Source organism: Cricetulus griseus, chromosome 4 (assembly GCF_003668045.3).
Source record: "Cricetulus griseus strain 17A/GY chromosome 4, alternate assembly CriGri-PICRH-1.0, whole genome shotgun sequence".
NCBI classification, from domain to species: Eukaryota; Metazoa; Chordata; class Mammalia; order Rodentia; family Cricetidae; genus Cricetulus; species Cricetulus griseus.
The window spans coordinates 173,848,546-173,919,367 of NC_048597.1; the positions used below are offsets into that span (position 1 = coordinate 173,848,546).

General features: G+C 47.5%; 2 protein-coding genes across 6 annotated transcripts; one reads left to right on the plus strand and one right to left on the minus strand.

The window, feature by feature from the left end:
* Positions 1-9,490: 9,490 nt before the first annotated feature.
* Positions 9,491-14,017, minus strand: LOC113835543. Of its 5 annotated transcripts, none has more exons than XM_035443751.1 (4): positions 13,360-14,017; positions 11,503-11,635; positions 11,188-11,384; positions 9,491-10,881 (listed from the first exon to the last, which is right to left on the minus strand). In XM_035443751.1, the coding sequence occupies exons 1-4, from the start codon at positions 13,646-13,648 to the stop codon at positions 10,850-10,852; spliced, it is 651 nt and encodes a 216-aa protein (XP_035299642.1). In that variant the 5' UTR covers positions 13,649-14,017; the 3' UTR covers positions 9,491-10,849. The 5 variants fall into 5 exon arrangements, 3 of the variants coding, with proteins under 3 accessions (XP_035299642.1, XP_035299643.1, XP_027270612.2); XM_035443752.1 differs by having other exon boundaries at positions 11,306-11,384; positions 13,360-14,015; XR_004769627.1 differs by lacking the exons at positions 11,503-11,635; positions 13,360-14,017 and adding an exon at positions 12,635-13,348.
* Anp32a (acidic nuclear phosphoprotein 32 family member A) lies at positions 10,827-49,461 on the plus strand. Its single transcript, XM_027414810.2, has 7 exons — positions 10,827-10,959; positions 42,230-42,379; positions 42,591-42,713; positions 45,020-45,212; positions 46,237-46,334; positions 47,939-48,002; positions 48,245-49,461. The coding sequence occupies exons 1-7, from the start codon at positions 10,906-10,908 to the stop codon at positions 48,304-48,306; spliced, it is 744 nt and encodes a 247-aa protein (XP_027270611.1). The 5' UTR covers positions 10,827-10,905; the 3' UTR covers positions 48,307-49,461.
* Positions 49,462-70,822: the final 21,361 nt, after the last annotated feature.

Genomic DNA, 70,822 nt, shown 5'->3' on the forward strand with positions numbered 1-70,822 from the left:
TTTGTGTTGTTTTTAAAGACATCCTGATATAGTAATCCACACTGATCTAGAACTTGAAATCCTCCTGCCTCATCTCCTTTTCCACCCCAGGTCTGTGATTTCAGGTGTGTGTCATGATACCTGGATATTAGGTACTTACTCTGCTCTACTCGAAGTTTTAGATATTTTGATATTTTATGTGGGTGCTAAGGATTTGAACTCTCATCCTGATTGCCCAGCAAGCTGAACTATCTCCTAGATTACAAGCCTGCCATTTCTTGACCTCCCTTATAATCCTTCACTCAGAAATTTTTCATTGAGGTACATTGTATGTTTTATGATACCTTAATCCTTAAATTCAAGGATACATTGTAAGTATAACAATATTCAAATTCATAGCTGATCTACAAAATCACAATTGGAATGAAAATTTCAAGAACTGGCCAGGCACACACCTTTAATCCCAGCACTTGGGAGGTAGAGGCAGGCAGATCTCTGTGAATTCGAGGCCAGCCTGGTCTACAGAGTGAGTTCCAGGACAGCCAGGGCTGTTACACAGAGAAACCTTGTCACAAAAAAACAAACAAACAAAATAAAGAAAGGAAGAAAGAAAGAAGGAAAGAAAATGTCAAGAACTGTTAGTGTATTAATGAGAAGAACCTGCAGTAACAAATCGAATACACTGTGGCATAGCACCAATGTTACTGTCTTGTAGCTAGCCCTGATAACATAGGCTTGTAATCACAGCTACTCAGGAGGCTGAGGCAGGAGGATCACAAGTTTCAGGCCTTCCCTAAACTACAGCATGAGTTCAAAGATAACCTGTGCTACTTAGAGAGACTCTGCCTAGAAATGAAAAGTACAAAAAAGAGCTTGAGTAGCTCAGTAGGAGAACACTTGCCTAGCATGTGTGAATTCCTAGGTTTATTCCCCATACATAAAGAAAAACAAGTTTTTCTGTCTTTACCATTGTCTCTCTTCCTACCCGAAGTTTTGTTTTAAAATTCTATCTGTCTATCTATCTATCTCTCTCCTATTCACCTTCCTATCTATTTTTTTTTAAGATTTTATTTATTCATAATGTATACAGTCTTCTGCCAGCAGAGGGCACCAGATCTCATCCAAGGTGGTTGTGAGCCACCATGTGGTTGCTGGGAATTGAATTCAGGACCTCTGGAAGAACAGTCAGTGCTCTTAACCTCTGACCCATCTCTCCAGCCCCCTACCTATCTATTTATTTAGAATGTAGGCACATATGGCTCATGCATAGAGGTCATAGGACAACTCTCACCTCTCTTCTTCCACCATGTGGCTCCCAGAGTCATCAAGCTTGGTGGCAAGCTTTTACCAGGTTAGCTAACAGGCTGACTCCCCAGGTTATCTCTTGATAGACAGATGAGTAGGTTGCTGGAATGGCTCTAGGGGACACAGGCTGCGGAAGGTTCTATCTCACGAATACCCAGTTGCTCAGGCCATCCTGTCACATCCATCTTGGCATGTACTGGTGGTTTCAGGCCCTGAAGTGGCAGCCTCACTGACATTCAGACTCTATTGGTTAGAACTCAGTAACATGCTCTCATCTAGTGCAAGGGTAGCTGGAAGCATGGTCAAGCTTCCTGTATTTAGGAAGAAGAGAAAATGGATTTTGGTAAGTAATTAGCAGTCTGTCATGGTTTCTAAATCCTGATAAACTGAGTTCCTGGTTGTAAAGGACATTTTTGAGGCTGGAGAGATGACTCAGGGGTTAAGAGCACTGGCTTCTCTTCTAGAGGTCTTGAGTTCAGTTCCCAGCAAACACATGGTTAGTTTGCTCACAACCATCTAAAATGAGATCTAGTGCCCTCTTCTGGCGTGCAGGGACACATGCAGGCAGAGCACTGTAATAATAAATAAATAGATCTTTAAAAAATAAAAACTGACATTAAAAAAGAGAACACTTTGTATTATCTGTGAGCAGGGTCATTAGTGTCACTTCTCTGTAAAGAAGTAATTGACACTAACAAAGAACATCACTCATGCAACAATTGTGATGGCTTTAAAAAATATGCCCCACAGGCTCAGTCATTAGAACGCTTGTTCTCCAGCTGCTGGTGGTGTTAGGGAACCTTAGGACATGGAATCTGGCTGAGAAAGTGTGCCCCTGGGGGAAGACTTTGAGATTTTATAGTCTCACCCAACTTCCAGTTCTAACTGTCTGCTTCCTGTGTGTGGCTGAGATGTGCTCCCTCAGCCTCCTGTTCTGGCTTACCTGCAGTCATGCCTCCCCTGACATTATGGACTCTGCCTCTAGAACAGAAAGCCAAAATAAATCTTCATCTATAAGTTGATTTGGTCGTAGTGTTTTATCATATCAGTAAAAAATAATGAACACAGCCACACTTTAACAAATAGGAAAATAATGAATTCTGACATCACTTTTCTTAACAACAACAACAACAAAAAGCACTTTAATGGGCAGAGATGGCTCAGCAGTTAAGAGTACTGGCTGTTCAGGCTGGAAAGATGGCTCAGGGGTTAGGAGCACTGACTGTTCTTCCAGAGGTCCTGAGTTCAATTCCCAGCAACCACATGGTGGCTCACAACCATCTGTAATGAGATCTGGTGCCCTCTTCTGGCCTGCAGGGATACATGCAGGCAGAACACTATTCACAATAAGTCTTTAAAATGTTTACCTTATTTAGTTTGTGTGTGCTTTTTCTAGCTGAAAAGCAGTTTAATATAACTGACCTGAAATGGTATATGAAGGGATATATTTCAGCACTGATATTATTTTTCAATTGTGGGGATCAAACTCTGGGTCTCATGTATGTCAGGCAAGTACTCCACCATTGGTCTATATCCCTAGGTTCCTTGAGCTCACCCCAAAGCCCAGACAAACATTGGATTTTTTATCTTCCTGCCTCAGCCTCTTGAGACTGAAATTACAGTCTCAAGGCTGTGATTACAGGCCTGCAGCACCAGCTCCGGCCATGCCTATACATTTTTCTACAAGTACATCCCCAGGAATACCAGTCTTGTCAGCGTGTCTGTGGGTTTTGCATTCACTTTGCCATCAAAACTTTCTGTTTTGTTTTTACTCAAAATGATCTTTAAGGTGTCTACATCCTGCCATGACTCTTAGGGACCACTTGCCTACTTCTGGAGATTTTTCACTGCAAATCTCACACCCGTCAGCTTAGATCTGCACCTGAGTCTGAATCCCAGGTTACAGAAGCATATTGAAACTTATTGTCCCTACCACTCAATATCTAGAGGTCTCTACAGTCATACGTGAAATGTAGTAGTTGAATTATTCTTATCTTTAGATTACCTTTTAGGAGTAAATCCTAATTTAAAATCAACTATCTGGACTGGAGATGGTTTCTTGCAAAGCCTTAAGGTTCCTGTCGGCGCTGCTTACCAACAGCTGTGATGCATTGTTTCTTCTGGGGTAGGAAAGCGGAGCTCAAAAGAACGTGAAGATTTCAGATGTTCACTCTGCTCCAGGACGATCCTAAATATGTAGGGAAGTCCCTTCCCAGTAAAAGCAGCAAATGGGAGGAGCACTAATATGTGCGTGCGTGAGCTAGGTAGAAACTAAACTTTCACACAGGCTGGGGAGGTGGAAGCAGGATCTGAACCTCCAGGTCATCATCAGCTGCACAGTGAACAAGATCAGCCAGTTCTGCATGACCCTCCCCGACCTTACTCTGGGGACACGGCATTCCTTTTTTGTTTGTTTGGTTTCCTTTAGTCATTATGAAAGTGCCTTGACAGCATATACACAAGCTGGTCCCGCATCTTGTCCCACACATCTCCAATCATGCATGCTCTTGGGCTTTAGCTACAGCAGCGCTGCTTCCCACTGATCTAGACACAAAGATTCCATCAGGCTGAGTGAGATGTATTTGTCACACTTGCTAAATTTGCCTTTAAATAAACACATGTGCAAGTGACATAATTCTCAAACACAAGAGGCTTATAATATGCATTTGGAACAATTAGCCAGTCTAGCAGAGGACACATGTCCTTCTGTTGGGCAACAGTCCTCAATGTCCTAACAGGGTCATCTCATCTGGCCACATGCAAATGATTTCAACAATTTTCTATTCCAGTTGTTAAGACGGCTCCGTGGTCAAGATGGCTCAGTGAATAGAAACACTTGCCACCAAGTTTGATGATTTGAGTTCCACTCTCAGGTGCCGCATGGTAGAAGGAGAGAACTCATTCCTAAGGACTGTCCTCTGATATCCATACAATAAATTCTTAAAGTTTTTTGTGGCTTTCTTTTCTTTAAGGTTTATTTATTATGTGTAGTGTTCTACCTGCATGTGCCCCTCCATGCCAGAAGAGGGCACCAGATCTCATTACAGATAGTTTGTGAACCACCATGTGGTTGCTGGGAATTGAACTCAGGACCTATGGAAAAGCAATCAGTGTTCTTAACCTTATGTGCATTGGTGTTTTGTCTGTCTGTGTGAGGGTGTAAGATCTTGGAGTTACAGACAGTTGTGAGCCACCATGTGGTTGCTGGGAATTGAACTCAGGACCTCTGGAAGAGCAATCAGTGTTCTCAACTGCTGAGCCATCTCTCCCACCCTTAAAAGTTGTTTATATTTTAAACCTTTATATTCAAATTACAAGTGTCCAGAATGCCCAGAGAAAGTGTAAAGCATTTGTAATATTCTTTCAGGATGGCTCAATATTTCAAGTGAAAATATAGTACAAACTTAATTTATCCCAGTGCATTTATCTGACTTTTGACTCCAGGAGAGTAGTAGAGTATACATTCGAATATTTGTAAGTTCAAATGATGACTGCCATTAGAAAGCAGAGACTCTGAGGGGGCAAATAAGCTATGGATGATAATGAAGAGCGCTTGCAAATAAAAATGTCCTAAGAGCTCTTATAAAGTTTGATCTGGCTGGGCGTTGGTGGCGCATGCCTTTAATCCCAGCACTCGGGAGGCAGTGGCAGGTGGATCTCTGTGAGTTTGAGGCCAGCCTGGTCTCCAGAGCGAGTGCTAGGATAGGCTCCAAAGCTACACAGAGAAACCCTGTCTCGAAAACAACAACAACAACAAAAAAGTTTGATCTGTATTAGTATATTTCCTTTTATTACTGAGCCAAGGTCTGGAACTCACTATGTAGATCAGGCTGGCCTCGAACTCAGAAATCTGCTTGCCTTGGCTTAAGTGCTGGAATTAAAGGTGTGTACTACCAACTCAGCTCGTAATATATTTAATACTTTCTTTGCTTTAGAGGTGAGCTTAAACTCTATATTGGTTAAAACTCAACTAATAATAATATAAAAGAAAGCCACAACTAAAACTAGGTTTTTTATATTCTTTTTTTTCAAAGATTTATTTATTTATTTATTTATTTATTTATTTATTTATTATGTGTGCAGAGTTCTGTCTATATAAATGCATGCCAGAAGAGGGCACCAGATCTCATAACGGATGGTTGTGAGCCACCATGTGGTTGCTGGGAATTTAACTCAGGACCTCTGGAAGAGCAGTTGGTGCTCTTAAACTCTGAGCCATCTCTCCAGCCCGGTTTTTTATATTCTTTACCTGAATTGCCACAGTTCTATTCGGTGATTTCACATTCCACTGTCTTTTCCTTCAGGTTTTACATGTATGAACGCGCCTAGGAATTACAGGCAGCTGTGGATTATTACCATGTGGGTGCTGAAAACCAAACCCAGTTCTTTAAGGGCAACGTGTTGTCTTAATCATTTGGCCAGCCCCTCCATTATCTTTTTGCTATTGTTTTCTTGAATGTTCCATGTAGCCCAGGCTAGCCTCAAGTCACTAGGTAGCCAAAGATGACCCTGAACTTCTGATACTCCTGCTCATATCTCCCAAGTACTGGGATTATAGGTGTGCATTACCACACCCACTTACTTTTTTCTTTTGCGATTTATACATGTGTTTTGTGTGCATGTACGTATGTATGTATGTATGTATGTATGTATGTATGTATACCACATGTGCCTGGTGCCCACAGAGATGAGAAAAGGGCATCAGATCCCCTGGAACTGGAGTTACAGATGGGTGTGAGCCACCATGTAGGTACTGGGAATCTAACCTAGGTTTTCTTCGAGAACCGTTGCTCTAAAAGTTGAGCCATCTCTCCAGTCTTACTTTTTTTTTTTTAATAGCCACATTTTATTTTATTTAAAACTTTCAAAATGGTTTTTGAGACAGTTTTTCTGTAGCTTTGGAGCCTGGCCTGGATCTTGCTCTGTAGACCAGGCTGGCTTCCAATTTACAGAGATCCTCCTGCCTCTACCTCAGGAGTGCTGGGATTAAAGGCGTGTGCCACCACCACCTGGCACTTAAAACTTTTATGTGTATGGGTGTTTTGCATGGATGTATGTTTATGTACCATGTGTTTGCCTGATGCCCTTGGTGGCCAGAAGGCATCAGATCCCCTGAAACTGACGTTTTAGACGTTTAGTTGTGAACTGCCACATGGGTGCTGGGAACTGAACCCAAGTCCACTGGAAGAGCAGCCAGTGCTCTACATTGGGGAGCCATCTCTCAAGCACTGATTAATTTTTAATGTTGGGTCAGGTAACCCAGGCTGGCCTTAAACTCGATGTGCAGTAGAAGATGACCTGGAACTCCTGATTCTCCAACTCCTATGCTGAGACTACAGGCATAGGCTACCATGCCTGACTTACTGGAACAAGGTGTTACCCAATAGCCCAGGCTGCTTCAAACCCATGGTGATTTGCTTCCAGAGTTCTGCTGCTATTACAGACAGGCATGAGTCACTATAGCCAGTTTGTTACTTTTTAAAAAAGTGACCTGTAATAACTACTTTTAGTTAACACTTTTTCTCCAAGACCAACTCATTAACAAGGTAACTATTCAATCATTAGGCTTTTTTTTTTTTCTTTAATAAGTCACCCAGGTTAGCCAGATGGCTCATTGGGTAAAGGTGCCAAGCCTGATGACCTGACTTCAATCCTTGAGTCCCACATGGTAGGAGAGCTGACTCCTGAAAAGTTTTCCTCTGATCTCCAGGCATGTGAAATAGCACATGACCCCACCAACACACAAAAATAAACATAACATACACTATTAAAACCCAATGCTTCATTAAGCAATAGAAAATTATGAGTAACCTTTTAGGTCTTGAAGCTCAACATTTCTTTGCTATTCAAATCAAAATGCAGACATCTTCACATTGTTACCGTGGGTTTCAAAAGAATAATCTACATTTCTAAAAGCTATTTATGTGTAAGGACAGAAGAGAACACAAGCAAGCTGGAACCTTTCCATGTCATTGTCTCTGAGATCCAAGCAGCAGAGCCACGATGTAAGAGGAAGAGCACCATGGCCAGGTTCCAGTCTAGATGCTTCAGGCCAAAGAACAAAAAGTTGAACTGTGCATACATACATTAGCTTAAAACCAAAGGGTCTCCTTCAGAGACTGAACAAAGGCTAAAGAGCTTCAGCAGCAATGGTGTGCGTATTTCTAAAACAGGATTTTTCAACTTGTCAGAACTGGAGAGGTGGCTCGGCAGTTAAGAACACTTGCTGCTCTTGCAGAGGACCCAAGTACATGTTCCTGTACCTATGTATCAGTTCACAGGCACCTGGAATTCCAGTTCCAGAGGGATCCAATGTTCTCTTCCAGCTTCCTTGGGCAACTGCACTCATGTGTACACAGATGCACATAAATAAAAACTTCCAGCCGGGCAGTGGTGGCACAGGCCTTTAATCCCAGACCTGGGGAGGCAGAGACAAACAGATCTCTGAGTTTGAGGCTAGCCTAGACTCACAGTGAGTTCCAAGACAGGCAGGGCTACACAGTGAAACCCTGTCTCAGAAACAAAACAAATAATAAAAACCTCAAAAAGCAGGGTGGTGCGCCGGGCATTGGTGACGCACGCCTTTAATCCCAGCACTGGGGAGGCAGAGGCAGGTGGATCTCTGTGAGTTTGAGGCCATCCTGGTCTACAGAGCGAGTGCCAGGATAGGCTCCAAAGCTACACAGAGAAACGTTGTCTGGAAAAACAAAAAACAAAACAACAAAAGCAGGGTGGTGGGGACAGCCATTTGCTCTTATCTTTGAGAAGTGGCTGCTCATTAGTTTGGGTTGCTTCTTGATGGCTTCCTTGGAGGAAGGTGCCCTTCTTATTTGACGGCCACCCCTTTCTATAAGGGCTCAAAACTTGATTTGCATCTCATCAATTCTCAGCAGAACACAAACCCTGTTGCAGACTGCCTATCCCTCATCACCCAATCAACGCCTGCTGCTGGTTCCCTCTGTAAGGAGGGACAGCACCTGTTCCCTATCCATATAAAAGTTCCTCCAAGAAGCCACAGGAAGCCTTCTCTCACTGCCTTCCTGAAATGCAGATTGATGCAGAGCAGCACTACTACTATAATACACAATAAAACTATAATAACCCTGTAAATAATAATTGCACACATTCACATGTGTGGATATATACCCAAGTCTTACAGGGCAAATGTCTGAGCTGTCCTATTGAACCATGGAAGTCCTATTAACCACCAAAGTCCTATTAAAACTTTGTAGATAAACTACAAGCCAAAGGAACTTTCTTCCTTCAGCAGGCACTAGCAGGTGGCAATACTCAAAGTGCTTTGATTTTTGAGCTTCTATACTGACTGACATCCAGAGAAAGCCATCTTCTAGTTTTGTGACACTAAATACAAAAGCAGTTATTCAAAAACTGTAAAGTTAAGGTGCTCCAAAACCAAGTTATATTTAACACTTTCAGTGATGAGGTCACCATTTTTTTTTCCCATCCTCATTTAGTCTCTAGTATTCTGGTTTCTCTTCAGATCATATGAAATGCCTGCCTTTTCATAATTTTGTTTCTGTATATTCTCCATTAAGGGTGTATATGTGGAGTGGTTATGGGGGTGGGGTTGCGATCCCAAGTAGTTCTCTTCTGTCTCTGTCAAGTGGGCTGTTTGGTCTACTTAGCAGAGATAGAAAGGGGCACCTTTCCTGTGGAAAGGACTCTCCCACAACACTGCTGTTAGCAGGGACCTCAAGTGTGGTCCAGGGTTTAAGTGGTGAATGAGCATTTACCATTCCAAAGAGCATGAAATTCAAGACTCCTGTTGTATAGATTCTGCACACCATCCCCTCTTAATATACTTGTGAAGTAAAACTATTGTTTTGTTTTGTTTTGTTTTTTGGTTTTTTGGAGACAGGGTTTCTCTGTGCAGCTTTGGAGCCTATCCTGGCACTCGCTCTGGAGATCAGGCTGGCCTCGAACTCAAGAGATCCGCCTGCCTCTGCCTCCGGAGTGCTGGGATTAAAGGCGTGTGCCATCAACACCCGGCTAAAACTATTGTTTTGAAAACATTAACTATCATATACAGAAATAAAACTGATTCAATGGCAAAGAGGTAATTTGCAGTCCCCTGTGTTTTAAAAAGGAACCAATACAATTGAAAAATTCCAGTTACACGGCCTTCATAAAAATTAACAAAATCTAAGGATATGTTAAATGGACAACTTAAAGAAATTATGCCATATTCACCCAGATGTCATGTTTTTATTTTGTACTTCCAGTTACTTAGAATAAACATTTATCGGCTTCCAAGTTCAACTATTATTTGATCTAAAAGAATTTACTGAATAAAATGCTCAGTTCCAATGTATGCGAAAAAGATAAAACTACCTTGGGGTGTTTACGATAGAGGAAGAAGAAACAAGAGAAAAGGATACTATGATAGTTGTGTGGATGAAGTTAAACATGAGTCCCTGTTGACAGTCATCCCCGTGATTTGTCCACAGCCACAGATATCCACGCTGTACATGAGGTCCCAGGGTGGCTCATAAGAAGCTGATAACCCAGTGGGAACCGGGGCTTTTAAGGTCTATTAAAAACGTAACTTGCTCGAACAAAAACAAAACCCAAAGCAACCGAAACACCTGGATAAATGCTACAGTTAGCGACTCCTTGGCAACTCAGATCTAACCAAACGACTGGTGGACGATGAGAAAGAAATCGTGCGACGCTCTCAACAAAACCTATAAAACCCGTAAATTATGTTCGGCTCTGCGAATCGGCAGTTACTAGCACCTTTCGCATTTCCTAATATTGTATACAGCTCTGCATCCGCAGCCTTTTCATTCATTTATTGCCCTACACAAGATCTCCAGTGGCTCTCGGGGAATCGCCTCTTGTAAGGCTGCCCTGGCAGGAGATCAGAATGCCAAGCTTCTGGGTCGAGATCCCGCCCTCGCTCCTCAGACGGTAGGAACATCATGCGCTTAGACTTGCTTATTTAATTGCGGGATGGGAGAAGATCTAGTCCGAAGGGATGCGTCGAGCAGGCAGCCCGGGGTGTGATCTGTCCTTCGTGCGCCCCCAGAACGCACGCCCTCCCTAGGCCTGCCCTGCGCCCGCGCGCCCCAGGCCTCGTCTGCCCGCTAAGCACCCAGAGGATGCCCCCGTGAGGACCCCGCCCCTCCCGCGTCCACGCACCTGCGGCCCCGCCCCGGCCACGAACCTTCAGGTCCACGCACCTGCCCTGCCTTCCCTCCCGCCCCCCGCGCGCAGCCACCAAAGCGGCAGCCGCGCTCCTCCTCGGTCGCCCGGGTATCTAAAGGGGTCCGTCTCCGGCACCACAGCCAAATGGCTGAGCCTCCCTGGCCCGCTGCGCAGGCCGCCCATTGGACCCTGCCCCCCGCCGCCGCCACCACTATTGGCTGGCATCAGAAGCCTCGCCACTCGATTGGTTCGTGCTGCCGCCACTCCACGCCGGAGCCGTAGGTTCCGCCTCCACGGCGATCAGGTTAGTGTGCGCCGCGGGTGCTGGGGGCTCGAGAACCGAGCGGAGCTGGTTGAGCCTTCAAAGTCCTAAAACGCGCGGCCGTGGGTTCGGGGTTTATTGATTGAATTCCGCTGGCGCAGGATCCTCTGCAGAGAGAGAGAGCGCGAGAGATGGATATGGACAAACGGATTCATTTAGAGCTGCGGAACAGGACGCCCTCTGATGTGAGCATTTGCCAAAAATATCTCTGTCGGTCCATTCTCCTACTTTGTGTTATGTGTGCGTGTGTTTTGGGGGGGAAGGCACTTTTTTATGGAGGTGGGCTCCGAGGAGGTGTAGGGTTTAGGGTTGGACTGCAAATGAATTGCAAGGTTGGATGGGGGGGGGGTTGCAATGCCATCGGAGCATGTTCTGGCCACCGCTGCCGCTGCCCTTGGTGTGTGACTGACTACCTGTGCGTGTGCTCCCGCGTGTGCGGGTATGGGTGCGAGGGTGTGCGTACGAATGTGCACCCAGCGGGGGGCCGGCGGGGCGCACGCGTTCGGGTCGGAGGGAACGCTGCGATCTCACCCTCGTCCGAGCTCTCAGCTCCCACGACTCGCGTCTGGATGGAAAAGATGATTGAGGGGAGGAGAAGATGGGCTGCCTCCTGGATTAAACAACAAAAAGGGGGTGTTATATTTTAGAAACGTACCCCCCTTTCCGCCCCCTCTCGCGCCTGCCCCCTCCCTTTGCCGTCTCTTTCGCTCGCTGGTTCTCTCGCACACAATAAGTTTTGGGAATCGCGAGTCCGGTTTAGTTTCTGATCAATGTGGCCCGAGGCCCCCGGGGACAGCGCGTGGGGACCCGGCTGCTGCGGAGTTGGGAGATGGCTCGAGTTTAAAGCGCGTCTTCGTTTCTCTGCGGGGATGAGGCGAGAGGTGGGGAGCCATATTTGTAACTTTGTCGTGTTCGTGAACGCGCCCTTTCTCTCCCTCCCTCTCTTTCTCTGCCTGCCTTCCTTCTTCTCCTTTCTCTCTCACTCTTTCCACCCCACCTTTGGGCCAGATGCTGTCTTTTCTCCCTTCTTCTTCGCGGAAAGGGGGGGGGTTACCTTAGAAGGAGGGGGAGGGATTGTGGAGTGTGCAAATGCTCAGATAATCCTCACGCCTCCCCAACCACGAGCGATCGCTAGTGTAAGTTGCCCAAAGGCTGCGTCCCGGTGAGCCTCTGGCCCCCGGCTACCTCCCCAGATGCAAGCCTTGGCACCCTGATACCCCAACGGCACCAGTTACCCCACCTCCGGGTCCCTGCTTCTCCCGGGGTGGGCTCCCTGGCAGCCATTCGGCGCCTGATTAATAAATGGGCACGGGAAACTTTATCAGGACCCGAGGTGCCCAGAGCTGGTGCTGCTTTGGGGACCGGCCGGGTCTACATTCTTGCGGGCACGGCTGGCACGCAGCTCTGGAATGGGCAGTTCGTCTGGCCGTAGCCGTTATGGATTGGGTAGCGGCGGGAGTATGGCAGGAGGAAACTTACACCGGTGGGAATAGGCAGGCTGGGCGCTAGCCCACTGCAATGGGAAGTGAGGGTGGGTGGGTGACTCGAACGCTACTGTTTATTTTTGTCTCCCTCTCGCTTTCACACACTCGTGTTGTCTGCGAGTTGGTCCATCCGAGAGACCCTAAGCTCTGGGGTGGAAACCCCGGCCGGCTTCCCTTCAAGGTCCGGTCGTGAGGAGAAGGGGCTCGCGGGCGGGAAGATCCTCTAGGTCCAGCCTGGGTGTTCGGGGTTCGGGCGAGTTGGGGGGCTCGCGCAGCACGTTGCACTGACCCTGTCGCCCCGCCAGCCACTTGGCCCCTCGAATCCTGACAAAGGCAGGCCTCGTTTCCTCTTTTCCCCTAGTTCCTCCCTCCAAACCTGAGTAAGACTTTTGAAAACAAGCTCCTTTCTGCCGTCCGCCCATCCTCACGCAGTTGTGCACTGGAGACGTGCTACAGCCTTATGGCGCGCAGGGCGGAGAGGAGGGGGCGCCGCCGGCAGCAAGTCCTGCCGCGGGGCACGGCCGGTGGCGTCCCGACCCAGCCCCGGTGCCCGATCCCGGAGGTGGAGGGGGCTGGGTGTGGTGCTGGGGGAGGGGGCCGAAGGCGGGCTTCCCGCGTACTTTCCGGAAGACCCCTGTATGTAGTTGGGGGGCTTCGGGGTCTCGGCGAGTAAGTGCGCATAAGCGCCGGGCCGGGCCGGGCCGAGAGACCCACAGTACTAGCCAACCCGGAGCGAATCAGAAAGCGGGTCGAACCGGCTCTTTAAACTTCCCCGAGTGTGTGCACTGGGGGAGGGGCGGGCGCTCCGGGCTGGGCGCGATTTCTCACGCTTCGCCCCCTCGCCTCGAGTCCCCGGCCCACTCGCCGGCCCCGGGGCTCCTGGCGGGGTGGGGCGCGCGGGTGGCGGGGGAGGGGGCACTTGCTGCACATGGGGGAGGGGAGGGCAGAAAGCTCTCGAAAGAGGGACAAAAGGGGTGGGGGAGGAGGAACTGGCTTTTTTTGTTGTTGTTTTTCTGGTTTTTTGTTTTTTCAAATAAACGTTTTTGGAAAGCAGATCGTTCCGGGGAACCTCCCTCCCCAGAGTATCCCCCACGCACCCACCTTCTGCTACCTCTCTCCCAAGTCGCATCTCGGGGACTGGTGGCCGCGACGCCGCTGAACTAGGACGAGCAGCCATGTTTCCCGGGGCGCCGGCGGCCCGCCCCTCCCCCACGGCGGCCGCGGACCCGACTCGGCGGGGACCCGGGTGCCCCAGCGGAGGGGATCCGGGCGCGCACAGGCGCAGCAGAAGCCCGGCGGCGCCGGCCTGGGGATCGGGTCTGAAGAGAGCGCGGCGGGCCAGGGGCCCTCGACCTGCTCGGACCTGCAGACCCCTGTCTGTCCTCGCCATTTGCACTGCTAGGCCGGCGGGAGACCCAGCCCCAGGGTGCCTGGCATTCTCGGGGTACAGAGACGGCCGGCCCCGGCTCTATGCCGGTGGCTCGCCTGCTGGGCGCCGAGCTGCCATTTTGTCACCGTGTCTGTTGTCGCGCTGGGGGGGGGGGGCGAAAGGCTTGCGCCATCGCCCCGACGGCCGCCCTCCAGCGAGGTGGCTTCTGGGGGAACTGTCCCCAGGGACACCCCACCCCACTTTTGCGTTTGGCCTTATGGGGGCCCCCACCCTGCGCCCGGGGTCTGAGGATCCCGAGGGTATCGCAGCCCTGAGAAGGTGACGATCTCCTTAGCCAGTCCTGTCCCGTGCCCCCCCCCGCCCCCCGCCGCCGCCGCCTTGGCTCCCTGCCTCCAACCCCCCCCCCCCCCGCGCTCGGTTTTCCGCCGTGGCTCCCGCTGCGCTCTGCACGTAGTGAAAGGTGGCCTTGAAGGCGAAACGATCGCTCTGGTGTTTGCGCCTTCGGCGGAAATGATGGGGTGGTGTTTGGGGGGTGGGGGTGAAACTGGAGGGCGGGAGGGGGGCTCAAGCTCGCCAGTCTGGTGGCCCTAACTGAAGTCGAGGGCGTCGGCCTCCTACCCGGGAGGGACGAGTTGTCGGGATGCGTTGGGGAAACGCCCTCCGGGGCTGGGCTCCCTAGAAAGGTTGGTCGAGTTTCAGGTGGGTGTCCAGCACCCTGCAGGTTGGGGGAGCTCTCTCGCTATTTATCCTTTGCCCCCCTCTCCTTTTTTCCTTTTTGTTTTGGCGGGGAAGGTAGCTAACTACAAAGTAAACCTCCACCCTAAACCGAAAGAGAATAGGACTTTCCTTTAAAAAAAAAAAAGTAATCTTTTTGTGTTGACTTAAGACTCAGGCAATTTGTTCCCATTGCTGGTCCGGATGTGGGACTTAAGCGTGTGGTAGGCACCTCCCTGGCTGTAGGCTAGTGTCTGCATGCAGAGTCTAACTTCCATGGAAGTGTCCGGCAAAGGCTGCCTTCAGAGCCAGCGTCTACTTTGACCTCTGGAATCTATTGCATTTTCCCCCCAGCTTGACTTACTGCCTAATTGGGTTCAAGTGGCCCGGTATTTGCTCCAGTTTATGCAAGCCAAGCAGGGACTCTGGGGCAGAGAACTGAGTGAGACCTTGGTGTGGTGGTGATCAGTTGAGTCTTGTGACTGGCAGCCGCTGCTACTTGTTTTGAATCTGAAGGTTCCGTGGTGAGACTGAGTTCTGAAGCCACACAGACCTGGGTTTGGGTTCACCAGCTACACGGAGGTAGGGTACTAACCTGTGGTCTGGGACAGATTACCTCAGTTTACCTCCAAAGCTTTGCACATATGTCCTGCAAGATAGGGACAGTGCTGCTTTCTCAGCAAGTGACAAAAATTGGTTTGATTTGGCCCTTAGCAGGTGCTTTGTATAGTCTCAGATGCTGGGGAGTGGTAAGGGATAACTTAAGGCATCCTGGAGGCTTAAAATAACTAACAACTCCAACAATAATAGTGGGTGCTTACATAGCTTCTTACTGTGTCTGGCATGTTGCTAAGTGGATTACACACATCAGTTAATTTATCCTCACAAGGGCACTATGTTAAGTACTGTTGTTATTCTTATATTAAATGTAAGGGAATTGAGGCAGGGCTCCAGGTCACTGCCAGCGCAGAATGGGATTCTAGTGCTAGTGCGTTGTTTATGCTCAGTGCCTGTACTGCCTTGGAGCACCTTTACTAGTTGTATTTTTGTGATGCACCATGGGGAAGGGCTCTTTTCTCCTCCAGCCTTGGAGTTATGCCACCTTGTTAGCAAGAGGCTGGGTTCGGGTTTGTTGGTATTGAGGACATTGAAACAAAGCATGGCTTCCTGTTGAAGCTTTAGGTGGGACACACAGGCGGGGTGGGGTGGGATTTTAAGGGGGATCCTTACCTTGGTTTCACATATAAATATATATCGTTTTAGGGTGCAATGAATCTAGCCTCAGACGTTGTGGCACACAGAGTAATGAGAAGACAAGCAGGAGCTATTCTTAGCTAGTAGATATACAGACATAAATATATATATTGCATTTCCTGTTTTTATTAGTCTTTTCTACAGAAAGAAAAAAAATTCTGGACAGATAGTGTTGGGGTGTTAGTGTGCTAATAACACTGCCTGGAGTCCACCTAACCCTGCCTGCAGTTCCTTAGGGATGGGCAAAGCAGAAGAGACAAGCTCCCTGCTGTGAGGATGGGTCACCTAGAGCTCAAAGTCAACCTCCCGAGGCCATCTGTGTGGACAGTAGAGAACGCAGGTTGTGTAGTTCTGTAGTTCACTAAGGCCCAAACATGACCTATATTACCAGATCACCAAGGGAGCTGGTGAAATGCAGATTCCAGGGCTCCGCCCCCTGGGTATAGGTTTCCTACCGGGTCACTGAACTGCAGCTAAGTGGCTTGTCTTTATGCCACATGAGTTGAAAACAATTTGTATTTATAAACAACAAGGGATTTGATTTGGGGCACGAACCTTTGAATCCTCCTCCTTACAAATTGCGCTTGTCACTTGAACAGACTTGTATTACCAGAAGAAAAAAAAATGTGTACCAGTTATATTTTGAACTTGATCAATAAAAGAATTACAGGGATATGTGTATCCTTTTGTCATAAAAGCACCTGTGTTGTGTTCTCCATTTTTTTGCTTCTTGGTGAAGTTTACTGCCTGGAAAGTTTGTTGGTTTAGCAGGCTGGGGAGCCCCCCTGGGGTCCTGTGCTTTGATTGTTTTTAAGTATGTAGCAAGTTCTACATTTGACTGTGCTTTGTGGATTTTCCAAGACCTTCTGTATATACCTTTAAACTAGTCTGATCCTCACAGAAATGGGCTCCAGCTCACCAGCCTCCCTGGAAGGTGTTCTCATTCCTGGCTCCCTATGGAGCAAGCCTCTGTCTCAGAGGTGGAGGAGAACTTTAAACCACTAGATTCCAGGCTTTGAGGCCTACTGAAGGCAGAGCTGCTGTGTAGCCAGTGGCTGACATCAGGATCAGCACAGCTCACTGAAAACCCCAGGTCACCCCTGACACCTCCTTCTCATGCCTGCTGCTTGACCACAGTGCATGCATGCTTTCTGGGGTGACAACCCACAGCAAAGCAAATGGCTTTGGGTTCAAAACATTTTTCCAGTTGCAACTTCTTAATTCTCGAACTACTGAGGAGCCGTGGAATGTGAAGTTCCCAGACCCTGTCCCCCCTTGGCTGGGGACATACCAGCTGCCTCTCAAGGTGACTTGGGGACTTCTGCAGTTAACCATCCTTCCTGCTTAAAGCGCAGTGGGAAAGGCGCCTGACTCACCACACCGAAGAGCTGGGAGGTGTTTACATCAGCTGTCTGCTTGTCCCTCTACCCTCTCTACTCTGGAGCCCAGAGCTAGGAGCTGAGTGCCTAGTAATTAGGGTCTGATGGAAATGAACTCGGTCCAGCATTCTGGCCTGAATTCTGACTTGGAGATATCCCTTTTGGCTCTGTTCTCCTAGTACCTACCCTCCATCACTGCCCAGCACTCGGTTCCCACAGACAGGTAGAGAACCACAAACTTGAGTCTTACATTACATTGGGACATAATTATACAACTAACACTGAACACCCAGCGTGTTTGGAAGAAAGGGCTTCTGACTGAAATAGAGGTGGTTGTTCAGAACATCTCATTTAATAAAACTGGTTGAAGCCCGATGAGCAAAGCACCCATGGCCTTCATCCACCTTCCTAGGCATGGAAACAGCCTCCTTAAATAGAACCAATTGTCAGATGATGCTAGTGTCTTCATTCTATCCTCTTCCATACCCCACAGCTGGGAGGGGGGAGAGCACTCAAACTGATTTTGTTTTAGCTCCATGCTGTGCAACTCCCCCCACCCTCCCATCCCAATTCTACCATTTTCTTTACCAAACTGGTTCCAGGCAGCAGGTTTAAAAGATAACCCTACTCTACTAATTACTTACTCTATTGTGGATTACAGCCCCCGCCCCTCCCCCAGAGGTATTTGCATTTTGAGAGTCTGGTTTAGTGAGGAAATTATTGAGAACCATTAGAAACTTGGATGCACTCCTCAGCTTTGTCATTAACTTGAGTTGGACGAGTTGTTCAGCGTCTGTCTTCTCACCATCTAAAATGAACGGGTGTGTGTTTAGGGCTTGGGGTGTATGTAACTCACTAGTAGACAGAGCTGGGCTCTATTTTCCGTACTGCGTAAACCAGATGTAATCCCAGCACTTAACTGCAAGCACAGCACTTCAGGGGAATCAGAAATTGAAGGCCGTCCTCCGCTACATACTACATACATGAGTTTAAGGTTAGCTTGTGCTACATAAGACCCTGTCCAAATATATAACTTGGGGATGCTGCATTAGCTCAGTGGTATTCAGACTTTTTGAACCCACTAGTAACATGATTCATACTGTTGCCCAGCATATATATATATATATATATATATATATATGTTATTTTTAAAACACTAACACTTGATTCATCGAAAAGAAAATACAAAAGTTTAGATTTAAGTTGATTTCACGCTTTATTACTGTTTGAAAAATTTAAAGTTGTATATTAAGATTCCTTCAACTGTTTCATAGTTTGGTTTGGGAATAGAGCGTGCCTTTCAGAGCCGTGTATTTTCTCAGCAGTAAGGCAACAGTGCTTTTCTTAATTTCATAACAGCCCACTGCTGGTCCCTCTGGTCCCCAGCTGTTCTACCCCCAGACAACTTCATGGTAAAAGTTGCCATTAGCTTAAGTGCCTATCCTGGGTGGGGGCCTGCCAGAGTGATTGGCTATGCCAGTGCTCTTTGCTACTGTGTCTCTCCTTAGCCCTTCTTCATGCCTACACTATGAAAGGCACCCACACTTTCTTTCACAGAGTCAGAAAGTTTTAGAGAAGGGTACCTGGTGTGTCTCTGTCACTTCCAGTCTAGCAGTCTCTAAAGTGAGGCTGTCATCGTATCTACCAACAGTCTCTGGCACCGTAAGTACTGCTGCTATGCTAGATGTGATGGCTGGCAGTCACTGAGAGAGAGAGAGAGAGAGAGAGAGAGAGAGAGAGAGAGAGAGAGAGAAATGAGGCTAGTGTGGCAGTCGTAAAGCACTTGCCACACTGCCTTGATGTGAGTTCAAATCTTCATAACCCACCTAAAAGCTGGAGGTGTGGGGGTGTGACATGAGCATCTGTAATCTGGGGCTCCAGAGAGGTGGAAACAGACAAGACCATCTATGGAAGCCTGCTATATACAACAGAAAAACAACAGACCCTGTCTCAAACAAGGTGCAATTCAAGGACCAGATGTCAGCTTGCCAGAAGCAGCAGTTCAGTGGCCACTGTAGATCCTAGGAACCACTGTAGGTCCAGAAGAAGCAGCTGCAGCCTTGCAGAGCAGCCCAGCCCTCAGCCCTCAGCCCTGCATTGCCCCCACCCCCATCGTTTCTACAGAGGGTGATGTATCTTCAGCCCTCCCTCGGCAGCTCCTTTTCTCACTGCACAGAAGCATCCTCTTAGATTGCCTCCTGCTCCTTCACCCTCTCCCATCCTGAGACAGCTTCCTCAAGAAAAGCTGGTCTCCTGGTTTCCTAAGCCGTCCTCATTACCTTCCTTTCTCAGTGGTCCTGCGGTCTCCTGGGTGTGTGTGTGTGTGTGTGTGTGTGTGTGTGTGTGTGTGTATGCCATGCTCCTAGAGATCAAAGGACAATTGGAGTTGCTTCTGTTCTTCCACCATGTGGGTCCTGGGAATTAAACTCGGGCAGTCAGGGTTAGTAGCAGGCACCTTTGTTTACCCTCTGAGCCATCTCTCCTAGTTGGCCTCTCTCTATAGATTCTTTTCTAGCTGAGGATGCCTCTGTGGTTGGTCTTAGAGCACTAGACCTGGACAGGGGCAGCAATCCGGAGGCTGAGATAGGAGGATCACAAAGTCAGCCTGGGCTATACAATCAAGAACTTGACTCAAAACAAAACAAAAACCTAAACCCCATCATTGAGGTGGGTCCCTCTGTTTGTAGCTGCTGTCTCCTGTCTTTTAGATTACTGTAACTGCATTTACCATTCCTGTCTCCTCTCTAAGTAGCTTTGCTTCCTGGCGATAGCTCTGGGGATTCGTCAGCCTTCATTTCTTTGCTTGCATGACTCCTAGACTTTTGTGAATATATCATTCCGTCTTTCTGGACATATCCTTATGGTTCCGGCTACTTTCTAAGTTTCTAACATATTAAACTCAGTTGACTGTGGCACCCAGGCCCCCTTTATTCTACTTTATTCTCCTTCCCTAAGACATCTCACTTATTGATAACTGCAGATACTGAGTGCCTGGGCTGTGATGTTTACCTGGGTCTCCATCCCAGCAGCACCCTGCACTCAAGTCCAAAGGAAACCCATGGCCTCTGTACCCTGTCTGCCCACCCCTCCTTTCCACCCACCGCATGTCCTATTTACAACACTGTCTTCCTTTCTATCCCAGTTAGCCTCCCCACGGCACAGTTCTGGTCTCTTTGAAGCCAGGCTTCAACCAAAAAGATCTGATCAAAGCACAGATAATGTTTGGGGGGTGGGCAGGTTGTTGTTTGTTTGATTTTGTTTGTTGCCATCCTGTGTGTAAAATTTACTATTGGGATAAAGTTTAAAAATCATTAGTAAGATCAGCAAGGTTCACTTGGTTCAGCCCTGCTGGCCCATTAACTGGTCTTTCCCCTCACTGGGGCTTCTCTAGCAACTTTTCCCTCTCCAGAATCCCAGCCACTCCGGCCACAGTTGCAGCTGATTCTCTCCTCCCCTTCCTTCCTGGGAGGGTTGAGATCGGATTCTTTTGTTGTAAAACTTTCATAGGATTTTCCCTTGTAATTGCACATTCCTGGCCCTGTTAATTAGCATCTCTTTCCCTTGGGGGAAAGCCAGTGTGCTGTGTGCTTTAAGGGACCTGGGTTTCCTTTACCCTGGGGTCTCCCCAGAGCTCAGCAGTGTACCTACTTTAGAGTGTTGGAGCGAAGGGCCAATGGTACTTTCATGGATTGGTGTTAAACCGACTGTCTGGTGGGCTGGAGCTGGAAGCCCTGCTGATTATCAGAAGTTTCCGATTGAGGTGCCTCATGGTGGATGATGTACAGTCTCTCAGCACATCAGAGGGCTTCCCATTTTTTCCAAATTTTTTTTCAATTTCTTTTGTTTAGGAGTAAAAAGTTAGAAATCAAACGTTAGAATGTCTACCTTCCATTTGTTTTGTTGCTTTTATTTCTCACCATCTGATGTGGTTTGGTTATCTCACTTTGTCAACTAAAACTTCCAGGTTCCAGTCAACGAAGGACAGATTGAGGATCCAGAAAGCAACCTGGCCTTTAAACAGTGTTCATGTCATATGGCCCTGGCTACTCTCATTTCCTGTATAGCTCAAGCCAGCCTTAAACTTAAGGCAATGAATGGTCCTGCCTCAGCTTCCCAAGCAACATCATAGATACATGGTATCACACCTAGTCATTATTTTTATTTTTTTGAGATAAGCTTTCACTGTGGTAGTCAAAGATAGCCCCCAATTTGTGATCCTTCTGCCTCAGCTTTGGAAATGCTGGGATTACAGATGTATACCACCAGGTACCCCATCCTTCCCCCTTTTCCTAGACATGGTGACCTTGTTATATTGCCATGGCTGGCCTTGAATTCATGAACTCATCATATCCCTGCCTCAGCCTACCAAAGTAACTGTGGCCTTAGGTATGTGCCACTGTACCCAACTGCTTTTCTGTCTTTTAATAATGGATTGTTTACATATAAGCATGCACTAAATACCTCAAAACAAAAATGAAGAAGACATTTAGAAAATATTCCAAGCAGTAAATGTTTCTTCCCTGTGCCAAGTGGATTATCCTTGACAGTTGAGTGAAGACTCATGTCAAGCATTTTCTTTCCCCCCTCCCTCCCTCCAACTTATTTTATGTGCATTGGTGTGGAGGAGTCAGATCCCCTGGAACTGGAGCTACAGATGGCCGTGAGCTATCTTGGGGAGTTTGGGGAATTGAACCAGCCCCCCCCCTTGGAAGAGCAGCCAGTGCTCTTAACCTCTGAGCCATCTCTCCAGCCCCCTTTCTTTTTTTTTCCTTGAGACAGGGCTGTCCTGGAACTCTCAGATTTGCCTGCCTTTGCCATCTAAGTACTGTGATAAAAAGCTTTGTGCCATCTCACCTGGCTTGCTTCCTTTATTTTTAACTTGGTTATAAAAGTCCATGCTGTAAAAGAAGTGCCCATATCATGCCAGACACTGTCTATGTGCTGATCTTCCCTGCCCTGGCATGGTGGGGTGGGGGAGCAGTGGAGGACAGTCACAGTCCCAATAGTAAGCTAGCCTGCTTGAGGCATCAAGCTCACCAAAGGCCACTGCTGAATGGCAGCTTGATGGGTTGGTTAGTCTGTGTGTGCAGATCCCACCACTCTGATTCTCCTGAAGGTCCCACAGACATGTGCCCTAGGTTTTCCTTGCAGATAGCCTTCGAAGCAGGAGGGGGGCATAGTGAGAGAATCTCATTCCCATATACCAGACTCAGGGCCAGTGGGTTCCTGGGTGATTTTTTCTTTCTTTTCTTTGTCTGAGAACATCACTAGGGAAAGAAATGCAGCAGGCTGGAAGATTGGAAATGGGAGGGAAGGATGAGACTCAGATGGCGTGTGTGTGTGTGTGTGTGTGTGTGTGTGTGGTGTGTGTGTGTGTGTGTGTGTCTACAACAAAGTCCTGACTCTGCAGCCAGACACAGGGCCCAGGCCTGGATTTCTCCATTCAGCTGCCTCTCTGCAAAAGTCGTGAGGACTGTGGAGGGGGCTGGCAGTTTGGAGGCAAAGATCTGTTACAGTAAATTTAGAGGGATCAGACACCTGGAGGAGGGACACAGTCCGTATACCAGAACTCTAACCAGCTCACCACCTTCCCCTGACCTTACAGGAGACCAACATGGTGTGGCTATGAAGAAAAGTAAGAGAGGACCCCAAAGTCAAATTTCCTGCCCATCAGCCATGTCCAAAGCACTGGCACCAGAATAAGGCTAGGTTCTCCTAAGCCATTTGCACAGCAAACTTATTTAATTGCCATCTGTTCCTGTGTCCTGGGTGGCTTGGGTGGGGCAGAGGTGTGGGAGGACTAGATTGCAGAGGGTGCTGATGCCTGTGTCTTGCGGTGGAGCTCGGGTGATAGACAGGAGGGAAAAAATGTGGTTAGTGACTCAGATTGCAGCCTCATCTGGGCACCAGAACTACCAGGAGAGTATCTGAGGAACTTCCCAGGCTCTACCCCAACTGCTGAATCTGTCTCTGGGTGGTACCCGAATGCACGTATTTTTAGAAAGCTCTAGGGGATACTTGAAGGCACAGTTGGGTATAGCCACGTTGAAGCAGGGTGCAGACTTGTCAGTAGATGGGAATGTTAAATGAAGTAAAAGAGGGAAACAGCTCAGTCCAGGCTTTAATGTGCTGGGATACAAGGACCCATTTCTTGGCCTCTGTCTCTCTCCCTGTCCCTACCATGTATTCATGCTGAATTTAAACATGCCCACGTTCTGTGCACCACATATGTGGGGTTTATTATGTACCTGTCTACAAGGCTGACGCTACTGAGTGTGACCAAGAGTGGACCTGGGGCCTGGGGAGATGGCTTAGTTGATGAAATGCCTGCTGTGCGAGCACGAGGGCTCAGATCCCCAGCACCCATACAAAAGCTGGGCATAGTAATACAGATCTGTTATTCTAGTACTGAGGGGTTGGCTGAAACAGGATCTCTGAACTCACTGGCTGGCCAGCCTAGCCCAATCAGTGACCTCCAGATTCAGTGAGAGACCCTACTTACTCGCCTGGGAAAGCTAGATGGAGAGCAATTGAGGAAGAACATCAGATGTTGATCCACACAAAAATGTGTGCACAGCACTCAGGGACTTGGTCATTTTCTTAGTCCCAGAGAAATGAAAGGGCCAGGAGGCTTTTGGGAGGAAAGCAGGGCAGCTGGGTCCAGGCAATGTCTTCAGGATATCAGTGGGTCCCTTCTGGGCTTCAGGTACCGTCTCTGTAAAGTGGCAAATAACAGCAATGCCTTTTTCTAGGGTCTGTGTCTAGGATGGAAAGAGGATGGTTTGCACCAGGTGTGTGGAGGCAGAGCCCAAGGGTTAGATTCCTCTCATGTGGTGACGGCACTGTTCGGGCAGCCAGCCGAGCTGAAGAAGGCTGTGCCGGTTGTCTGCTGTGTGGTCGGGGAAAGTTCTTCTACTCTCAGAAGGGACCTCACACTCAGCTTCTAAAGCAGGTGGGAGACCCGAGAAAAGAGCCTCTGGGTTGAGGAGGGACGTATGAACACAGGCAGCTTCCGGCATGCTCTGCTCTGGAACTCTCAGGGATGAGACTACCTGACTGGCCTTTTCTATAGCAGCTGTCCCAGGGCATCATCCCTTCTGCTTCTCCACAGAGCTTTGGACTGCTGTTTCTCTCATCCTTTATCTTTCAAACAGCTCCCCAGAGGCCCCTTCCCCAGGAAGTCCTACTGAACCCACTGGAGGGAGGGTACCCTCTGCCTCTGCCCAGGTGCACAGTCTGTCTCCCCAGCGGACTCCCACAGTACCTCATGGGAGTGTGCAGTTCATCTGGTCAGTGTTTCTTTGTACATTTGCAACGGAGTAGCATATTGAGGGTGTGTGGGGTCCAGTGTGACTCCCACATAGTTGGAACAAGGAGGCTCCCTGGTGACAGAGGTGCTTCTCAGCCTCCTGCCCGGCTGCCTGTGAGAAGGGACCCCATCCACAAGCAGGACTAGGAGCTGCCTTCCTCTACTGCAGGTCTCCCCTTGTCATGAGGATTGGATGTTGCCTAGGGTAGTGGGCTGACAGTGTGCTGGCCTCCTCAGCTGGCTCTGGGAGGCTGAGGAAGCTGCTGCAGGGGCTGGCCTGCAGCCATGGCAAGCAGTTATGCTCATAGATGTAGTGAGTGAATGCCGGTGTGTCTGTTCTTCAGAGTACAACCATGATTCTGGGGCAGTTTCTGACCAACACTCTGGATTGCTGTTTGGGATGGGGTGGCAGGAGCCCAGTTGGAATGTAGGTGTCCTCTTAAGCCACAAGGATACTGGGTTCAGGGCACATGTTTGTTTTCTGGGAGCATCCAAGGACTTTATGTCTACTCCAGTGGCCAGTGTGGTTATTGCCAGGAGTGGCACAGGACATGCTCACATGTGCCCCTGAGCTTGACCAGTGGCCGCTAGACCCTGGCCAGGTTAGATCTTGGCCCTGGAGTGGGGGTGAGGGGACCCTCTGCACCAACACACAGAACTGTATTCCCTGGATGCATTAGCTCCATGAGGACTGTGGGCATGGATGTCCCAGTGGTGAGCAGCCCCTGGCCAGCTGATATCTGATGTTAGTAACCATTTATATTGCAGCTTACCTGGCATTTTCCAGATGGCAAACGGTAGTGCAGGGCTGGAATCCCATCTCCTCTCTGACGACCCTACCCCCACCTGCCCGCCCCAGCCTTGGCGGCTTCCATTCTTTCTGCTTGCAGAGATTGAATACCTACTGTCTACTGGGTATAGTGCAGGCTTTCTGCATATGACAGTTAAACAGGCAGCCACATCACCTGTTTTGCCCACACAGCCTCCATTCATGGGGAGTCAGTTAATAAGCCACCAGCAAAGGCACCACTAAGTGCCATGAAAACAAAGCTGTGATCCAGAAGGGCTTCTTGGAGGAGGTGACATTTGAGTGAACAGCATAATAAATAACCCTTGCTGGATTTGTAGCTTAAAATCCAGCTGGTCAGAAATATGTTTACTGTCATCTCCTAAAGGACACTCAGGACTCCAGGAGAATAAGATGTGGATGCCTGTAATACAGAGCATGGGGGGGCTGAGGCAAGACCATGGCAAGATTAAGGTCTGGGTGAGTTCCAGGCTAACCTGGGCGACATAATGATACTCTGTTAATTAAAAGGTAAACAGAGAGCCAGGAGGTAGCTCATTGGCAGACTTCTTGCCTAGCATGCACAGAAACCCTAGGTTCAATTCACAGTACTATACAAGACCAGGTTTGGTGGTGTGAGCCTGTAATTCTAGTACTTGGGAAGCTAAGGCAGGAGGATCGGAAATTCAAGGAGGCAGGGAGGGGAGAGAAGGGGTGGGACAGACAAACAGATGGACTTATCCAAATGAACTGATACAAAAGTGGGAAATGACATTGACATCCCAGCTGGCCAGTATTCTGCTCACACCAGCCCTAGGCAGGACCCAGAATGTCTTGTTTATCCTCTTTGGGCTTATGTCTCAAATGATCTGAACTTTGAAATGCATTTGCTATTTTACCTTTTCAGCTGTGGCTGGGTGTGTTGGAGGGAGTGCACTATGACCACATCTGTATCTGGCAGTCATCCTTCCAGGCAAGACTACTTTTAAGTTAGTCTTTCTCTGTCTTGATGGAGCTTCCACCCATTTTGGTAACCACTAGCCTACTCTGGTCTTCCTTCCTTCCTTCCTTCCTTCCTTCCTTCCTTCCTTCCTTCCTTCCTTCCTTCCTAGATGACTAGGTCTCTGTTTGGCTTTGACTGTCCTGTAGACCAGCCTGACCTTGAACTCATGGAGATCTGTCTGCCTACTGAGTGCTGGGATTAAAGGCGTGCACCACCAGACCTGGTTCTACCTTGGGGTTACAGTGGACCTGGAGGACACCATCACTGCTCTCTGGATTCTGTCTAGACCTTTCCTTCCTTTACAGCTATGGGAGGAGGCCCAGGTGTTTTGCAGTCACTGACTTGCACTCTACTGCCATTAGTATGCCTGTTGATGGAGGGTTCCTAATGCCCTTTGCACTGGTGTTTATGGGGAAAGAACTTGACCAGCTTGTCCTAATGGGCAAGGGTGAATCACCTTGGAGTTTGGAAGGAGCTTCTGGCTCCTGCAAGGCCTCCTGGTGTTCGTGGTGTTCCAGAATATGATGCTGCCGTTTTCTTTGAGTTTTTTTTTTTTTTTTTTTGCTCTACTTTGAGCTTTTAAAAGGAAGGGACTTGATGCTACACAGTGAAGAAGAGTGATAGAAGTCTTTAAAATTGTGTTTTGTTTGCTTGTTACTGTTCTTTGCCTGTGTGCCAGATGCCTTATTGAAACTACAGAAGTGCTACAAAGTAGTTAAGATTATTGCTATGTGACAGGTGACTGGGTGAGGCTAGAAGAGTTGGGGAAAGTGCTTGATCAAGGTCATGACTACTGAGGAGTAGTCCTGGGTGCACAGCCAGGTCAGCTTCAGGGCTGTGCCTGCAACCTAGAACCCTAGCTTTGACCTGAGCCTTCCAGCCACTCAGGTGATAACCTGGAAGTCCTCTAGACTATCTGTGCCCTCCACCCTTACTTTCCTCCCAGCCTCCTGAGTGTTGAGATTGCAGGCATCCCTCAGGCTGTGCCAGGGTCAGGGTCTTAGGGTAGGTCCTTTCTCTTCGTGGCTCTGACATACTTTATACAGTAAGTTTTTGCCCACAATTGAGAAACATACCCAGAGATTTTGACCAAGGCCTGGAAAGTAGGAAAGGATACATTGTTTCCCAATAAAAGTAGGGTAAAATGTAATTAAGGGCCTCGTGTCTGCCTCTGCAAACAGAAGCAGGGATCGGCATCCTCTTCAGCAAGACCAGAGCAGCACCCTTGTGAATGGGCATGGCAGCAGTATGCACAGAGGTCTCCCTCTCCTGAGAAGGCTTACTTGACCCTTACTGAGCACCTAGGGTGAGTTTTGGGTGGTGCTTGTTGCTAGGTACTGGATAAACATTAACTTTTGGATCTATTAGCACACCCCAAGGTGTAGGTTGGGCCATTTGTTTTTGTGATAGGAAGACTGGCCCAGAGAGGTCAGATTGGTTGATTGGACCTCCCTTTTGTGTTGCAATGGCCTGTTTTTGCATGCCCCTCCCAGACTAGACACCCTTGGTTCAGGAGGCAAGGACAACATTGTCATTGTAGTTCCATCTCCTCATCTTCTGTTGTAGTCTCCACTGAGTGAGTTCTAGGCATTTGTGGGATGGAATGAGGTTAATAACCTATCCAGACAGATGTGCAGTGATAAGACCCTTAGATCTTTGGGACTGTGGATCTGATTTAAACACTTATCACAAAGCTAGGTGGATACAAATGACATGTGCCAGTTTATATGTATTGCATGATTATTTATTACACAGCTATGATTGGAAGCCACCCGAATATCCATGAAGAAGGGCCTGGGTAAGAACAGTGGTCATCCACATGATGGGACAACATTTGGCTACAAATAAAAAGGGTTTTTGGTGGTCTAGGGCAGTAGCTCAGTGATAGAGCATTTACCTGGCATGCATGAAGCCTCAGGTTCAATATCCAGCACTGCCAGGGAGACTGTTGGGTGGGGTTTTGTTACTGAAACAGAGCCTTGCTGTGTAGCTCACACTGGTCTCAGGCTCCCAAATGCTCAGGTGACAGGAATGTGCCACCATGCCCAGCCAAGACAGATTGTGAACTCCATGAGAAAACGCAAGACCAAAAAACAACAACAACAAAAAAGAATCAGTGTCATAGGCTAGTTTGGGGGGTAAAGAAGAGAAAAAATAAGATTCTAAAATTTGCTCTTTAAATCTAAACACACCCTAGAGATAGATAGGCAGAGTAGTTACTGGGCCAAAAGAGAGAAGGGCGGTGCTAGGAGGATTCACCAAATTTTCTTATATTGTCTGATTCTGAAACCAGGAGGATGAATATCTTAGTAGTTAAAAAAAAATGATACACCACCTGGAAACCAACAACAACAAAATGATATCTGTATCAGATATTCTATTGTATCACATAGCTTCTTGATCCAGATGGGAACACCCTGGCTGAATCCTTCTGGCTCTCTGGAAGTTTGAGTAAGGCTGCGATAGCACATAGATAGCAAGATAGCAAGGAGCTTCCTCCAAGCTTGTCTCCATACCTGTAGTTTATCCCCAGCACACTGCGATGGTGTAATTCAGTTGGTTCTTCTCCCAACTGAGTGAAGTGAAGGTTCCAGAGCATTCTGGCTGTGGGAAAGTAAAACCACAGGATGTTTTCCTAGGTTATTTCTAATGCCTTTGTGATCAGCAAACATTTCCCCAGGGCTAATCAAAAGGAGGAGTAGGGGACTTGTGCAGCACCTCCTCTCTGTTCTCTGGGGTGCAGCATCTCATTTGGTAAGGAACATGCTTGGTAAGGAACAACGATTGTGATAATGCCAAGCATAACACATCCTGGGTGCCTTCCCACCCAGCGTCTGGCCTGGTTCCATGGGTTCCCGTAGGGTATAGATTTTTCTCCCCATTCTAGTGAAGAACAGGCTGAGATGGTGAGGTCCTGCCCAAAGCCATAGCTCTGGCCTGCGGATGTAGCTCAGTTTGTAGAGTCTGCCTAGCATGCCTGAAGCCTTGTGTTCAATTTCCAGTACAACTGAAGCAGGTACACACCTGAGTTCCTAGAACTTGGATGGTAGAGTAGAGGCAGGAGGGTCAGAAGTTGAAGGCCATCTTCTATTGCAGTAGAGAGTTTATGACCACCGGGGCTACATGAGACCTTGTCTCAAAAACAACAAACAAATCTCTCTCTCTGTCTCTGTCTCTGTCTCTCTCTCTCTGGTTTCTCGAGACAGGGTTTCTCTGTGGCTTTGGAGGCTGTCCTGGAACTAGCTCTTGTAGACCAGGCTGGTCTTGAACTCACAGAGATCCGCCTGCCTCTGCCTCCCAAGTGCTGGGATCAAAGGTGTGGGTCACCACCGCCCAGCACAAATATCTCATGTGTCCCTAAGCTAATAATCAGAGCAACATTCCATAGGCTGTCTCCCATTGTGTAGTGTTGTTGGCCCAGAAAACATGACCGCATGACCACTTTGCTCATGTGCCATGGAACGACTGTGGGGGTCAAAGGACAATTTCACTGAGTCATTTCCCTCCTTTACCATGTAGGGGTCCAGGGACTGAACTCAGTTGTCAGGTTGACAGCCGGTACCTTTCACCCACTGAGCTGTCTCCCCAGGCCCTCCCTTCTCAGATGTTCTTACAGCTTCCCAGCTGACGTGCATGGCCAAGCATGCTTTCCACTTAGGACTGTTCCTTCCATTGTATGGGGGGAGGGGTCTGCACAGAAAAGCCACTTCGGATAGCTTTCTTTACCACCCTTTCAATACTGCTCCTTGTCACTGTTGCTTTTCTCCTTTTTCCTTTGAGCTTCGGTTGTAAATACAGGTGTATGCAATCACTGGCTTAGTATCTGGTTCTCACATAAGAGGGCAGGCACTGCATGGGTTTTCTGCCATGCCCTACCACCTAGCATGGTGCCTAGCATACTGTAGCCACTCATTATAAAGACTATTGGATGAGTGATTGGGCTTGTGGTCTAAGCAGGTAACCCTCCTTCAGAGGGAAGAACCGAGGCAGGGTTTTTTGTTTTTTGTTTTTAAGATGTGAAGACCCATGACACACGCTTAGCAGAGCTTCAGAATACATTACTCAGCTGTTTAATGGGTCTTCAGCACAGTCTGTGTACAGAGCTCTTCGCAGATGGCATGGGTCTCCCACCTTCCAGCCTAGGCATCCCTAGTTCCTTCCATTGTCCAGCACCCCAGTTTTCAGCTGCCTTCTCATCCCAGTTGCCTTCTTCCATCCAGTCTGCCCTTGAGGTTCCAGAATTTAAGATTTGGTCTTTGGGTGCTGCTGGGGGTTGGGACACTACCACCAAGGAGCCTTGGTTTTTTCCACTTGTCTTTTTTTTTTTTTTTTAAGTTTTTTAAGTTTTGTTAGATTTTATGTGCTCAAACATGGGCATCATAGTATACATATAGAGGTCAGAGTGCAACTTGCAAGTGTCGGTTCTGTCCTCTTGTGGGCTTCAAATATCAAACTCAGGTCATCAGCCTTAGACTGAGCTTTTAGCCATCAAGGTCCCCCTCCCCCCAAATCCTTGGTACTAGAACTTGAACATAAGGCATGCTAGTACATGCTAGGCAAACACTCTACTAGTGAGCCACACCTCCCGCCCATGCCCATTCCTGCTTATTTCTCTCAACACAGCCCAAATAGCTTTGGGGGGGGGGCTGCCGTGTTGGGGGTGGGGTGGTGGGGGCTAGTGCTCCTTCAGGAACTGATCTCCTAAGCCTTATCAACTACCTCCAGCCTATCTTCACCTATTTTATCTACCTATCTGTAGCCCCTCCCTAACTCTCTGAGTCTTCAATGTTGTAACAGTTTGGGTTCTTTATTTTGGTTTTTAGAATTTTAAGATTATCTTCTTAAGGCTGTTCCCCTGGGGCAGACAGGACTTTTCCTGCCTCTTTCTGTCTTCCCCTTCCCTCCCCTTTCTAATTAAAATTTCTCTCTCTCTCTCTCCCTCTCTCTCTCTCTCTCTCTCTCTCTCTCTCCCACACACACATACACACACACACACACACACACACACACACACACACACACACACACAATTTTAAAGTTAAAACAACTGTAGACCTGTGAACAATAGTTAACTCAATCTGTGTTGGGTTTTTTCTTTGTTTTTTGAAACAGGGTTTCTCTGTGTAGATCTGGCTGTCCTGGAACTTGCTCTGTAGATCAGGCTGGCCTTGAACTTAGAGATATCTGCCTGAGTGCTGGGATTAAACATGCTCATCACCATTGCCCCCGCTCTGTGTTCTATTTTTAAAATAGTTAAGTGTAGGTCAGGTGCCACCAGCAAGACCAGGGGAAGAGAATGGCACTCTGGACGCTAGACCAAACCTGCACCGCCTGGTTTGGCTTAGCTTCCCCTTCCTTCTCTTCCATTTCCCCCACTTTTCCCTATCTCCCTCCCTCTTTCACCCTCTTTCTCCACCAGAATTTTTACCATAAGTATCTGATTTGTCCACTTGGGCAAGTTGAGTGCATTCTATAAGGCTAAGAGAGAAAGAGCTGACTGATTGATTCCCTTCTTGTTAATTAATTGGCGAGGTTCTTCTGTGTGGTTGATTTTCATCTGTGCCCAAAACATTCATTCCCTATTGGAGCTTGGATGCAGGCTTCAGCACTAGGGCCTGCTCAGCTCCTGTGATGAGGAGGCTCTGTCAGGTCTGGCAGAGAGGTGTCAGGAAGGACCAAGGGCAAGGTTTCTTCTCTGGTGCTGTTTGGCCTCTTGTGCATTTCCATGCCTGCTGAGATATTTAATGCCTGACTGGAGGCCTCCTCCCTGGAACAGGGCCAGGTTGGGTCTGGGTACTTCCCTCTCCATCCCTTTTATTTGCCTCCTATGTTTCCTCTTGCTTCAAGGAGGGCCCCCTTAGTCAGGACTGCCTTTGTCTCTGAGCCCTAGGTGGAGAAAACTGCCCAAGGTCTCCTTCACAGGCTGACTCTGATCTTTGCTTATACCACAGGTTGGTTTCCAATTCATTAGGCAGCTGAGGATAGCAATAGCCTTGACCTTGATTCTCTGGATCTACCCCGCGTGCTAGGACTAGAGGCATTCCATCTGGCATGGCTTATTTGGTGCTGGGGATCAAACCCAAGTGTCATGCATGCTAAGAAGCAAGCATTCTACCACCTGAGCTACATTTCCATCCCTGAAGTGTTTGTTTGTTTTGTTTAAAGGTCAACTGGAATTGGGGTAGATTGCCACACCAAGGCTCCAGTGTCCTGGCCTCTGAGTCTGAATGGCTTTGTGCCTTTTGAGATGGGTCATGACAGGGTCATGATGGGCAGAATCACTGAATTGCCAGTGCATGGGTCTTTGAGCAGTGAAACTGGGGAAACGATCTCATTTGTATTGTGCAGTGAACGTCTCAAGGTAGAAGCCCTAGGGAGAGAGAAGAGAGCTTAACTTAGCAGCCAGCCTTGAGTCCACTAGATGTCCCAGCATCACTAGGTTTAAACCTCCCATCTGATTCAGCAGCTAGTCACTGGCATCCCACAGACATCGGGGAAGGGAGTAGTCATCTGGAAGCTTCTCAAGAATACTCATGCACCTGTGCACCTGTGCCTCAACCTTTCTTCCAGCCTGAGTGGTTTGTTCCCGTGACCACTCAGTGAGCATGCACTGATGGCCAGTCCCTCTGTGCATGGCACCTGGGGGACACCGAGTCTTTAGACTTGTGCAGCAGCTCTCAGAGGGCTCTGGTGGCCAGGGACAGGCTCCTGGGAAGGTAGAATTCCTGTGACATACAATGAATGCCATGTGGTGTCACCATTTTTTTGCTGTAGAAGAAAGGGGCTAGCAGTGGGTGAGGCAGATACAGCTGCCTTGGAAAGCGGGGTGGGGTTGGGGGCTGGGAATCCTGCTCTGGATTGGCACTTGGTCTCCATGGCCATTAAAGGCTTTGGGGGGAATAATAAGCCAGGATATAACATCGTTGGAACTGCCCCACCTTCCTCCAATCCCACCTTTCTGAATCCAGCTTTTCCACTGCATGGGGACAGTGCCATGGCTTTCATAAGAACATACCAACCACTGTGGATTTTATCAGGAATCCCAGAACTGGTGAGTGGGGTTGGGACCTTATGTGTGGAGGTGGTTCCTGCCCATTCCCCTTACCTCCAGAGGGGCTTGGGTGCCACTGGGTACTCGGTGAGATGACTGACAGACACATTTGGAACCCCACACCCTGGGTCTCTAGGAACTATTTTTGTAGTCTCAGTGTGTTGAAAGAGTCTAGCTGATCTGTTCCATTTTAGTTATTATCTAGGATAGTGAACAACCTTGCACCTTTTCATGCTGAATCCCACACCCTTCCATCCCTGAGGTCCTGTGCCTCCTTTAGGAAGTCCTGCCTGGGTTTAGATGTAGAGGCACTATCAGGTGTTCAAAAGTTCATGGACTCCGACCAGAAGGGCCTCATCTCTCTATTCCAGCCCCACTGCCCAGAGCGAAATCTGGAGGATGGGGCAGAAACCCAGAGTGGGCAGCAACTTCTACAAGAGACACAGCAGGGACAGAAGCCAAGTCAAGAGACTGCCTATAGCATCCATTACAAATTCTTTGAGTGCTTCTTGACCAACCCGTTTTTCTGGCCGCGGGGACTAGTGGTCTGTCTCTTCCTATGTTCCAGGCCACACAGGAAGACAGGAAGGAAACAACTGTTAAGTGAATGGAGCCTGCTAGGTTTGGTCATCACTTCCAGCTTCCCATACCTCTCTCCACCCCATCTTTCTTTCTTTCTTTCACTGCCGTACACTCATCCAAGCCAAAGTCAGACCCCTAATTTTGCCTTCTCCTCAGACCTCATAGCAGCCCTCTAGGCTGTTTCAGGCCTCTCTGGTAACTTTATGTTACCTGAAAGTCAGTCACGACTAGGGCAGGGGCAAGCAGCCAGGGAAGGAGAAGGCTTGGTGCAGGGGAGGAATCGATTGATGGTAGAGATGGAAGGCAGAAACGCTGCTTTAAGAGAAGGATTACAGGGGCTGGAGAGATGGATGGTTCAACAGTTGAGAGAGCGCTTGCTGTTCTTGTAGACGTCCAGAGTTCGGTTCCCAGAACCCACAAGTGGCTCACAGACGTTTGTAACACCAGTTTTAGAATATTCAACGACCTCTTCTGGCCCCTGCCGGCACGGGGCAAGCGAAACACTCGTACACATTTTTAAAAATCTTAAACAAAGATAAGAGGAATGCAAAGGCGCAATATCCGGGTTGGGGCAGAAGGTAGACATCCTCTTGAGCAAACCTGGCCTGCACCGGGGCCTCAAGGTACCACCAACCCCTTTCCAGTGAGAGGAAGCATCCCCAGCACCGACTCCTTCTGCGGGAAGTGGAGGCCAAGTCACCCGACCGCGGGGCGGGGGAGTTGGGGGGAAGGCCGACAAGAGCGAGTCACGGGGCTGGCTGGCTGGCTGGTGCGGTCGGGCCCGCCCTGCTTGCTGGACCTATGAGCCGGCCTGATCTCCCTCGGCCCGCCCTCCCGCCTCCAAGTAATGAGGATGGCGTCACCGCTGCCCGCGCCACGTGCTCCTCCGCTGCCTGCCGAGCTGCTTTGTACGCAGCAGCAAAAATCCAAGGCCCGAAATGCTTTCAATTCTTGGGGAGGGTTTTGTTTGTTTTTAAAGCGAGGAAGGACCTTGCCCCTAGCTACAACTAGCAAGATCTTGAGCGGCCTGGGGACCTCAAGCCATGGCTGCCACTGAACGTGCAAGAACTCAGGAGCTTGGGTTGTGGCTTCCTTTACTTTCTGCCACTATCTGTGATTCTGACCTAGGACAGGTGTGTTCATGCGTGGTGCGGCAGAAAAGAAAAATTACCCAGCCCACAGTTCCTTGCCCTCCTGCACCTGGGTCCTCCGCTAAAATAAGGGCTCTTTAAACTGCTCAACGTTCGATCTCTCTGGCCCACCTCACCCCTATAATAGAGATGGCTCAGCAGTTAAGAGCACTTGCAGCTCTTATAGAGGACCTGGATTCTGTTCTCAGCTCACAGCATCCCATCTCTCCTCCAAGAGATCATTCGCCCTCAGCAGGCTCCCCTACACACACACACACACACACACACACACACACACACACACACACACGTGCCCATTCACTCACAGAAAGACATAAATAAAAATAAGATTAAAACAATTAATAGATGAAATCCTAAGTGTGTTTGTTTTCACTGTGTGTGCCTGTACACACAAAAAGTGCATGCTCTGAGTAAAGAGATTTTTTTTGTTTTGTGTTGTGTTTTAGATTTGTGTGTGTGTGTGTGTGTGTGTGTGTGTGTGTGTGTGTGTACACGCAGGTGCCAGGGGAGACTAGAGAGAATAGGTCATCAAAGCCATCCTCCTCCCTAGCTGGAGTTATAGGCTTGTGAGCCTCTGGGTGCTGGGTAACAACCAAATTCTGGCCCTCTACAAGAGCAGCAGGTGCTCTTAACTTCTGAACCATCTCTCCAGCCCCGAAAATGTGTACCTTGCAGTGGTTGTGATCAGAAGGCCACTGGCCTCTGATCCCTAAGATCCTTGTAGCTTTCAAAATATTCAACTTCTTCCCCAGAGCTGTGTCCCTTCTCTGGTGGAACCTGATTGAGTTTTGTAGGTTTCACCACACTGGTTAGTAAACAGATTTTACCGTTAAAACAAACACAAGCATACATCTATTATCTCTGTCTAAAACCTCAATGACTCATACGATTTGGCCTTCTAGCTAGAAATGGGATCTGCAACAGGGGATGGCCCATTTAAAAGCTGACCTAGTTAAAACCCAGGAGCACCAAAAAACACGGGGTCAATTTGATTTGAGTCTTCTCTTCTGTTCGAAACCTGGAACCTGGAACCTAAATTGGTCAGGGACTGACAAGATTGAAACCAAAGCTACATAGATTTATCCAGTTATTTCTCAGTAAAGAAAAGGAAGATCATGGCTGGAGGTTGGTATAGAAAATCAGACAAAACAAGCTATAGAGGTTGAACATAGAGGGTATGTTTTGAGCACACTGTGCATCTCCAGATCAGTTGGAGGACTGGGACATGCTAGGTTCCTTTGTTTCCATGCTGGCATCTTCAGTGTGGATATTATACAGCTGCGAGTAAAAGGGATGGTGGGTAGCTTTTTCCAAGCTGGCAAAGTTCTGGGCTAAGACATCTTAATTGTTTAATCCAGCCCTAGGTGGTTGGCACTAGAGTTGTGAGAGGAAACTAGAAGTCCCTGGGAGGTAAAATGGGCTAGATCAGTGGTTCTCAACCTTCTTAATGCTACAACCCTTTTTAAATACAGTTCTTCATGTTGTGATGACCCCCGACCATAAAATTATTTTGTTGCTACTTCATAACTGTAGTTTTGTTGCTGTTATGAATTGTATTTTCTGATGGTCTTACAATTATTCCCTTAGGGGTCTTGACCCACAGGTTCAGAACTACTGGGCTAGAGAGAAGAACTTGGGCTAGAGCCAGGTCTGTCTGATTATTTAGTCTGCCTTCTGCCCGCCCTCTCTGGGTTGCCACAGAAGTTCCGAAAAAGCAAGGGGCAGCTCTCTCAAAGTATCCTTCCCTCCCCCTGGGTCTTTATTTTGTAGAAAGCTGTTGTAGACCCAAGCTGTCCAATCAGAGCTCTGTGACCTATACACATACTTGGCTGTCACTGTCATAGAATTTTATGAGGTTTTGTTTCAAGACAGAATTTCACACAACATAGGTTGGTCTCAGGCTCACTGTGTAGCTGAGGAGGATGGTGTTGAACTTGTAATCCTCCTGCCTCCACCCGGTTTATATGGTACTGGGGATCAAACACAGGACTTAGCTGATGCTAGGCAACCACTCTATCAGCTCGGCCCTCTAAGTGAATTTTGAACAAGGGACTAGACTTTTCATTTGCACTGGGCTATAGTTCCACAGCCATTCCTGGATAAGACAGCATCTCCCCCTGGTCTTTCTGGATACCTCCTGTCTGACTTCTGTGACTTTTCTTATCTACTAGGGACATTTGAAGAATACTGAGTCCCTGGTACATGCTTCTACCTGGTACTCTGGGATGGGGCTATTTACCAGCTAGCTGTCATCTCTCAGTGTGCCACCAGTTGCCTGCTCCTTGTGGCAAATTCCTCGCCTACCTCCCATCTTGATTCACCATAGCTTCCGTGTCCCTTCAGCCAACAATGTGGCAGGAGTGCCCCGTGGAGAGAGAACTGGAGACCTGTATGCTGAGTGCTAGGCCAGTTTGGTAAGGCAGTGGCTGATATGTAGTCAGGGCACAGGCCTGACTGGCACAGGCGCAGGCGCATACCCAAAGCCGCTGTAAGATAGACAACTCATTCAGCATTGGTTTTACCCGTTAACAGCACACCATTTATACTCTGTGTCAGGGTTGTTTTGCCCCCTCTCTTTTGGTATTCCCAGTACTTATATTGTGCCTGGCCCAATAAGGGGGGCCTTTACTAAGTGGTGCTGTGGTGTGCATTCCTGCTAGGCTGATTATGGGGAAGGACAGTCTCTGACCTCTAGGAGGATCAGATGCTTAATACGCGATTAAATGATTCATGCAGCAGCCGCCTGAGCCCAGAGCCCAGCCTGGGTGCTCAGCACCAGTTATAAGGATGGCTTCCTAGGAGGGGAACTTGAACTAGATTTGGGTGCAAGGGTAGGTGATGGGGGGAGGCTTCTAGGTCACACTTACATTAATGAGCTGAGCTGCGAGCGTTTCTTTTGAGGCTGGAGTGTGCACTTTGTAGGTTAAACAGATGTCACCGTCCCTTCCTATGGTAGAAGCCTGGACTCCAGAGAACAGAGATGGTATCGCTGAGCCTGGATTAGGGGTCTTGCATCCAGGGTGAGGTCTGTTGCCAGCACACCTGGCTATCGCCTGACCACATCCTCTCCTGAGGTCACAGACTTCTAGTGTTGAAGTAGCTTGGTGGCGGTGACCAGGGCTGCAGTGTTGGAGATGTAGAAGAAAGGTCACATCTGAGAAATGTATAAAGACAAGATTACAAATAAGTTCCTGAGCCGAGTGACTGTGTCAGTGTTTATCATGAAATTCAGCTCCTACTGGTGAGAAATGATGGCAACCCCAAGCTTGGGGGTGTGTGTCAATTTTTCTTGTTTTTTGTTTTTTAAAAGCAGGGGAGCAAGGGCAGGCTGACTTCTTGGGAATCTGGTACCTCCCTACTGCCAGCAGGATGTGAGTGCCAGCCTCCTCCTGGGTGTGACCTCTGGGGGAATGATGATTGCCTTCTGCCCGGGGCTAAAAGTTCCTGTGTAAGCAGAGTAATCCTGGTCGCTGGGGCTACAGACAGTACTAGCTGCCTCAGGATGTTTTAAAAATGGCTGGAACTGGAAGGGCATCTAAACCCCAAGTACAAATCTCCAGTTTAATTTTAACTTGTAGTTCGCTCACACTCAGGACTTGGCAAGGGAAGTGGGCCTTTATTTTATTTTTTAAGCAGAGCACACTCTGAATACAAAAGGGATGTTCTCTACACATGGAAGGGCTAGAGAAGAGGCTGCCAAGTATGGAGGAAGTGAGCTGGAAATGATAGCAGTTGCAGGGTGGGTCCCTTCATTCGCAGTTCTTGGAGACAGCAGGGGGACAGCCAGATGACTCACACAGGGGACTGTGGCTAGAGTTTTTGTCCCATTTGAGCCACTTCTTGGGCAATTCACCTGCCTGTTATTGTGAGCCTGTGTGACTTGAGCTTTCTACAGAATACTGAAACCTTGGTGTCTATGTCCTGCCCCCTCCATCTTTCCTCCTAAACAGTGCAGGAGACCCCTCACTCCCTGTCAGGAAGGAGGTGAAGGAACGAAGGAGACTGGGAAAAGCTACCTGAGAGTTTCCCAGAGGGGGTGGAAGCAGCCCCTACTCTTTGGGGACCCACACCCCACTGGGGGAGGAGCACACAGCCATCTGAGCCATGGCCGGCTTGAGCTGTGCACCTTGGGGACTGAGGAGGTAGAAGTGGTGCCCACCCAGCTGGTGAACTAGGAAAGGGCTGAAAGGAGTCTATTAGCTATGGGAATCTGTGGGGTCATACCTAGGCAGGCATGGGCTCCTAAACCTTGGAATGTCAAGAGATGCTCCAGGGGGTCACTACATTGAGTGGTCAACACTGACCACATTGGTCCAGCAGACACTTATTGTACCTGTCCTGAATTTCAGGATAAATGTTTCTTTTTCTTTTTTATATTTTGAGATGAGGTCTCATATAGTCCAGGCTGGCTTTAGACTTGGCTGTGTAACCAGTGATGACTTTGAACCTGATTGTGTGGTGCTGGGAATCAAATCCAGGGTTTCATGCATTCTAGGCAAGCACTACCAACTGAACCACATCACCAACCCAAGACAGGTGTTTTTGTTGTACCTGTGAAAATGTGTCTGTTGTGGGGGAGGGCGGTAATTGTTTTTGTATGTTTGTTTGTTTTTTTTAAAGCAGTAGCTATGATGACTTGCATGTTGTCCCTGAGAGGAGGGGTCCCCAGTTTTGGCGTGGTGCTGGGAGGTGGAAACTGGCCTGGTTGTCTGTTTGCAGAAATGCTAGGCAGCCTGGCCTGACAGTAGGAGTTGGGGTGGGGGTTGGAACTCCCCAGGATAGAGGCAGCTTCCTGAGGAATTCCCTTTGACTGTCCAGCATTATCTCCCCATCCTGGGCCCTCTTAACGCTTGGCTAATGGCATGAAGAGGAGAGGCCTTTGACCTCTCTAGGAAAATCACATTATGTCTGCAATCTCTGACTGGGATCTTCCTTTGGAAACAGGGATTCCCAGGAAAACCAGTTAAGGAGGAAGACTGGGTCTTTATTTTATTGTTATATCCAGCATTTATTATTTGTGTCCCTCTGCTCACAGCCACACACACACACACACACACACACACACACACACACACACACACACACACACCCATTTGCTTGCTCAGCAGCCGGGCTTCCTCTCTATAGTTTCTTGCCCCAAAGAGAGGGCCACCTGACTTTATTCTTAGGTACTCTAACTAGTGAATGGCTTGACCTGGACTGGTGACCTTTTGGATATCCTCAGCTTTCAGATCCATCTAGAAGATGGAGCATGGCCAGAGCTTGTGATCAGTGAGGAAAGTGGTGTTCCTGGCTTTTTCCTTCACATGGAATTCTGAATCCCTGCTATGCTGTCCTGCATGGAGCACTAACTGTACCTTCATCCACAGGGAAGAAGAAAGGTGGGGCTCTAAGGGCAGTCGCTCCTGCCCTGCCTTAGCCTGGAATGGATAGACTCTGTTCCCTGCAGAGTGACTGAATACAAGGGCTTGTGGAAGACCAGACCAAGTCCATCCATCTATCTGTAGGAAAACTCTAGCAAATCGTTCTCTTAGAGGGAGGCACAGCCATGGATAGGGACTGGCGCATGAGCTGTTTAATCCAAGGGAAGGAAAGGCTTAGGGGACAGTGGTGACCCTAGGAGCCATGTGGGCCTGGGGTGAAGCCCCAAGAACAGAGAGTGCAGCATACCCAGACGGCATTCCTTTTTTTTTTTTTTTTTTTTTTTTTCGACACAGGGTTTCTCTGTGTAGCTTTGGAGCCTATCCTGGCACTCGCTCTGGAGACCAGGCTGGCCTCAAACTCACAGAGATCCGCCTGCCTCTGCCTCCCAAGTGCTGGAATTAAAGGTGTGAGCCACCAACGCCTGGCCCCCAGACAGCATTCTTGATGCTTCCCAGAGGCTGCGGGATGGAAGCTAGCTCTGAAGCAGTGTCCTGGTGGGCAAGGATGCACAGAGACAAGTGCCATCAGGAGGGGCCATCTTCTCTTTTAAATTCCTTTCAGCCATACCTAGTGCCACAAATCTCTAGGTGAGGCAGGGGGGTTACAAACTCTAGGTCTTTTTTTAAGCTATATACAAGGAGAATTCAGGTCCAACTTAGGCAACTTAAAGAGGGCCTGTTTTAAAATAAAAAAGGATAGGAAAAAATAAAATAAAATAAAATAAAATAAAGGAAGAGTGCTTGCCTAGCATATGGGAGGACTGAGGCTTGATCGTCAGTTCCACACCTCAGTAAGGGTTCCTTCTGTCCCTAACATGCTGGGTTCCTTGAGCACCCAGGCTTGCCCAGGGGAACTGTGGTCTGCCTGCCAACTCCTTGGGCTGCCTGTGACTGTTCCTGAGACCCATTGGCTCTCCCTTGGCCTATCATCCATTAGATGTGTTCACTGGAACCAGCCCTTGCAGTTAATTCAGCTTGGAGCTTCCTCACCAGAGTGGCTTTTCACCCAGTCAAACCTCACCTCTCCTTTGGACAGCAAGTGGGTGAGGACTTAGAGACCCAGGAGGGCACCTCCTTTAATTGGCCTTGGGACCTTGCAAGCCTGCGTGTTTCATTGTGGGCCATCTTAGGTTTCCTCATCTCTATCTACTAGGCAGGGACTGAGGAACACATCTGTGAGCTGTGTGGTCCAGTTAAGTATGCCTTGCCTCTCTCCAGCAAGTGTTCAGGACCACAGGAGGCTTGTGGTTCTGTTGTTAGATAGCACCAAACATTTCCTTTCTGGTGGGAATTTCTCCTGGACAGTGGTGTCTGGGAATGAGAACTTAGAAGGGGGTTCTCTGCTATACTGCCCTGTGATGGGCTATGTTGGGGAACCTGATCACAGTGATAAGTGCCAGGCCTCAGTGGGCAGGCTGATGATGAAGGAAGGAGTGAAAGTATGAGTGTGTTCTGGGCAAGCCATGAGCATTTGGGGGAGAGGACGGCAGAGGCTGAGTAGTATTTGTAGGCAGGGCTATGATGCCACCAACACTGCCCCCAGCACTGTGCCTGGTGACTGTGGGCAGTGGTGACTGTGATTTTCATTGTACACTGGGGTTGAAGAGCATGTAGCAGGATGTTGTTTTACACACACACACACACACACACACACACACACACACACACACACACACACCAGCCTCCGTGACAGTAGAGCCCACTGGTTGTGACTCTGAAGTGTCTCCCTGTTCTAGAGGTGAGCTTACTCAACACTCTCCTGACCGGGTCCTGCTAATGGCAGGAAGACCAGGGTAGGCTCAGATACTTTGCTCTGAGGCAGCTCTGATCTGGACGAGTCAGAAGATGTGACATTGGGGTGTGTGTGTGTGGGGGGGTGCTTCTCTGACCTTTGCCTGCTTCCACTTACACCATCCTTCCCTTTCCAGGTGAAAGAACTGGTCCTGGACAACTGTCGGTCAATTGAAGGCAAAATCAAAGGCCTCACAGATGAGTTTGAAGAACTGGAATTCTTAAGTACAATCAACGTAGGCCTCACCTCCATTGCGAACTTACCAAAGTTAAACAAACTCAAGAAGGTAAACAGCTAGGGCCTGGGAGCTGGGAGGCAGGGGGTGGGGGATGCTTTGTGCTTAGGGAGCATAATTAAGGGCAAGGCCAGGTGCATGCTCCAACTCGCTGGCACATCCCCTGGGGATGTTCCCTTCCTGCTATCTGGGGAGAGTCAGGAGGCTCAGGGCCCTGAGCCTTCGTGTTAAAAGCTTCTTTCCCTCTCTCCGCCTCATACAGCTTGAACTAAGCGATAACAGAATCTCAGGGGACCTGGAAGTATTGGCAGAAAAATGTCCGAACCTTAAGCATCTAAATTTAAGTGGCAACAAAATAAAAGACCTCAGCACAATAGAGCCACTGGTGAGTCCCTTGGGGTCCTCTCCTTTCCTTGGGGGCAGTGGGGCTTAGTGTGGGGAGCCTAACTTTTGAGTTTGTATTTGAGCTTCTTTCCCGCTCATCTCCATTTCTTTGATTCTCTTTCTGTGCTGTGAGCTCAGGTGGGAACCACTGTTTCTTCTGAGTCCGTGGAGAATGCAGAGCTTTGACCAAAGTCACTTGGCCAGAATGGGCACCCAGTGTAGGGCGGGGAATGGACCCTGCTCTGGTGTCTGCCCTTCAGCCTGGGGTGTTGTATGTCTGGGCTCACAGCCTGACTGGCTTGCCACCCTTTGAGGAACAATCTAAATTGGCCATTGTTTCTTCTAGGGGTTAGGACAGTGAGTTAGGGGTTACTGCTGATGCTGGTTTCTGGGAGCATGGAGGCTCCGGTGGGAGCCTGGTGCAAGCCTTCCTTTGCATATGTACAGAGACATGTCTGTTGGTGATCAGGGCCTCAGAGAATGACGGATGACACTTGTTTTTGCTTTATTCATATTCCAGTTACAAAAGGGAAATTTTGATTAGACTGACATTCTCTGTGACCACTCTTGGTTGTTTGTTTGTTTGTTTTAAGAAACCACGAGAAGATGTGACCCAAATTAAAAAAAAAAAAAATCCTTTGGAAATAGAAAAAAATTAGCCCATCCAGCAAGCTTGCACAGTACCAGGCACCATAGACTTAAGGAAGGCCCAGAACATTGTAAAAGTGGCTGGTCCAAGTAGCATTGGCCTATGTTTACAGGGTTCTTGTCCACAAGGTACCCTCAATCCCTGAACACCCTCAGGTCACATTGACTGTCAGGGTGACAGCAAGCTAGCATTGCTTTTTCAAGCTCAGATTTTACCTTTCTGTCTGGGTCTTGGGGTCAGCGAATAAAACACTGACCACAGAAAGTTCTTTCCAGGTCTCCCACTAACCCCCAAGAGAAGGCAGAACTATTTTCAACTGCCTGGAAGTCCTGATATTATCATTTTGTTATGAACAGAAACATCTTTGAAGTTCTGAATCACCTGTGTTGAGTGTGTATAGAGCCAAGTATAATATTTCATGAAGCAGTGTGCAGGGTCACCACTGGAGACTATACAAACACACATGTACCCACTTCTCTGTACACAGATCACACATGTGTTCATGTGTTCATGTAGCTTCCCACCCAGATATGATGTCTGCTCTCCCAGGGTTGGAACCTGTTTGGGGTTGGGGGTGCTGGGCCCCCTCACAAAGACTGGAACTCAGATGTCCTCTGTGCCTTTGGTCCCTCAGATAAGAATGGCCTGGGTCAAGCTGGGCGTTTGGTGGCGCACGCCTTTAATCCCAGCACTTGGGAGGCAGAGGCAGGCGGATCTCTGTGAGTTCGAGGCCAGCCTGGTCTCCAGCGCGAGTGCCAGGATAGACCCTGTCTTGAAAAACAAAACAAAACAAAAACAAAAACAAAAAAAACAAAAACAAAAAAACAAAAACAAAAAAAACAAACAAAAATGGCCTGGGTCTACATGGAAAAGTGGCAGAGAATCAACTCTGACCCCGAAGGGTCTGCTCTTCCTAGTTAGACCTAAGTCCCTTGGCAACAGGGACTCACTATGGAATAATGGGTCCTTGATGAATGAAGTGGGGTGTTCAGGATCCAGCTGCCTCACTTGCTAACTATGTGCTTCCTTACTTTCTGGGCCTCAGTTTTCCCAGCTAGTCAACAAGATAACATGGGCCAGGAGTGGTCTGACCTGATATAAAATACTGCATTCAGGGCTACAGACAGACGGACGGGGGTCCTCCACCGATTCTTTTTCTGTCCTCATTGACAGTATATTTAACAGACTGAGTGCAGGCCTTTCCCTCTCACTTAGCTGCACAGCACACTGGTAATTAGTTCTCCCTTACAGGGGTTGGAGGATAAATTGACTTCATACATGAAGGGCTGTGTGCCTGTGATGATTAGATGCATGTTGTCGTTTTCATTCCCTTTGGACTCCTTGTCACAGGGATGCATCAAAGCTCTCAGTTCATGTACCAAAAGGGCCCAGGGTTGGCTTCAAGGTAGTCACAGTTAGTGTTAATTTTGGGTGAGGCTTTTCAAACCCTCGAGTCCAACCCATTTTGTACACTGAAGTCTGGGCAAGTGCAGCGCTAAGATGAGCACGCTCGGGCATGCGAGAACACACAAATATACCCGCCTTCCTTCTCACTGTAATTTTGGGCTGTCCATACTGCCATTTTTCTGGGATGTTTCACCATTCCTACTTGCTTTCCACCATTACCCTCACTGCTGACTCCCTTTCTCTCCTTGCAGAAGAAGTTAGAGAATCTCAAGAGCCTAGACCTGTTTAACTGTGAGGTGACCAACCTGAATGACTACCGAGAAAATGTGTTCAAGCTCCTGCCCCAGGTCACATACCTCGATGGCTACGACAGGGACAACAAGGAGGCCCCTGACTCCGATGTTGAAGGCTACGTGGAGGATGACGATGAGGAAGATGAGGATGGTGGGTGACAGTGGGAACTGCCTGTGGTGGCTAACCCCGAGCCAATGGACCTGCCACCTCTTTATAAAGCCCTTGAACCTCTTCTCCCCTATTCCTATTTGTTCTTATCGGTTGTCCCCTGAAAGACATCTTGAGAGTTGCTAGTTGTTAACAGTCATCCTTTCAAATTTGGTCTTTTCTTAAGTCTCCCAGGCAAGGTCACTATGTGTATCTAGTGTGAGACCAGACTAGGGAGAAGAGGCCAATATAGAGGGTAGCCTGAGGACTTCTCACCCCATCTGGGAGACCAGGTTCTCTGCTGGAGAGGTTGTGGTGCCCCCTGGTGGTTGCAGCGTGCAGGAATGCAGGCCAGCACTGGGCTCAGAGGCCCCAGACTGAGAGTTGGGGCCTGTAGGCAATGTCAGACCCCTTCCGATGGAAGGAAAGGCTAAGGGCCCCTCCTCCTAATCCCTTCCCCTGCAGCTTTCCTGTGTGTCTTTACAACCTAAACAAAGCTAAGAGCCCAGATAGTGCCCAGTCAATGTAGACATAGGATTTGGTTTTCCAGGTTGGTCTGGGGTCTTCTGTGAGATGTTCAGATATTCTGTTGGCCTCTGTGAAGGTTCTTTTTCCAATAGATTGTATCTCCGTACTGGGGGCACGGAGTGGTCCTGTAGTATATGGCAGGAGTCTGTGCCATAGTGCCAGGGCAAGCCTCTGCCGTGTTGCTCCACCACACAGGCCAAGTGTAGCCTTGCACAAGTCATTTCTCTGAAGATGAGTTATGGTAACTTGGCCTCTCTGCTTCCCCGCGCCCCAGAACTTCTTGCTCAGACCTCAGTGTCTCTGTGACCTTACCCACACTTAAGATCTTCCACACGTGTGGCCTGGAGGAAAGCTTATAACATGTTTTGGCGTGTTTGGTTGTGTGATCACCACTTCTGTGTGTTGGAGCAGTTGGATTCTGGGTTTTGGTGGGGGTGGGGCAGACATGGACCACCAGTCGTCTCCAAGCCTGTTGTGTTCTTGTTACCCATCCCCACAGAGGAAGAATACGATGAATATGCCCAGCTAGTGGAAGATGAAGAGGAAGAGGATGAGGAGGAAGAAGGGGAGGAAGAGGACGTGAGTGGAGAAGAGGAGGTAAAGATACGGGGCCCCTGGGTACCTGTGCAGTCCTACCAGGCACCTGTTATCAGTCACAGCAACCCAGGAGCCTTGGCTATCTATCCCCCTCCCACCCCCAGGGAAGGGAAAGGGACCCCTTTCCAAGATTTTTTACTGTACAGACTTTGGCTCCACAGACATCCAAAGTTCTGGGGAAATTGCTTTCAGAGTAGTTGGAAGCTAAGGCTCAACCTGCTTTGGGGAGGCTGAGAACATCTTTTGGGAGTCGATTTTGTTCTTTCACGGTATGACTTCTGGGGATTAGACTCGGGTTGTCAGGCTTGGCAGCAAGCACCCTTCCCTCATTGCTCCATCTTGCCAGCCCCTACTTACTTAATGACCAGTTCCAGCCCTGCCCTGTGCTAGCTGTGTCCCTGGACAGGTCACTTGGCTTTTCAGAGTCTCTTTGTTCTAGGTGTGCTGGGGTTTAGTTTGGCTATTCAGGGTCTCCTGATAGCAGGGCATTTCCCATGTGTCGATGTTGTTTTGTTTTTCTGTAATCTCGTTGACCATCTGCCCATTTCCAGTTATCAGTGGATTGCTTAAATACATACATAGTCTTAGCAAACAGACCACGGCGAGAACTATTCAGTGACATAAAAGCAAATTTACTTCAACAGTTCTTAGAAATAGTGGGCAACTGCATGCCCTAGAACCCAGGGCTTCAGGTCCAGAGAGGCTACCATGGAACCGTGGGATGTACCCAGAGCAAAAGCCCCTGGTTTGGAGGATGAAGTCACAGGCTTGGCTGAATTCAAAGCAAGTTAGACGTGAAGTCCTCAGGGGGCCTGGAGTCTCCCCACACCCTCAGCTGCCAAGGTTTGGCTGAAGGGAAGGGCCAGGAGGGGAGAGCTGGGCTTGCCCACCTGATTCTGGTTTCGCTGAAACCATATTGAGGACAGATGCAAGAAAGGATAGCCTAGCTTCAGTGACAGGTTACTGCCTGGGGAGCCTGTTCTCCTAAGAGCCTGCACACTGGCAAGCTTCCTGAGTTCTAAGGACGTCACATCCGGAGTCCCTAACATGGGGCAGTTCACAACTACCTCACCTGCAAGGTGGTTTGCCAGTATCTTACATGATGGGGAAAATGTCTTAGGGCATGCATTGAAAGCCTTCTGACTCAAATGGTTTCTTGATACAAAACAGTAAGAAAGCCCTACTGTGTGTTCACCCTGAGCTGCAGGCTTTATTGTGGGCTCTGAGGTGGGAGACAAGACCTTCCTAGGCAGGGGCATCTATCCCCCTCCCCTTTTTTTTTTAACTCATGTATGTACGCAGGTATGGTGTATGTACTTGTGTGTGTACACAATGTGGAGGGGAGCCGGAAGCCAATACTCTACATCTTATATTTTGAGTCAGGATCTCTCACTGAACCTGTAGCTCATTGATTTGCTGCCAGGGATACACTTGTCTGTGTCTCCAAGGTGGGAGACACAGGTGTACTGCTGGACCCAGCTTTTTTACATAGGTGCTGGGATGGTCCTCGGGCTTGCTCTCACTGAGCAGTCCTCCCCCCCCCCCCCCCCCGCCCAACCCAGCAGGGGCACCACTGATATCCTGCTGTCTGTCTTTGCCCCTAGGAGGATGAAGAAGGTTACAATGATGGGGAAGTGGATGATGAGGAAGATGAAGAAGATGCTGGTGGTATGTCAGCCTTCTGGCTATCTCCTGGTGGCAGCCTGATCCCTTTGACTCTAGCATTGGCTTACTTGGGCTTTAAGGACCTGACAGTGGAAGGGGGTACCCATCCAAGGGTCCAGACACTTTCATGCCTTGTTCTATAGATGGCCATGCTTCCTAGATGTGCAGCTCTGGGTTCCCAGTGGGGGTAGGCTGATTAAAATATGGCTGCTTGATAACCGGCACCTTTTCTCTCGATTTTCCAGAAGAAGAAAGGAGTCAGAAGCGAAAACGAGAACCCGAAGATGAGGGCGAAGAGGATGACTAAGGGGAATTAACCTATTTGGGGAAATTCCTATTGTGATTTGACTGTTTTTACCCATATCCCCTCCCCCCTCCTATTCCTGCCCCCCGAAACTTATTTTTTTCTGATTGTAGCGTTGCCGTGGGAATGAGAGGGGAAAAGTGTACTGGGGGTTGCGGGGGTGGTGGGAGGGGGAGGAATAAAATACTATTTTTACTGCCACTCTTTATTTTCCCCCCTCCTTTTTCCTTGTGTCTGGTTTTGTCCCCGTAAATGCAATAGCTTAGTACGCACCAAGCAAGTGTTTGTTCTTACTCTCTGGAGAGGATGGCTTTGAGGTCTCTTTTTGGTATGTCCCACATCCCCAGAGTTGGTCAAGAGGCTATGGCTGGCCTCCACCAGGTGGGTGACTCACAGCCCAGGAGGCGCTGAAACCCGGCCCCTGTCTTCAGTAACTCTGTTCTGGTTCATGTGGTCTCTGCTAGAGGCACCCAGCACGCGGGTTTGTAAATAGCAACCTAAAGGCGTATTTTGGCACTGGTTTGGGGACATTCCCCATCTCTCATCCCTTTCCCCCCCTTCGCAGATGGCAGCAGGCTTTGCTTTTGCAAAGAGAACTTTTGTTACTCTGAAGCTGGGATCCTGAGAGCCAAAAACCGACAGGCTTAGGAGATACAAGTAAAATGGGTTTGGTAATCATAATGGAAATAAGCAAGCCTTCATATTTCAACTTCTTTTTTAATAACATGGCCTGTCCTATCTTGTTTTGTAAAATATTAGAGCAGTTTGTTTTGCAGAAATGACAGGAGGACTCATTTTGGGTACTCCAGCTTAGACCCTTTTTACAAATCTAAGCTCTGGAGGCCACTGCATGTCCACTGGGTTTTTGTTTTGTTTTCCCTCTCTCATACATTGGAGCACGGAAAAGGAATGCAAAATTGTATTTTCTTACTGAGTGGGACTCTGAAGTGACCGCAGGCTCCTCCTAGTGAATGCTGTTTCCTTTCGGTGTCCCCTTTCTGGATTGCTTTACAAGTGACGTGCTGTTTCCCACCCTGTGTCTCATCTGTACAAAGACCATCTGCAACCCATTTTTCTCCCACCCTTGAGAAGAGCCAAACTTTGAGTTTTATGTCTGTTTGTCATTGATAAATTTCAATAAATCTTTTTTATACAATTTTTTGGGGGATGGCTTCTTTTGAGTTCGTACAAGCCGCTGATCATCCTAGGATCAACCGCTGGCCCCAGGGGGAAGTCTTGTTAATGTCACCTACTAAATCAGCTTTTCTTATATATAGAATATGAAAACTTACACTGAAGGTTGGAGACTTTTTGTTCACAAAGCAAGGCTGGGTGGGATGTATACTCCTTAAAGTCTACATTTTTGAAGAGAGAGGGAAAGAAAGGAGAAAAAAGGATGCAAGACTCATAATAAAAACATAAAACACCCAAAAGGCAGACCAACAATAGCATTTGTTTTTTAATATCTTCGAATATCTTTCATGATTTTTTTCCATATTGTAAAAGAATGTATGCTTTGAAAACTCAGGAACGTATAAAACATTATTTAACAAACCCTAGAGTTACAGCTGGTGTTTATTGTGTTACTTTTCTACTTATGGTCTGGGGCATCTCTGTTGTAGTTTCCCCAAGTACTCGGGTGGTTCCCTACTAATCCTTTGGCTGGGTTCTGATTAGCTTAATATATGTGGATCCCTGGGTTATTTCTAGTTTCCCCTGCCGCAGCAGACATTCTGATAAATATTTTAAAAATTTTAGAATCTATATTGTGTGTGTGTGTGTGTGTGTGTGTGTGTGTGTGTGTGTGTGTGTGTAAGGATGCATATCAGGACTCCATGGTATATGGGTCTCCCAGAGATCTGCCTGCCTCTGCTTCCTGAGTGCCCCTCACACCTTCATAGTAGACTCTTACTTAGTAGACAAGATGGTCATTGGGCCCAAACTCTCATTTTTGTGAAGATCATGAATGAGATTCCCTAAATCCTTCCAGAATAGCAATCTGTGGGTGCGCCAATGGTATGCATACCTCTCCCCAGCCATATAGCTTGGCACTCCATAGCAAGCCCTCACCATCTTGCAGACATGGTTGGAGTCCAATGACTTAAGTGCTTCTGAGAGGACGTGGGCCTCACCTCCCCTGACACCTGCTCTTTTAGGCTAGCCACTTCTGGCTCCGGAAGTCTCCTATAGGCTAAGCTCTTCGGGGGTGGGAGTGAGGCATGTCCTGTGTCTTCCAGAGGGTATGAACATGTGTCAGGACGGGTGCTGCTGACCCTGAGCTCCCTCTGTGCTGGCTTTAATTGGCATAGTGTGGGTAGTGAAGAACAAGCTCTTCAGACAGCCTGTAGGGAGCACCCTTGCTGTATCGGGCTACGTATTTCCATTAACCTTCGAGAAAGGTGGGCTGTGCCGTTTTAAATGTGAAAGGTGCTGGGGAGTTGGCACAGTCAACTAAAACCTTGAGGTGAGGACTTGAGTGCCAGCTTCAGCATCCATTGTACAAACCTGAATGTGATAGCATGTGCTTGTAATCCAGCACTGGGAGGCAGACATGAAGATCTCTGGGGCTTCTTTGGTCTGCCAACCCCAGTGAGATCCTACTGAAAGACCCTGTGTCAAAAATCAAAGTGAATAGCTAGGAGTAACCACTGAGGTTGACTTCTGACCTTCACATGTTTGCACACATGAGTACATGCTCTGTCTCCTTGGGACCCACTCCATAAATGAGGAAGGCCGAGTAGCTTGGGAAATAAAAGGAAACTCGGGCCTGTTACACTGATTCCTATGATATTGTTTCATTGGATGGAAAGGAAAGAGTGAACTTTCTAAGTACTTGAAATGCAGCCAGGCAGTAGGTTCCCTTAGTCTCTGAGAAGGTCACACAGAAGAGGCCCAAGGAGCTGAGCCAATCTTGTCTTTATACTAAGTCCCTAACCTCCCACATCTATGGCTTGTGGCCTGCTGGGTGGGGCATCATGAGTTGGTTCCTCATCTCACACTATCATGACTGAGTCACCAATGTGCTAGCAAGTGCTATACAGATGAATCCCACGAAGTCATCGAGCCCCAGCTGTCCACAGTGACACTCACCTAATAATCCCAGAACTTGGAAGTTGGAGGCTAGAGGATCAGAAGCCCAAGCTTAGCTACATAGCAAGGTTTTTGACAGTCTGCTTACAGGAGCATTTGTCTAGAAAATAAACCAAAAGCCTCCCAGTTCACCCTCTAACTTGAAGTTCAGGGAGGCAAGTGATAGGTCCAAGGTTACACCACAAAGGAGTGGAAGAGCTGTGTTTTAAACCCAGGACACCTTTGACTGAGGGATGATGGCTCTACAGTGTGGACAAAGGGATGAAGTGCAGTGTTTTGCAAGAGGGCCAGAGCCAAACCCACAGGATTCGTGTAGCAATATCAGGACTTCTCTACATTCCTGTGAGCTTTCTGCATCTCCTGGTGCAGCCACTGCCCAGAGAGGAGAGAGTATGGCATGTGCAAGGAGGGGGGGGGGGTTGCTCTGGGTGTGGCCTCTAGGCCTCAGGCTTTGAGTCCATCACTGCCTTCAGTGTCCTAGATTGCACAAAGATGGAAACTGAACTTCAGAGGTTCAGCTAGTAAGTGCCTTAAAACCCCAGGTCTCTGACACCAGAGACACTGTGCTTATCCTGTGTTAGAAGTGCTACAAATGCAGGCCAGAGGTGAGCAATTCAGGCTGTGTCTCATTTGCTGACTTGCAAAGACTATTTATATCCTGGTTCAGAAATTCATTGTTCACATTTGGGAGGATTCCCACACTGGGTCCGTAACAAGCGGTCCCTGTGGCAGGCTGGAGAAGTCCTGGGATATCTGAAACATGTCTGACATGTCTGAAACTGAGTGACCTGGCAGACCCTCCAGAGACTGGAGGAAGCCAAACCCAGTAGGACACTGTCACTGGGACTCCAGAAGCAGATGTAGGAGACAACAATTCCTCTTAGTGGGGGACCATTGGAATGCGGATGGGAACACTTTCCGTTCTCAAAGTTCAGTTGGATGATGTCCTGTGGTGATATCTTGTTTATACTCTAACAAATAAAGCTTGCCTGAAGATCAGAGGGTGGAGCTAGTCACTAGCTAACCATAGAGGTCTGGAGGTCTGTACAGATTGACAGGAAGTGAAATTGCTGGGCAGAGAGAGGAATATGGGCAAAAGGAGACAGGAGCTCGGTCTCTTTTAAGTCAGATTTCCTGGAGATAAGAGCTCTAGTGGCTGGCTGCTCTGCTTCTCTGGTCTTTCAGCCTTCACTCCCCCAATATCTACTCCTGGCTTTTATTATTAAGACCTATTAGAAGTCGTGTTCCACTGCTCACTCCCAAAGATAGAGGGTGTTTCCACAGTCTGCATGGTGTCCAGAGATGTGTGGATAGTGGTCGAATAGAGACAGTTTTGCTGTTGTTTGAAAGACTTATTATTTGAAATTATGGGTATGTGTGTGGGTATATGTACATGACTGCAGGTACCCACGGAGGCCAGAGTAGGAAGTCGGATTCTCTGGAGCTGGATTATAGGCAGTTGTGAGCCACCCAGCTAGACACTAGGAGTCAAACTCAGGTCCTCTGCAAACACAGAAGAATGCACTCTTAACCACAGCCTCTTCTCCTGGTCCACAAAGATAGTTGAAGAAAGCACTTATGCCAGATGTGGTGGTGAACACCTTTAACCTCAGCACTCAGGAGGCAGCTGGATCTGAGGGTTCAAAGTCACCATAGTCTCCATAGTTCTAGTCTGGTCAGGGCTGCAGAATGAGACCCATTCTCAAAAAACAAGCAAACAAAAACCAACAACAACCAAAAGGAGAACAGACAGCTCTTGCTGCCTGAGCACAGAACTGGGAGGAACCTGGTTGTGGAGGTGCATCTTCCAGGGAAAGCCTCATCCTGCAACCAGAGCCAGGAAATCGGGGTAGCCAGCTTGCCAAGGCTGCATTCATCCTGTCTGGCCGGTACAAAACAGACAGCTGCCAGTAGTCCTTGAACAAGTCTCTGCTTCGCTTTTCACTCAGGAGAATTCTGTTTGGTTCACAATCATCCCCACTACAAAGACTGCACACACCTACATGCCCAGTAAATATTAGCTGCTTAGTCCTGGGCACAGCAATGGACGATTTACAGAGCTCAACACAGTGTTCCCCCAAATCCTGATAAGAGTCCCCAGGCCTTGCCTCCTGGGAATTCTGGTTTAGTAGTTCTAGATTAGAATCTGGAAAATCCAGGGCTCAGGGTTTTAACAATCCCCAAAGCAAGCTGAGCGGCAGTAGTTCACACCTTTAATCCCAGCACTCGGGATGCAGAGGCAGGTGGATCTCTGTGAGTTCGAGACCAGCCTGGTCTACAGAGCGAGTTCCAGGACAGCCTCCAAAGCCACACAGAGAAACCCTGTCTTGAAAAACCAAAACAAAAACAAAAAAAAAAAAAAAAAAAAAACCGCCTCAAAAACAAAACAAAACAAAACAATCCCCAAAGTAATCTTGCCATGAGGGAAGTTTGGGTGTTGTGGTAGTTTGAATGTAATTGGCTCCCATAATCTCACAGGAAGTGTCACTATTAGGAGGTGTGGACTTGGAGGAGGAGGGGTAGCCTTGTTGGAGGAGGTGTGTCACTATGGAGGCAGGCTTTGAGTTCTCATTTATGCTCAAGATGCCACCCAGAGTGACAGTCCACTTCCCGCTACTTTCTGATTAAGATATAACCAGCATGTCTGCTGCACCCCACCATGCTGCCCGCCGTGATGACAATGAACTGAACCTTTGAACTATGATCCACCACCCAATTAAATGTTTCCTTTGTAAGAGTTGCTGTGGTCATGGTGTCTCTTCACAGCAATGGAAACCCCAACTGATACAGGTCTATTAAAGTGAACACCCCCAGTGACCTGGAGGGGAAGGTTGGATTAAGGGAAGTGAGACTCAGAGAGTTTGAGTGACCTATCCAAAGTCACACAAGGCAAATAGCAGAGTTGAACCTCAAATTTGGGTCTACATGATCTTCAAGGTTCCTGTAGAAAGTGGATGATAGCAACTACCTGCATGTCTCAAAGGCTGGGAGATATGGAGAAAACCAAGAGGAAATGGAAAATGAAACTTTTTTAAAAAAATGATGGGCCAGCAAGTTGGCTCAGTGTGTAAAGGCACATGCTACCAAACCTGGAATCTGCATAGCCAAAGGAGAAACCAAAGTCCTACAGGCTTTTCTTAAACCTCCACTGGCTGCTCTGGAACTTGCTTCCTAGACCAGGCTGGCCTCCAACTCACAGAGATCTGCCTGCCTCTGCCTTCCAAGTGCTGAGATCAAAGGCATGCCCCACTACACCCAGTAAGTGTAATTTTTTTAAAAAGCTGGCTGGCTGTATTATGCTCAGATTGCAGAGTCCCTAAAAGGCCACCAAGGGGTCCTAACCCACATACAAAAGCAAAGAAGGGACATCTGGTGGTATCTATAACTGTTGGAATGTTTGGAATATCAGGTACTTCCCCTTAGATGCTGGGCCATCCCTGGGTGGTGTCAGCTTATGGTTTCTCCTGGAGGCAGATGCTGGCATACAATAAACCAAGACTTGGGCTTACTTGAAGGGCCCAGCCCCCTCACCCGGCCTCCTGCTTTGGCAGCCATGACAGGCTGTAGAAAAGACCCAGCAAGACATAGGCCCCTGACTTAGTCACATGTGCTGAGCCCCCGGCCTTGCCCTAATCACTAGAAAGCAACAGCTAAATACCCCCCATATGGTAAGGAACCAATCAGAAGTTAGCTGGCCAGCTCTGGATGTGCTTTACTGATAACAGTGGAACGCAGAGCATAGCAACTGCCCTGGGAGGGCCTCTAGGTACATCAACCTTTCTGCAACTTCAGCTGACCAATCAACTCAGGACAGGTTGTCCAAGCCTGGAGGTGCACCTGAGATTGTTGCTATGCAACTAGCAGACCCCCCAGGCACTCCCATTGCTCTACCCCAATATATGCCCTGCCCTACTGCTGCTTGGGGTACCTCCTACTCCACCTGCTGTGTTGGACAGACGGAGGACCCAAGTTAACTCCAGTTCACTTGTAAATTAAAAAGGCTCTTTGCTTTTGCATCGGATCAGGTCTCTTGGTGGGTTGGGGGGTTCAGAGTCTGTGCCCAACACTCCCTGACTGGTTTCTATTAAGCCTGTCATGGCAGCTGTGTGGCTAAGCTGCCCTGGGCCCCATAGCTGGAAATATATCTCAGTGGTTGAGTGTGTGTCTAGCATGTGTAAGGGCCTAGGTTGAATCCTCAACATTTCAAACAAAATGGTGGTGATTTCATGGTAAAGAATTCAAGTGACTCAAATAGTTCTGTTTCAAGTGGCGAGCAAAGTTCTCAGTGCTGCTCGGCAATTAAAGAATCCTTGATCTGGCAAGAAGGCTGAGTGGGAAGTGGTGCTTGCTCCCAAGACCGCCAGCCTGAGTTCAAGCTCCTGCACACATGGTAAAAAGAGAGAACTGCCTCTCACAAGTTGTCCTCCGACCGACACACATGACACCCCTAACACAAAATAAAAGGGCTAGGGATAAAGCCAAGCCTGAGGCTCTGGGTTCAGTATGGCATTCAACATTTAAAACAAAACAAAGCCAACAACACAGAAACTGCCCCTGCTTCCCTTTTAAAGTATATATACAGTAAAGTTGATGTGTTAATTTGGTATAATGATGTAGTTCACGGGCTTAATTATTTTTTTCCAGACAGGATCTCAAGTATTACAAGATGGCCATATGCTCTATATGTAGCCAGCAATGGATGGCCTTGCTCCTGCCTCCACCTCCAAAGTGTTGGGATTACAGGCATGTGCGGCCATACCCAGTTTATGTGACTCTGAGAATCAAAGGCAGCGTGAGCATCCTAATTGGGCTATCTCCCCAGCCCTCAATTATTCTTTTTGTTTTTAGATAGGACCTTGCTATGCAGCCCTAGCTGGCTTGACACTGACTTGCTTGGCTGAATTCATTCTTGGTTGTAAAGACAAATGGCTTTGCTTTAGGAAATTTCCTTACCATTCCTGAAGGTGTTTTGGGATCAGAAGGCGAGAGACCCAGATTCTCTTCCTAGCTCCGAAACTAACCAGCTAGGTCACAACTGACAAGTATCCTCTCTGGGCTGTGTCAAAAACAGTTTGGGTGTTGTCTTCGTCAGGGTTTCTGTTGCTGCAAGGAAAGTCCATGACCAAAAAGCAACTTGGGGAGGAAAGGGTTTATTTGGCTTATACTTTCACATCACTGTTCATGGTTGAAGGAAGTCAGGACAGGAACTGAAACAAGACAGAAGTGATGGAAAGGTGCTGCTTACTGGCTTGCTCAGCCGGCTTTCTTATAGAACCACAATGGGCTGGGCCCTCTCACCTCAATCACTCATAAAGAAAGTGTCCTACACCCTGATCTTATGGAAGATTTTCTAAATTGACGTTCCCTCCTTTCAGATAATTTTAGCTTGTGTCAAGTTGACATAAAACTAGCCAGTTAGATCTGGGCACACCTTTAATCCCAACACTCCATAGGCCAGCTAGTTCCAGAACAGCTAGGGCTACACAAAGAAATGCTGTCTCAAAAAACAACAGACAAAACCAGAAAACAAAACAAACAAACAAACAAAAAACCAAAAAAACAACAAAAAAAACTAGCCAGCACAGACAGACAGAGTCACTTTGGGAGTATCAGTTAGTTGATGGTTTATTGTTTTGTTGCTCAAAACTTTCTTCAAGATAGTCATTATCCAAAGTCACCCAACCAGAAAGTCATCAATAGCATTAGAACTCATAACCTCCTGCTCTGCAATACAGGCATGTCTCCTTAGTTCTCAGGGCCTAGCTCAGCTCACAGTTAACTGTAGCAAGATTCATCTTGACTAATTTCACACCTTTTCTCAAGATTCTACCTCTCAGACCCAGCAAGTCCTACTTGCAGCTCTCTCTGCTTCCAAGACAGTGATAAAGTGTTCCCATCATCCCTGGGGTCAGATGCCTCACAACAAACATGCTCTGAAACTCATGGCCTCCGCTGCCAGCCAGGTACTGGCTGTTTCTAACATCAGTAGCTTCTAGTGATTGAAAAATCAGCTGAAGCTACAAGGCTGGAGAGACCAAACTTTGCCGGGCCATCCTGGGCCAGTGCCAGGAGGTTTATATGACCTTGTAAAAGCCACCTCTCACTGCTCATCTCTAGAAACTCGGGAGGTCAGAGCATACACTCTGCTAGGAACTGTGCAGGAGGAAGGGTTGTGGGTGACACAGGGAGATGGGGAAGCATGGGATCTTGGATTTAAATACAAGTCTGACTTGTAATGGCTATTCTTGGTTGTCAAGTTAACTAAATCTGGAATTAGCTAAAATCCAAAAATGGAGGGCACACCAGTGACAGACTTTGCTTAATTTGAAGTAGGAAGATCCACTTCTAATGCAAATCTTGAGGAGAGAAGACATATACCTTTAATCTGGGTCTTGAGGTGGGAAGACACACCTTCAGGCTGGAACACACCTTCAGGCTGGAAGCCCATTTAAGGACATGGAAGAAGGAAGCTTTTACTCTGCCTGCTTCCCCTCACCTTGCAAGCCATCCATTCGTTCTATGGCATTAGAACCCATTTCTTCAGAATTCCAGCCTGTACTGAAGACCAAACTAAGCATCCAGCCTCATGAACTTTCCATTCACAGCCAGCCATTGTTGAATTGGCTAGACTGTACCTGTAAGTCCCTCCTATATATATATATATATATATATATATATATATATATATATATATGCATATATGGAAAGAGAGAGATCTATTCTATAAATTCTGTTTCTCTAGAGAACCCTCATTAATAGAGTCTTCCATAGAGACAGGACACCTCATTCTTTGTAACAGGAGAAGAAGAGAAAGGCCATAGATTGCCTAAGTGGGTAGATTCACTGGTGGGAAATTGGGAAGAAGGTACCTGTTGACTTTTGGAGAAAAAGTAGTCCAGGATCATCAATAAGACATGGGCACAGTGAAGGGTGGGATGGGGGTAGGGGTTTGAGGTGGGGAGAGAAGGCATGAGGAGGTTGTCCTGAGTGGTGGGAAAACAACCACAGGGCAACAGAGGGTGGGTTGCTCATTTAGTGGAGACCATTGAGTATGGCTTTAAAGTGGGATGTTTAGGAGCTGGGGCTATAGCTCAGTGGGTAGAGTTCTTATCTAGGATGCACAAAGTCCAAGTTCATTTCCTAGCACTTCAAACACTGGACATGGTGGTGCATACCCATAATCTTGGCACTTGAGGGGTATGGGTAAAAGGATCAGAAGTTCGTGGTCATCTTCAGCTTCATACTGTCTTCAATGCCAGTCTGAGGTACATGAGAATCTGTCTCAAAATTAACAGATAACAACAGCCCTCTAAGGTAGAGTTTTTGGAAAGTTATGAGGAAAGTTATTTGGAAAGTTATATGGAAAGTTAGAACTCTAAGCTGGTTAAAGTGGTGAATCAGGATGAACCAGAAGGAAGCAGGAGAAGGCCAGTAGAAGTGCTGAAAGCCAGAGATGAAGATGTCCAAAGTGGAACAGCACTAGGAAGAGGAGCAAAGATGCAACTGTGGAAGTTAGCGTATTCCCAGGGGAGAAGGGAGCCTCGTTGAAGGTGAGTGATGTTTTCCCAGCACTTCAGGAGTTCAAGACCACTCGTGGCCTCAGTCAGCTCCTAGTCCACCTGGGCTTTATTAGGTCTTCTCTCAAGAAGTGTTCTGCCCTTTCTCACTTCTCCCTCAGTGCTTCTCCCACATCAGAGTATGTCTCCCCTTTGAGGTAAACAGCTTGGTTCAACCATGTAACTTCATACCTCAGCACAAGCCAAGCCCAGAAACAGTGGACTCAGTTGACCATGAAGCAAAACCTCTGAAGCCATGAGCCAAGGGAAATATTCTGTCCTTTTAAGCAATTCGCCTCAGATATTTGTCACAGTGATTGTCTTAGTTAGGGTTTATATTGCTGTGAAGAGACACCATGATTATGGCAACTCTTATGAAGGAAAACATTTGAGGCAGCAGCTTACAGTTTCAGAGGTTCAGTCCATTATCATCATGGTAGGGCATGGTAGGGTGCAGGCAGACATAGTTGGTACTAGCGAAGTAGCTGAGAGTCCTACATCTTGCAGGCAACTGGAAGTGAACTGAGACACAGGCTGTGGCTTGAGCATATATGAGAACTCAAAGCCCACCCAACAATGACATATTTTCTCCAACAAGGCCACACCCACTCCAACAAAGCCACACCTCCTAGTAGTGCCACTCCCTTGGGGGGGGCATTTTCTTTCAAACTACCACAGTGACAGAAAGCAATGTAGTCTCCAAGGCAGGAAGCTCTTTAGAGGAAGATGGAGGTGAAATGAAGCAGTAACGGAGAATGAAAAGGATTCCCCAAGTCTGGGCTCAGGAACACATAAAAAAAAGGGACAGCTTCCCTGTGGCTGCTTCACTTAAAGAATGCAAAGGCACAGAGTGACCCAATAGAGCCAGAGGCCACCAGGAAAGATCTTCATCAGGCAGTGTGCAAGGGAGGAGACCTGCTGTCACTAACCAATGAGCTACACCTAGCTGTTAGTTACTATTCTCATTGTTCAAACAAAATAGCTAACAATAATAACTAAGCAAGGAAGTGTTGGCTTGACTAACAGTTTGGGGGTACATTTTTGGGGGTAGTCATGGTGGCAGGAGCATAATGTAGCTGGTCACATGGTACCCACAGTCAGGAAGCAAAGAGAACCATGGTGCTGAGCTCACTTTCTTCCTTTCATTCAGTCCAGGTTCTAGCCCAGGGAATGATGTCACCCACATTTGGGGTAGGTCTTCTTAACTTAATTAGCTCAATTAGGTCCCTCATAGACATACTTAGATGTGGGGAGAAGATAAAGTCCTGAGTAAATGGATATTATTGACATGAGTATAGATAGCTATGTCAAGGACCCCAATGCCTCAGGGCCACAGGAATGGCAAAGTGTTCCCTTGGTTTGAGTTTGGAGGTTGACATTGTATATAGAAACTATCAGTTACAGCTTCCTCCTCCTTGATGACTGCAACCTGAAACTGCTCTCCTACAGAGACCTCCTACCAAGACCAGCTAGCCCTCCTCATTGCTGTAAATTTTAAACTCCCTGTGTTTCTGATCTGCGGCTGCATCTCCACCAGAGCTCATAATTCACATGATCCCAGTTTCTCTGTACATGGGTCTGTTATTTCTTCATACCTTGTTGCTCCAGTCAGGTCAGTTCCAAAGCTGTGCAGGTCATGGCAACCAGGAGTTTATTTTGATAGTGATTCTAATGTCTACCAAATTGATAATCAAAATTTATCATCACATTTGGTTCTTAAAAGTTGAGGTGGAAGGGCTAGAAAATAACCCTTCTGGGCTCAGCAGGTGAAGGTGCTCACTGTTAACACTGAAGACCCAAGTTCTGTCCCCAAGACCCACGTGGAGAGAACCAACTTTGGCAAATTGTTTTCCGATCTCCACATACACACTGTGTCATGTTTGCATCCAAACACATCATGCTTGCACTAAATAAATTAACACATACATGTAATAAGAAAGAAAATAGCATTTGTTCTTCTGTCTACATCTTCCATACATTTCAAATAGGATTTGGGACAGAGTGGGGGGGGGGCAGGAAAAACACCATAGCTTCCCATTCTGGTGGTGAAGGTGTTCAGAGTTGTTGGTTGTTTTGTCCATCTTTTCTGAGTCTCCGGAGCTTGCTGGCCCCTCCTTGTAGGGCCTTTCAATTTTCTGTGTCCCCAGACCTCCCAATTCTCTCTTGTAGCTGAGTATAGGGGTAGTCTTCTCCTGTCACCTGGGGTCCATCCATTCTCCTAGACCAGTTCCAGTGGGAAGTTCTGTGAAGGAGCCTCCAGATACACACCCACTTATATACATATGTCAAGTGTTCCCTATGCTGACATTCCTTTGGCCAACATTCCATATTTCATTGCTGGAAGTCAGATGTCAGGGAGAGAATCAGGAGGCATCCACAGTGGCCCAGCTGTGGAGAGAGCATCCAGCAGACATTCGAAGAGACTTGCAACAAATGCCCTTTTGTCACTCAAACACATGGTTGCTCTCGGCCTTAGTTAGCTCTGCTGTCCTCTGCATGTTCCAGCCAAAACAAGCTGTTTGAGCCAATTACTATCTGCAACAGGGAACCTTGCCCTCTGATCAGATATTTTCTGCTTTATACAGTGAATGACAATGAGGACATGACTGCTCCAAGGTGTGGTTGAGGAGAAGGGTTTTATTGTAGACATGAGGGAAAGAACAGAGGGAGGCATTTGGAAGAGTCCAGACTGAACTGGGCCATGAGAGGTGAGGGGGTGGGGAACAAGAGAAGAGAGAAAGAAGATAGAGCAAGTGGACAGAGGCTGAAGAGCACGTGGGCAAAACGGCTGAGTTACATAGGAATCCTAAGCGGTGGGATGGGAAGCCCAGTCCCTGGTTTGGAGAGGTGAAAGGTAGAGAGTAGGGTAAGAGGTGCTGGGAGGGGCCACAGGTGCTGAGTGAGACTTGTCCCACATTTCTTTGGGACCTGACAGACAGTATGTTAGTTTCAGTTGCTATGACAGATATTTGGGACATGCAAATAAAAGGAAGGCATATTTACTCTGGTTCACAGTTTCAGAAGTAGTTTGGTCAGTGTCTAGGCCTCTGAGGTAACATGCCATGGTGGCAAGGTAAGGGGGCAGGGTGGAGCAGAGCTGCTTACCTCATGGGGGCCAGGAAGCAGAGAAGAGATACGAGAAAGGGAAGGAAACAATATATGTCAGCCTTCGAAGCCCTATCCCCTGTGATCTACTTCTCCAAGCAGGACTAACTTCTGAGGTCTCTGCCACCATGCAACAATGCTGTCAATTATAGTCCATCACAGGTGAACTCACTGATGGAGTCAAGGCCCTCAAGACCCAATCACTTCCCAATGGCAGCCTCTACTACCTGGTGATCAAATTTCTCCATATGAGCTTTTGGGGGACATTCATATCTATATCATACCAGGCACCAGTTACTGCTCCAGTTGTCTGGCCAGGGAGCTCCAAGTTTGATTGACAGGCCCTCTCAATGGTGCAGAAAGAACCACTAGGGCCCCATTCAGAGGAATCGGTTGGTGTGCTTGCTTTTGTTTGTTTGTCTGTGGCAGGGTCTCATGTATTCCAGGCAGGCCTTCAACTTGCTATGTAGCTAAGGATGACTTTGAACTTTTGACCCTCCTGCCTCCACTTCTCTAGTGCTGGGACTACAGACATGCTCTGTTAATGTGGTGCTGGGGTTTGAACTCAGGGCTTCATATGTGCTAGGCAAGGACTCTAATAGCTGAGCTACATCCCACCCAATGCTTTCCTCTTGATGTTTCCTAAACCCACTAAGAAATCAGAGCATTTGTTTGTTTTCTGAGACAGGGTTTCTCTATGCAAACCAGGCTGGCCTCGAACTCACAGAGCTCTGCTGCCTCTGCCTCCTGAGTGTGACTTATTTGTCAGCAAGCCCCCAGGATCCTATGTCTCTGTCTTACTCAGTGCTGGGGTCACAAGTGTATTCCCTTACACTTGGCTTTATGTGGGTGCTAGGGATCTGATTTCAGGTCCTCATGCTTACACAGAAAATACTACCCACTAGGCAATCTCTTTTGGCCCACTTATGAGAGAGAGAGAGAGAGAGAGAGAGAGAGAGAGAGAGAGAGAGAGAGAGAGAGATGCATGTAGTGTGCATACACACTAACACACATGCTATACCACTGAGGTATATCCCCAACCCTCATATGAAATGTAGTAACAAGCAAAAGGTAAAACAGTAATAGATGTCTGATACTGGTTTGTCACCAGGAGCACGGGGATGGTATTGTACTACAGAGAGGCAGGAGGATGGACCTGGAATGATGGAGTTACTCTACATCTTAATTGGAGTATGGATTATACATGTGTATGCATTTATCAAAATTCATCAACCATGTAAGATTTATGCATTTCACTGTGTGTAAACTAAAAAGCCATACCACTGTAAATAAACAGTGAGCCATAACCAATGACGTGTGTGCTGAAGCATTCAGAGATGAAGTGGCACTGATTTCTGGAATTTCTTTAGTAATGCATAAAAATTAGATGTATCAATGTACATGTGATAAAGTAAATATAGAAAAAGGTTAATTATAGAATGGAGGTGGTAAATATATTATCGGCTTTTCTGTGTGTATGAAAAAATGTTGTCATGAAACAGCAATGTGAAGATTAGAAGCAAAACCAAGATTATAAACTGACAACCATAGCCAATTTGTAATCACCTAGAAGGTTAACTTGTTTTTACATTCAACTAAAATAATTGAACATGATTTTTCATATTACGAAAGTGAAAAGGGCTATGAGATGGCACAGTATTTGAATAAAAGTGACTGCTGCCAAGCCTGACCATCTGATTCCAGGAACCTGAACCCAAGGTGGAAAGAGAAAACTGACCTCTTAAAGTTGTCGTCTGACCTCTACACAGGCACCTTGACACACATGCACCGTGGCGCACGTGCGTACACACACACACACACACACACACACACACACACACACACAAACACACACAACTATACATAAAAACTGTCCAGGCAGCCAGCTGTGTCTATCATTTCTTACATTTTGGAAATCACTTGCTTGTGCTTTCTATTTACTCAGGAAATATTACTTTCCTTCTTAGGTCTTTAATGGGGTTGAAGACTAGGCAGTTACAGTTCTCTGGAATCTTTTTTTTGTTTTGTTTTGTTTTGGGTTTTTTTTTGTTTGTTTGTTTGTTTTTTGAGACAGGGTTTCTCTAGTTCTCCCGAATCTTGGCAAAAGACATGCTAGGTACAAAACTTTGGACTATCTATCTATCTATCTATCTATCTATCTATCTATCTATCTATCTATCTAGTGTTTTTGAGTCAGGGTTTCTCTGTGTAATAGTTCTGGCTGTCCTGGAACTCTCTTTGTAGACCAGGCTGCCCTGGAACTCACAGAGATCCACCTGCCTTTGCATACCAAGTGCTAGGATGCGCCACCACTGCCTGGCAAAACTTTGAACTCTTCAGGAAAGGGCAACTATTAGAGTAATCTCTTTAATTTTGCCAATTACTTACAGACTGGACATTTAGAACATATCTTTTTTTTTTTCTTTTTCTTTTTGGTTTTTCGAGACAAGGTTTCCCTGTGGCTTTGGAGGCTGTCTTGGTAGAATGTATCTTACTTAATAATTGTTCTTGTATGTAGTTTCATTTTTGTTAAGGTTATGACTTTTCCTTTCTGTCTGGACAATACCTGACAGTAATTCTTATTACATAGTTTTATTATGGTTTATTATTATTATTATTATTATTATTATTATTATTATTACGTGTAGAGCCTTTCTTCATTAGACAGAAAGGGGGAAATGTTATGGAATTTCTGTCATCGATCTACTAGCCAATAGAGAGCAGCATTTTGGTTCTAAGGGGCAGGGTTTTCATGGGGATGGACATGACTGAATGAAAAAGGCGGAGCCGAGGGATGCTCGGCCTTTTTGTTGTTATTGTTGTTTTGTTTTTGTTTTTGGAGACAGGGTTTCTCAGTAGCTATAGAGCCAGTCCTGGCTGGTTTTGGAACAAGAAAGCAGGAGCAGCCGCGGCAGTGTAGCAGCTGGTGACCTGGTTAGGATTCTTTGTTCTGTTTTGGATAACTGTGCACAGATTTTGCTTGAAAATAAACGGTAAAGTAATTCCATTGTCCCTCCTTTTTCGTGTGTGTGTGTGTGTGTGTGTGTGTGTGTGTGTGTGTGTGTGTGTGACATGTGTGTGCAGGTGCCCGAGGAGGCCAGACCCCCAACCCCCCACTGGAGTTACTTGGTTATGAGCCCCTGATGTGGGTGCTGAGAACTGAACCCAGGTCCTCTCCAAAAGCAGCAAGTACTCTTAACCATTGAGCCATCTCTCCAAGTTCCCTACAAGTTTAATATACATATTTTTTAATTTGAGTTGTTATTAGTAATTGTGTGTGTGTGTGTGTGTGTGTGTGTGTGTGTGTGTGTGTGTGTGTGAAGCTGGGTGTTGAAACCAGGACGTTTAATATACTGAGACATATGATAAAAACCCATATTTCTCCTTAAATCATCTCTTTATCCCTTCCCTCATTTGGGAGGGGGGATTTTGGTGTTTATGTAAAGCTTGTGGGAGCTCTTTCTGAGGTAAGTGTATTAATCCCGCGCCTCATGTGTTGGTTACATCTGCTTCTCTCAGTATATTGTTTACCTTTAAATTCACTTTGATTTTGAAGTAATTGTAGATAATGTGACTTTCATGTCAGGAATGTATAACTACCACACTGTGGGTGAATGTTTATAAATTCTGTAATTATCTCCTGGTTAGCAAAAATAAAATGAATGTATTTATTTTATGTAATATAATGTTGTTTTTACTGATTCTTTGGGAATTTCAAATCATGCACCCCATCCCTCACTTCCCAGTCCTTCCAAGTCCTTTGTGATCCCCAAAATAATTTTAAAAAATAGAAAAGTAAAGAAAAAAACAAAGCTGGATAGTAATCCCAGCACTTAGGAGGCAGAGGAAGGTGGATCTCTGTAACTTTTGAGGCCAGCCTGTTCTACAGAGTTTCAGGACAGCCAGAGCTACACAGAGAAACTCTGTCTCAAAAAAACCAAAAAGAAGCCGGGCATTGGTGGTGCACGCCTTTAATCCCAGCACTCGGGAGGCAGAGGCAGGTGGATCTCTGTGAGTTCGAGGACAGCCTGGTCTCCAGAGCAAGTGCCAGGATAGGCTCCAAAGCTACACAGAGAAACCCTGTCTCGAAAGAAAGAAAGAAAGAAAGAAAGAGAGAGAGAGAGAGAGAGAGAGAGAGAGAGAGAGAGAGAGAGAGAGAAAACAAGTTTAATTTGTGTAATCTATACACTGGAGCATGGTCCCTTAAATAGGATTGAGTCCTTCCCCTACCTCTGCCCCGACAGAAACCATCAATTGTGGAGAGCTACACTTCAGCATCCTTATCACACTTTTTAAGAGTTCTCTTCAGTGGCTTCCTGTTTAAGCTGTTACTTTTGGTAGGGGGTGGATTGCCACAGAAGCCTTCCACGTCCCTTTCTCAACTGCTGTCATCAGTATCACTGCAAAAGTAGCTTCCTTGCTCCTTACAGTCAGAGGGAGCACAGATCCTGGGCTTCCACATGGTTTCTGGCAACAGCACAGTCCATGTACATGGCCCCAGCTTCAGTAGGACCCAGACAAGGCCCTCAGAGGCAACCCACACTATGGACATGGCCTCAGGTGGCAGCACCAGTCACCCACATCAATATGGCCCCTGGTGACAGCATGGTCCATGGTCATCAACATGGCTTCATCCAGCAGCACAGATTGTGGTCTTGGATCCTGGGCTTCATCATGACCTGGGGTAGCAGCATGGACCATAGACACTAACATGGCCCCTGTGGCATCATAGGTGACAGTGATCCTTCAAGGAGATCCAATCCAGAAAGTGAAATGTTCTTCATCTCTGGCCTCCATTGTTGCCTAGAGCTGAGCAATCCCACAGTGGGCAGCAAGCTGGATGCTCAAGTCTACATCTGTGTAAACTACAGGCTGCTGCATATTATCCCGCCCACCCTACTGGGCAAGGGCTTGTTCTACTGTAGACCTTAGCTCTCTCTCACACCTGTCACTCCACAGCCTATGTACCGCTCTGTTTTTCTAAATTTCCCACCTCTTCAACAGGGTTTTTCTGTGTAGCCCTGGCTGTCCTGAAATTCACTTTGTAGACCAGGCTGGCCTTGAACTCACAGAGATCCTCCTGCCTCTGCTTCCTGAGGGCTGGGATTGAGGGTGAGCGCTACCACTGCCCAGCTCTATAACATGTTTGTTCAGTGTAGCGGCACCTGCAGCCTCAAAATGAATTATTTTTAACTTCATTTTTGTACTAAAAGGTCCTATTCTAGTCATCTGTAGTTTCATACAGACTTGGATATATGAGATTTTTCTATAAAATGAAATGAAATCCAATTAAAAATACAGGTATTTAAAATATACTACTTTTTTTTTTTTTTTTTGCGAGCCTACTTGGGTATCTCTTCATCCCATAACTTAATCGGGTATTTAAAAATGTGACTTTAGTGGGACCGGAGAGATGTTTCAGGGGTTAAGAGCACTTGATGCTCTTGCAGAAGGTCCTGGTTCCATTCTTATCTCCCACATGATGGATTATAACCATTTGCAACCCTTGTGCCCTCCTCTGGCTTCCAGAGGGACAGGAAGGCAAGCAATGATCTATGTACATGCAGACAAAATACTCTACACACAAGATAAAAAATAAGTTCCTCTTTTGTTTTGTTCGAGACAGGGTCTCACTATGTAGTCCTGGCTGGCCTAGAGCTGTCAATGTAGACCAGGCTGGTCTTGAACTCACAGGGATCTTTCTGCCTCTGCCTTCCAAGTGATGGAATTCATCATCACCATGCCTGGCCCAAAACAACAATAAAAAATTGGCAGGGGGAGGGTGTCTTTGAGACTGGTTTCTCTGTGTGAGTCCTAGCTGTCATGGAACTTGCTCTGTAGACCAGACTGGCTCAAACTCACAAATATCCTGCTGCCTCTGCCTTCTGAGTGCTGAGACTAAAGGTGTGCAGAAGCATCACCACCCAGCTAAAATAAGTAAATCTTAAAACAACCAAACAACAACAAAAACCCTATATGTCATTAGCTTGGACCTCTTTGGTTATTTTTTTGGGGGCGGGGTTCGAGACAGGGTTTCTCTGTGGCTTTGGAGACTGTCCTGGAACTAGCTTTTGTAGACCAGGCTGGTCTCAAACTCACAGAGATCCGCCTGCCTCTGCCTCCGCCTCCGAGTGCTGGGTTTTTTGTTTGTTTGTTTGTTTTTTGTTTTTTTGCAACAGGGTAACAGGGTCTCATGTTGCCTAAGATGACCTTGAACTCAACCAAAGATGACTGAAATCCTGATTATCCTGCTTCCACCACCCAAAAGCTAGGATTACAAGAGTGTGCTGCCTACTATGCCTAGTTTATATAGTACTAGGGTTGGAAGCCAGGGCTTCCTGCATGCTGGGCTCTCTACTGACCTCATCCTTGGCACTATCATGGATCTCCTAATGGCTCTGCGATTTGTTTCCTGCGAGCTCTGAGTCTTGGCAGCACAGTGAGCTCTGATCTCTGATGGCTGCTGATGGTGCAGGCCTTTGTATGTCTTTAGATACAGATAGACTCCAGACACCTGCTGCTTGTGTTGGAGCAGCTCCCAACAGCATCTTTATTAGAAGGCTGATCACACACACACACACACACACACACACACACACACACACACACACACACACACACACACACACACACACACGGTGCATCAGGCTGACATGCTGATCTCCCAACTCTTACAACATTGAATAGAACTGGAAGGCAGCACATCATGCCCTTTGGGGGAAGTGATAGCAAGCAATCTTTGTAAGCCAAATGCTTACTGGAAATGGACATTTTGTAGTCTTTTCTGGAAACTGAAAGAGATTTAGCATTCCTACATTTACCTGATGCCATAGCTGGAATAAAATAAATACTGGCACAGGCAGCCCAAACTCCAACCCTTTCTGGTGGTATTTCTGGGGGTGGAGGGTGGAGCTAGAGCTCAAATGGCAGAATGCTCGCTTGCCTGGCACAGAGGAAGCCATGATTTCATCATCAGCAAGAATAAACTGGGCATGGTGGTCCATGATTGTAATCCCAACATTTGGGAGTTGGAGGCAACCTGAGCTACTTGAGATCCAATGCTCTCACCACAATCACCAAAAGCCTGGTGGGATGGCTTAGTGGGCAAAGGAGTTTGATCCCCTACCAAATAAGCCTGAGTTTAATCCTTAGAGCCATATAAAGGTGAAAGGACAGAATATATTCTTCAGAGTTCTCCTTTGACCTTGTGCCCATGCTTGCCCATCACACACACATACACACAGCTTTAAAACTTGGGGTGAAAATGCTGTTTTGAAGCTCAATATTTAAGCAGTTCAGACTCTGTGAGTCACAAGGAAGAGAATGTCAGAGAGTCAACCCCATTGAACCTGTGGGGAGATAAAGGACTTAAAAGACAAATCCCCATGCCAACACAGCTGGCATCCACACTGCCACCCTCCGAGGGGAGCGGATTTCCTTGCTGGTTAGCCATGGTGCTGCCCTTCTGTTGGCTTGATCTGGGGGACCCACGTGTGAGGCGATGCCTTGGGATTGGAGCCTTGAAATCATGGCATGTGTGGTCAGGCTTAAGGGAAGCATTCATCTGTTGTCCCTTGATACTTCAAAATAACAAGATGAAATCTGTCAGAGGCTTAAAAGATAAATATCAGAATATCAAAACAACAAATGGCTACAGGAGCCTTATTGACTCTGGGAGGGCTTCTCTTCCAACAGTAGTTTGTTCATTTGAAGCAAAGTTAAAATACTTGTTTGATTTAGTTTTAAATAGGTAATGCATTCACACGGGCCCCAAATCAAATGCCATAAAAGGGGGCAGAATAAAGTTTTTCATTCCTATTTTATACCCTATCCATTCTATTCCTAGTCCCACACTACCCTTCAAGCAATGTACATGTATGGGTTTCTTTTTATTCCTTCTCATGTAGCCCAGGCTGGGCTTGCTATGTGCCTGAAGATGACTTTGAACTCCTCGTCTTCTTGCCTGCACTTTGCTAGTGCTTTGGGAACAGCATTCACTGTTGCTTTACCTTCCGAACAGTGGTTGTGCTTAAGCTACTGCTATTCAGCCAGCAATTGTGACTCTGAAGTTACAGGCCTGCTTCTATGACAGTGGCCAGGCCACTAAGGCCTCAGCCTGGTGGGAATTGTGTCCCCTGCTGCCACCCACCCCCCCTTGCAATGGCTCTATTGCTGCCACTAAAAGCAGCTTTAACTAAATCCCTATTGTTCTATTTATAAATGAGACCTAAGATTCAAAAGCTAGGGTGAAAACCCTTCTTCGAGCTCAGAGAGTTTGAGTAGCAACTAGCTAACTCTCTCTCTCTCCTTGATGGTGTCCCCGGAAGAGAGCATCCTTCTACTCCAACCCAACTAAAACAAACAAACTAAAAAACCAAAAACCCAGGCTACACTCAGTCCCTCCATGCTACTTACTGTGTGTCTTTCCATCTCTGCCAGATGCCCTCTATTGTTCTATGATTACTTCCTGTCAACTTGCTGCTAACTCAGCCTCTCTGAGTCAAGGTTAATTTTAGTTAAATTAACACAAATGCAAACTCAGGCTTCACAGTGTGATCAAATACCCCACTACAACTCACTATCATTCCCTGTTTATGTGGTGCTGCAGACAGAACCCAGGGCTTCCTACAAGTCCAATGTGATGGCTCATATTGATTATTAACTTGATACAAAATAGAATCACCTTGGAGACAAATCTCTGGCCATGTCTGTGAGTGGTTAATAGACTAGGTTAATATAGATATGAAGACTCACCTGACCTGTGGGCA

Coding starts and splice junctions, on each gene's coding strand:
- LOC113835543 (XM_035443751.1), bottom strand. CDS start 13,648: ATGGCGAGGACAGACAGGGGTCTGCAGGTCCGAGCAGGTCGAGGGCCC. Junction 11,636..13,359: donor TGGGAGAGAGGTAGCAGAAG/GTGGGTGCGTGG, acceptor TCATCCCCGCAG/AGAAACGAAGACGCGCTTTA. Junction 11,385..11,502: donor CGCGATTCCCAAAACTTATT/GTGTGCGAGAGA, acceptor TGTTTAATCCAG/GAGGCAGCCCATCTTCTCCT.
- Anp32a (XM_027414810.2), top strand. CDS start 10,906: ATGGATATGGACAAACGGATTCATTTAGAGCTGCGGAACAGGACGCCC. Junction 42,714..45,019: donor TCAGCACAATAGAGCCACTG/GTGAGTCCCTTG, acceptor CTCTCCTTGCAG/AAGAAGTTAGAGAATCTCAA. Junction 46,335..47,938: donor ACGTGAGTGGAGAAGAGGAG/GTAAAGATACGG, acceptor CTTTGCCCCTAG/GAGGATGAAGAAGGTTACAA.